Below are 68,060 nucleotides of genomic sequence, written 5' to 3' on the forward strand. Positions count from 1 at the left end.
CACACAGTCGTGCTGGCCTGCAGGAGAGGAAAAACATAAACAGAAAACTGTCACTTTAAGAATCAGTGCACCTGTACTGTCATTGAACTTCCCAGTGATGAGTAAATTCCATCCTTCACATCTTCTGCTTCCCCCCCTTTTCATAACTATTGTCACAATTCAAGATGTCACAAAGGGTTGTTTATGAAGGTCTGACAAAGACAGTTTTAGGAGGAAGCTTCATGGGGACTACAAGGGTTTCTCCACTGGGAACTGGAGCGTGTACTCAAAAATCAGTAGAATATTGAGTATTTAAAGTTTCATTGGAGTTAAAACGGTTTGCAAGTTTGTGTTCTTTCATAATGATAATTATACATCTAAAAAAAGAACAAAGCTTTTCTATTTTGCAGGTTTCTTGAAGATCAGAGTTAACGGCCAGGTGTCCCTGGCTGACAAAGACGACGGGTGATCACTCGTCTTTGTGACCCAAGACTGAAGGACACTTGACCCGTGTTTGTGAATGAGCGTACGCCACATCCAGACGCACCCACAAAGGCTGCCATCTGCGCCGCGGTCCTTCCCACTGAGTTGACCACGTCGGTCTCCGCCCCAGCGTCCAACATCATCCACGTGATGTCAGTTTTACCTGGACAAACACAGAGTCCGGCCTTAAATTAGACCATCTTAAGATGTCACCTACTGAATGATAAGCGCGACCAATAAAAGAGATATTTCTATACCAGAGAGGCCAGCAAACATCAGCGCTGTGTATCCGTGTTCGTGCTGGTTGCAGTTGACATCGGCTCCATGTTGCAGAAGCAGTTTGCACATGTCCGCCTTTCCCTTGTAGGTTGCGTGCATGAGCGGACTCATCCCATACTGACAAGGAACAGCACAAAAAAAAAAAAATAAAAAAAAATTGTGTTTTGTGCAATTGCACTGACGTGATGAGGTTACTTTGGTTACGTGACCGCAGATCCACGTCAAGCAGCTGGCTTTGACAAGCAGACAGACAATAACGACAAGCAGGACATGAAGTGCACTGGCTAACAAAGTCCTCTTGTCCAACACATATGTCACAAAGACAAAGGAGAGGCGAGGAGGGCATCATTTCCCTCTGCAATCCCCAATGGGCTTGCTTGAACTCTCAGGAACACAGCTATTTTAAAAGTGGCGGCGCTAAAGGTTGTGAGGGATTTTGACGCATTTAGCCTGTTCATCATCATTATCAGTGACAAACACACTTTTTGAGCACTAATTGCTGTCCCATTACCTCATCCAAACAGTTGACTCGGACATCCTTGCAGCCCAGTAGCCTTGACGCCTCTTGCACGTTTCCTTAAAGACAAAACAAAAACAAAATGTAACATTACTGCAGTGTGAATACATATACACCCACATGTCGTGGTCTGAAAACAGCAGACACATCAGAAACTGACAAACACACTTTTCCATCAATATATTTGACAAGAAGTTTTCGTGGTTTGTTTTTTAGTTTCTACAATCAGTGGATTAAAAAAAATAAATAACGGACGGATAAACAACGCATAAAGAAGTACTTTGAATTTCTGCAAACTGAATCTCCAGTGGTGGGGATGCTCGACAGTGGCGCTAGCTAACTTCTCCCCAATTGAGTGAAATTAGCTAACACTAACGACGTTCAAAGTCCCCGGATAACAACCAAGATAAAATGGTTTGACAAAGTGGTTGCGTATGAATAGAAAAACAACAACAACAAAAGTCTATCACTTCATGATAGACTTTTGTTGCAGATGAAACAGACCATGAGCACAGACAGCCCAGCTGAGCAAAGAGTGCGAGTCTCCTCCGTGGGATTAGCGTTAGCCGAAGACACTTACCTGCCGTGATAACCTCAAACAATTCCTTCTCGCTCGGGGACAAGTCTCCCTTCTTTGGCGCAGACATGTCAGCGTTGAAGAGCTACGACTTAGACTGAAACACCGGGGGTGAAATAATAACACTGCAGGTTATTCGGTAGAACGGACTTTCTGAAGATGTGACAGTGTCGATGGTCAGGCATGGAGGCTAGCTTAAAGCATGTTATCAACCGGGACTATACCACTGCCTACTGACACGGGGGAGGAGGGGTTGACAAAATTATTAAAAAACAAACAAACAAAAACCCCAACAAATATTCTAGAATTTTGAAATATATTGCAGTAAAGATATTAAAATGTTCCTATATACAAAATGCACAATATAATTGGAGCAACAACGTCGCACTCTTTATCGTGATCTAATACCCCCCTCCCATGTTTTTTTTTTTTTTTTTTTTTTTTATAAATCTGAACTACTCCACTCCCCGGAAGTAAGAGTTGTAGGGGGAGTTGACTAATAGGTCCATGCAGTTGACGTTAGATTCTGATTTCTGAAGGTTTTCACGGACCCCGAACTCATGTCATTTTAAACAATGTACTCTGCACCTGAACAGGAAATGAATGAATGAATTATTGTAAATTAGAGGTGGGAACAAAAAATGGCATATGCAGACAAGATAAAGTAACCACTGCTGCAACTTTAACTTATTTCATAATGAGCAAACGTGAGCATAATAGGTCGCCGAATTTACAAACGGTCAATGTTATTTCAACTATCCTGCGTTTGTACTTTTTTTTTCCCTACCAATAATACCCAACAATAAGCTAATAACCCACTAACTTCACTGGTTTCTGGGATTTTGATCGTGAGTTGCTTGAAACTAAGAACAGAAGGAGAAGAAAAGAGACTACGCAAACAATGAGCTCCTTGATGGTGAAAGATTTCACATTTAGACTTTTTCGTCTTTCGTAACAAATCCGCCATCCCACTCCGGCCCAACAGGTGGCACTACTGTCGTTTTCTGCAACGCTCGTCTGTCGATAACACTTCCGGTGTTCCGGACTCCTTAGACATGAAATTGAAGGTAAATACGAGCCCGACTGCAACACTATTCAGTTGTGCTTATACAAAATCGGGACAGCAGTGTTTTGATGACGAGTTTGTTCATTTATTGAGACTTCTTAGCTTGTCTGAATGTGGATATATTTAAAAGAACAACTTGTGTAATGGCGTTTTGACATATTGCATTGCTAGCACCAGTTCAATCAATGCCAAGAAAAATATTTAAGAAGAGTGAAGTAATAATGTAAAAACCGACATACAAATATAAGTAGGCGAGTAGTTGAATGGCAATATTATGTGCCTACATGTGCCACTCCTGCTCTGTGATGTAAATGATCACTTCAGGCAAAATGTAATACAAACTTACAGTATCAAGAATGAAATGAGTTGATTTTCTTCATTATACTAAACTGCGAAAACGTACCCCCCCCCCCCCCCCCCCCCAGCCCTGAGTGGAAATGAAGCAGGAGTACCAGGATCTCGTACTGCAAGCATGTGGGGCTTCGTCCCTTCAGGTGGGCGCAAAGATCCAAACTCTGTGGAGCGGCTACGGAGAGATCGTCCGGCTGCACCTGGAGGGCTGCGAGCGGCCGTCCGTGGTCGTCAAGCACGTCCAGTTCCCTGAGGACACCCAACACCCGGGCGGCTGGAACACCGACCGGTCCCACACACGCAAGGTGAGGTCCTACCAGGTGGAGACCCACTGGTACCAGAACTATTCCACCAACCAGAAGTGTCGGATCCCCGTCTGCCTGGCTGCCTTTTCCCACGGAGATGAGATGCTGATCGTGCTGGAGGACCTGGATGTGGGCGGCTATGACCAGAGAAGGTACAACCACGTAACCTTTAGGAGTAGACCCTGTACCATAAACATTTTTAGGTCTTTATTTTCATCTCAGACTCCAGTGGAGCATCTTCACACCATTGTGATTGTGTTTTGCAGGACCAGTGTGAAGGATGGGGAAATCAAGGCTTGCCTCAGCTGGCTTGCCCACTTCCACGGCCTCTTTCTGGGTGTGGCACCTGATGGCCTGTGGCCGGTCGGCACCTACTGGCACCTGGAGACTCGGCCGGACGAGTTGGAGGCCATGGACGATGCCAAGCTCAAAGCTGCAGCCGCAGACATCGACAGGATCCTCAGCGACTGTCGCTTCAAGACACTCGTCCACGGAGACGCCAAGCTGGCCAACTTCTGCTTCTCCCGGAGCAGCCGGGATGTCGCTGCAGTGGACTTCCAGTATGTCGGAGGCGGCTGTGGAATGAAAGACATTGTGTACTTTCTAGGAAGCTGCATGGAGGAGAAGGAGTGTGAACAGAGAGTGCCGGGCCTGGTGGACTTCTACTTCACAGAGTTAAAACTGGCTGTAAAGACGGACGTGGACTTTGGCGCCCTGGAGAAGGAGTGGAGGGAGATGTTTGCCTTTGCCTGGACAGATTTCCACCGCTTCCTGCTGGGATGGATGCCTGGACACTGGAAGATCAACCGCTACAGTAAACAGCTGACTAGGGAGGTTCTGGGCAAGCTCAAACTGTAATCAGATTGCTCAGATTTCTCAGGATCCTGAAGGGGTTTTTGAGAAACTTCATGATATTCATGGTTGAAAATTCAATTGGGAGAAAATGAGATTATTGGAATATGGTATGTGATATATTAAATAAATATATTTGCGGATGTGCTGCTGAGCCTAAGAAACATGTTTCTGTTATAACTATGCTGCCATCTCGTGGTTATATAGTGAAAAGATCACCAAATTGCTTTTAAAAACGATTTTGTTTAAAGTCAGAGATAAAACACAAAACCTTTTTACTCTTAATAAACGTATCAATTAAAAATATCTTTAAAAATTAACTCTTCACATGCAGCCTTTACAGTGGTTTACCCTGAAACCAAACAATGGCATGGATATAAAAATCAAATGCACATATACATAAAGTGACAAGCATTGCAAAGACACAGAGATCTCCATTTTGCATGTCTCTAATAATTTAAAGTCTAAAAAAGGTAAAATGCATCCAGAAGTCTCCAGATTTTTTCCTGAGCTGCCTTAACTGGTGTCCTCCAAAACAGTCTTTGTGTTTTCCTCCTTTCTACCCAGGAGCTTTCAGTGCCACCAGGACAAAGTTTCTTGGCGAAATGTTTGGGTCAAAGAGAGGAACCAGTTTGCTGTCCACACCTAAAGAGAGACAAGAGTTTTAGTGCCGAAAAATTGCACGGCAGGCGACTGGCTGGTGTCCCAGATGTGAGGTGGGGGCCGGCCTTACCATTCTCCTGCAGGTAGATCATCCGGTCGAGTAGAACCAGCGTCTCTACAGCAGGGGCGAGCAGTAGGGACAGGCTGAAGTACACCACCACCCGACCTTGCTGCTCCAACAGGGCCTCCACCCGTGCAGGGTCAAGGGGTAGGTCAGGAGGCAGGCCCACCCGAGCCAGACCCAGCCGGGCGTACCTGTGAAGGATTTAAGTTTCTAGAACATTAAAACATCACCAAAAGTGAACATCTGGATGAATTCCAATGGTTGTGGTTGGTCTATCATAATGTTTTAGCTGGAGGCCGTTAATATGCTATTTTCCAAAGATTTGAAGATGTGGAATCTGGCTGCGTCAAAGAACTGACTCACTCTGTGAAAGGCAACAGATGGGATTTCTTGATGGTCTGGATCCCTCTCCTGCACATGTCCGGCCTGGTGTCCTTGATGAAGACCTCCAGCATTGCCCGGTAGCAGTGACTCTTGAGCTGCTCACTGTGGTCCCTGAGCCTCTGCGTGTAGTCCTCGATAGCGTGACAGGCCCTCTCACGCGCCACATAGGACAGCTGATGTTCAGGCAAGCCTTGCACCCAGGAGCTCATGGGGTAACCAAACTGGGACGGTGGCAATTCCTGGTCCGGACTTGGTGTGTTGGGACATCTAACTAATCCTGGAGGGTTGGGGTTTTCTCTGGTGGAGATCTTCATGTAGCAACACGCCACAGAAGTGATGGCGCGAACGTGGGGGCAGTGGACGAAGTGGCGGAGGAGGGTGGCGCTGAGGTCACCGCAGGCGTGGAGACCAGTCAGGACAAAGTCTGGATGCTCATACTGGACGTTCTCTTGCGGACCGACGCAGGAGCAGCACGTGTCAGCAGACCACTCTTCCCCAAAGTCTTGAGGCTGAATTTTCAGGTGCAAAGATTTGTGGACAGCATGAGGACATGTGAGATGTTTGGAGGCTCGGAGTTTCTTACAGCTGGGTCTGCCTGGAGTCAGAGGATCATCCTCGTGGACACCATCCAAAGGCTTCAGCTGTTTGATGAAGGCCTCCCACGATGCCCTGGAGTTCACCCAACCGGCCAAATGGCAGGGAGCAGAGTGTGATTCTGGCAACAGTGATGAGCCGCTCTGAAAAAAAAAAAAAAAGTATAAACAGACAATCAATATTTGTGACATTCCTTTCACAAGTCTGCTCCAAGTTTAAAGGTTTGACGGCAAGCTGTGAAAATTTAGTAAGTGATGTGTTTACTGTTCACTTCCTCTGAATTTCTTTAAAAAATTTATGAAACAACAAATCCAAGACCTTCTTCTGCTCCTTCGCCAGGGTCCACTCCAGCTCCCTGTCGAACTTAGACGCCATTTTAACCAGCGTGACATCAGCCTCGATGGTGGTGACCTTCAGCCCCAGACCATAGGACAAGAAACGAGTCAGATGACCCTGTTTGGGGAAAAAATAAAATAAAAATTATATGACAAACTGTCATCCTTTTCATTAGATAGTCTTCATGCTTTGGGTTTGGCTGGTACCTGTCCAGATCCAACATCCACTACTTGGTCGCAGCCAGTCTGCCCACAAAGCTGCTTCACCAGCTGAAAGTTAAAAAAATGATTACAATTAAAATGAAAAAAACAAACAAAAAAAAACACAGATTAAAAACAAACATTACTTCAAAATAAGGCTCTGTCTCCAATTTTTAGACTGTGTACCATTCCCAGTTTGCGGATCTCGTGCTGCTTCTTGGGTTTAACATGTTTCCTGAAGATGTGGTGCAGCAGCGAGCTCTGGTGCCGGTTTTCTGCAAACTCCTCTGGCATCTCAGAGCGTCGTTTCGGCCTGCAGTCTCTGGGAAACGCCAGGGCATGAGCTGTGCTGCGGAACGCCAGCAGGGACAGAGGCCACACCGAAGGATACCTGGCGTGGCGTGGGGGGAGGAGAAGTACAAATGACATGATAGCAGAGAGACACGGAACTATTTGAATGTCTGGTGTATCTGCTGCAGTGTGTCTGTAATTCTCGTGTACCTCCTGTCCCCATTTGTAGCATCCAGTAAGAGGTCAGCTATCTGCTGATATGACAGCTCCTGCAGCGCAGGCTGCCAGCTGATGGGGAGAGTGTGCCAGAGGTTTTCAGAGAAGAACTCCTATCCAAGACAAAACATGCACACAGAAAGAAGTGAATGACGATGGGATGAGATAAAATGAACTTCGTTTGCAGAGTTAACAAGCCAACAAATGCGGTTCCACGTGGAAGCCATAATGGGCAAACACAACCAAATCGCCCCGTGACAGAACCAAACTTCATACATAATACATACGTACTATGATCTGGGAGTCTGAGATGTGTCTGTAGCTGGACAGGAGGCCGGTGAGTCTTTTGGCCATCTCCCTCTGCTGCTCCGCCGACAGACTCGCCGTAAACATGTCCCTCTGGTTGCTGTGAGCCGCACTCGCGACTCGCGTTCGTCCAACACTGAAACGGGCGTTTAAAACGTTCAAGGGAGAAGGAGGTGTCAACACAATGTGTTTCTAAAACTATTCACTGTGTTCAGCATGTGGTTAGCTTGTTGTGGGGTTTTCGCTCACCACTGGTGCGTTCAATAGCCGCATGTAAATTCTGCAACATTTGTCAAAACAGTTTCATTGTGATGTCACATCGGAAACTCTCTAACAATGTGTGCTTACTTGACTTATGTATTTCTGTGGTTCTCTTTCCCCCTCCCCCATAATGTTTTATGTTTTTGTGAGCCCACGCAGTGGCGTCAACTCAACGATATGTCATCTGTCCAACTTCACAGCGGACTGCGAACGCAGCATTAGCATGACCCGGATGTAGTTTGTAGCTTCTCACAGCGTGTATTTAGAGCGTCTCAGGTCTGACTTTAAAAATTTCTCTCTTAGTGATTTCCATGCCATTAACAAATATAGAAACATTCGCTAATGATGTGTAATTGTCCACAGACGACTGTGGTTTCATGGAGACAGGAGATTATGACATGATTCCACGTTTAATCTTAATCTCCAACATAAACAAGGTAGCATTAGCCTCTTTGCTAACACTCGGTGCCATCACAATGCAAATTGAGTAATAATTATTAGTTACTTGTTTATGTGCTTTTTGACATCTCTCTCTCTCTCTCTCTCTCTCTCTCTCTCTCTCTCTCTCTCTCTCTCTCTCTCTCTCTCTCTCTCACACACACACACACACACACACACACACACACACACACACACACAAAAAATCCACGTTAAGTTAATTTTATGGTCGTAAGTTTCTGTTTCCGAGGAATGCCAATGTTAAGACATGCTGACATGCTGTTTTATCCCATGCTCTTTACACCCAGTCAAAACATGGAGGGCGATGATGCTTTTACAGGCTGTCTTCGCTACGTTTTTAATTTGGATGTCAGTAGTGAAAGTTCATGAATTGAATATTCAACCCAATCAGAAACAATCTGCTACTACAAATTTCTACAAACCACAAATCAACTACGATTTATTTATTTGTTTGTTTGTTTGTTTTTAAGTTGCAAGGGGATTGGAGTCGAATTTTAAATGATATAAAATAAATAAATAAATAAATAAAGGATAAAGTCAAATTTTCACCATGAATGTGTGTTTCTCCTGCAAGTGGTTCCACTTGTGGTTCTGCTAAATACGTTGGTGCACACCAGTGTCAAAGAATGTAAAGCTTTTAAACCATGCAAACTATGACAGGCGCTGATGACACTGTTTCTCATGCAGGATGACACTTCGGGCTGGACCACTTTAAGGAAGTGACACTTTAAGGAAGTAAACAGACAGAATAGAGTGATCACTTGTTGTGCTTGACCAAGTGCAGCAGATAAACATTTGCTCTAACATTGACCAGGAAGAAGGATGTGGGAACCGGACATAATGTTGAACTTGGACTGCACTCCTGCTCCACAGACTTCTGCAGGAAACCAAAAGAAGAAACCACGGTGGTTTAAGAGAAAGGGGCAGTTTTCAGAGCGAAAGGTTGTGAATGGTACACCCAAAACCCAACAGGGACCAAGACAGACCCAGCATGGGGGACCTCCGCCACGGCGGCCGGGATCAACTGAAAAGATGTCTTTAGTCAAAACAACTCCTCCGAGCAGCTCAGAGGTGAACCTCACGCCTTCAGCATCCAACCGCAGCCGGCCTTCCCCCATCACCTCAGGGACCAAGGGCACCACCGTCTGTCCCTCAGCAGGAAGTAGCCATAGACCCGCTGCTGTCGTCATACCATCGGGGAACCCCTCCAAGATCCTCGCCATTGACTGCGAGATGGTCGGCACCGGACCAAAGGGGAGTATCAGTCAGCTGGCCCGCTGCAGCCTGGTGTCCTACAGTGGGGACGTGGTTTACGACAAATACATCAAGCCTGCTGCACCCGTGACTGACTACCGGTCCCGGTGGAGCGGGATTCGACCCAGAGACCTCGCCAACGCCACGCCGTACGCCGAGGCCAGGAAGGAGGTGAGGAAACTGGTGTCAAGGAGATAACAGTCATTTCACTTTCTTATTCTAACCCACCAAACGGAAAACTGTTGTGGGGACACAATTATTGACACCGTTGGACAAAGTAACCACAGTCTCCCTGGCTCTCCTGTTGGCAGATCCTGAACCTCCTTGGGGGGAAGCTGGTGATTGGCCACGCAATTCACAACGACTTCCGGGTCCTCAGCTACAGCCACCCTGCGTCTCTAACACGGGACACGTCACGATTCCCTCCCCTCAACAGGAAGGCCGGCCTGGATGAGAAGCAGGTGGCCTCACTGAAGAGGCTCACCAAGGCCATCTTCAACCGGGAGATCCAGGTAGGCTGAGGTCCACTACAGTAATGTTCCTGCACAGATAGAGCCTACTCAGAAGTTTATAAAGGTTCAGTGTTTGACCCACCAGGTCTTTGGTCTTCATTCTTCACTCTAGTGTCAGTGCTTGAAATGATCATAATCAGCCAAAAAATAATCAGTACCCTTTGTGACATCATTTTTTTTTTTTTTTTTTTTTTTTACACCGAGAAGGTTATGAATGTGTTTACATCTACTCTAACTCGGAGATTTCACTTCCAACAACAAACAAAGTAGAACCATTACCTCTGGCCTTTCTTATCCTCTCAGACTGGGAAGCGGGGCCACTCCTCGGTGGAAGACGCCCGAGCCACGATGGCGCTTTACAAAGTAGTGGAGGAGCAGTGGGAGACGGAAATGGCCTCCAAGTCAAAGCCGGAATCGCCTGGACTCAAAGTAACAGTTTGTAGATAAAAACGAAGGTCCGCTCAACTTCTGCAATGGTGCCTCGTTTACGCCATGGACACAGCAAAAAAAAAAGAGACAATTCAGTGCTCACTGTACTGGCACATTATTATCATCATATTTTTCCCTTTTGTTTTCTCGTGAGAGGAGATTTTTCTTTTGAATCCGCCATTTTAGACACGACGACCCCCCCAGCTACAGTTGGAAGCAGCAGGATTCTTGCTCAGGGTGTCTTCAAAAGGTGCTCCTGCCACTGGAGGGCAGTCATGTGCTCATTCCAGTGACAATACTTTCAGCATGGTCACAACGTCTGTAACGCTGTACACCAAATAGAAAAAAAAAACTTAAAAATTTCTGTAAGTTTCTCACTTTTTTCTAAAATCTTTGGTTTCAGGTGAGAAACATCACCACTGTGTTGTCCTTTGAACAGTTAATTATGGAGAAATGTGTGTTTGTGAAACTGCATCAATTTCATGAAGGAATGAATCATCGAGTGACTGTTAATGTGCCATTAAATGCATGAAAATTGACATGATTAATAGACAGATCTATATATGATATACATATATATATAGAGAGATGTGTGTTTGTTTTTATGTTTTTTAAATTTAGCTGCTGGATTCTCAACCAAAGTCTTTGAACAGTTTTGATGTGTTGGTGCAGAACAAAGAAATGGTCATTAAAACCCAACACTTCACAACCTTATGTTTGCAATACTTTTTGCTATGTTTTTGAATCATCTTTCAATTAATGGCAGTTATTGACGTTTAGCACAGGACTGACCACCAGTCTCTCCATCCAGTCTCTCCTCTGCTGTGTCTGACTTGCTGTTCTCGCTTCTGTGTACTGTCTTGCTTGTCCTTGAAGGCAAGCGATTAGCTCTTTGTCCACCGGCTGTGAACTCAACACCAGCACATTAATTATGCAGGCAGTCGTCCTTCCTGGGGGAAGAAAAAAAGAGCCACACCAGAGTGGCGGCGAGGGGCTCGTTTAGTGGAAAAAAAAACACCTGATAGGCCAAACAACTGTTTTTAAAAAAATCTGAGATTAGAACACCTCAAATGACGCCCGAAACAGATGAAATGTTTCTCCTTACAGTTGGATTTAATCTACATGTCTATTGGAGGTGATAAAAAAGACTCAGAAAGGGAAGGACCAGTTTGATCAGTTTGGAACTATCTGTCTCACACTAAAGCAGTTAGTTGATGGAGAAAAGGCATCTTATTGTGACTTATTTGCTCTTTTTATTGAGGAAATGTCCAGTTCTGATCTCACTGCAGCATCCAAGCCTGCAAGCTAGCATCAGCTCGCAGAGCTCTTGCCAAACCCTTGCTGTAGCTCCGCCCACTTACTCCTAAGAAGGAACGACTCCGATCGGTGCGGTGATATTCTGTACGCCTGCCTGAAGCCCTGATTTGAGCCCTTTTTCTTTTTTATTTATTTAAAAAACTGTCTCTGACAAGAGACTGACGCCTGAGACCTCAGAACATCCAGCTGCCTCTCGGGCTTAACCAGAGTCTGTCGGACTGAACGGGACAGTTTGGTAACCTGTGTCACGCTGGAGCACCTGGGGGTCACGGTCCGTTAGCCGGAAAAATAGGCCATGAAAACCTCCAGCGCTGGAAAACCGTCTGGCTGTGAACTCCACCAAGGAGGACAAGAGCCGGGCGCCCAGCGGAGACCCGGAGGCACAGTTGGAAGAGTGCAAGTTGGCCTTCGATCAGTACAAGCTTCTGTTAGTGCTTCAAAAAAAAAGGGGGTTTGGTAAGCTTTTTTTTTTTTTTTTTTGAAAGGCATTGAATGCACTGAATGTGCAGCTTTTCTCCGGTGAAAGAGAAGCTGTGGTCTGTGGAGTGAATACAGCACTTCAAGCACCAAATGACAACGAAATGGCGTCACTCATGGAGGTTTTTTAATCGCAAGTCTCAAGAACGCCTCCTGGTCAAGGTGTTGGTGTTATGTTTCACCGCAGCACAGATACCTAAGGAGTTGGCACCAGGCTGATGCCCTCAGAGGAGGAAAAGACTCTTAAGCTGTCTCACATCAGAAATAAACTCTTGAAAATAAAAGATTTCAGCTCTTATTAAAGAATGCGATCACCCTCAGACTCTGACTTGCTGCTGGACTCCGGATCTTGTTGAAATGCGCCGTAATTCACTGACTGTATCCTGGATGATCCGGGGCTATTATCCTCTCCAAATCTCCTGCGTTAACAGTTTGATCTCTGCCCTGTTCTGCCCTCCACCACTGAAATCCAGAGCTTTACAAGCCAAAGAGGTTTTAGATTTTCCTCTCTATTTACTTCCCCCCTGCCTCTGCACCTTTTTTTTTTTGTTATGGGCATTTGCCAAATGTTCTGCCAAGTTATTGATTTTTTTTAAGTACTGGTTACTCAACATGTTGAGGGGGATTAAATGCCCTCCTACTGGATTAATAAGTCTCAGCACCACTTGAAAGAGCAGTCAATCGGGCTGTACAATATAGATTTTATGGATTTTATTGCCACCCGGAGTGCAGTTATTGGCTGCCGGACAGATTACCCTCTGCACACGCACGCACACTCATTACACAACAACACAGGTCTTACTCATGGCCCGACGTCGGCCACATGTGTTATAATGCGTTTTTTATTACCTACGGCTGAGGCTGGCAGGAATTTGTACATTTTGCACATTGCTGGTGATCGTTTGATATGGCAGAGTTCAAACAGTTCACGCGTTTCTGTTGGAGACGAAGACCACAAGCTACCATTGTTTTTTTTTTTTTTTTTTTTAATGTTTTCATTAAAGAGACGAAGATACCCTTAAAACTAAGAAACATTGACAGAATAAAATAGAGAAGAATAGATTAAAAAAAGAATAATTAACACACGATGTTATGTAACCGGTTGAATCGTGTCGTTTGCGTTGTGTTGAATTTCTATGACCCACACCGTGTTCAGCTCTGGAGGCGATCTCCGTTTATTCTGGTAACTGACAACAGAAAGTGCAATACAGAATCCTCCGTCAACTGCTGATACATATGTGGAGCCCCCTACACAAATGAATTGACATTAAAGTATACAACCAAATTGTGAAATTAAAAGTAGACCTCACTGTGGCTCACCTCTCCCACAGAGTACACGGAACAAAAGGGAAGAGGTGAGGCGGGAAAAACTCTTATATAGGGGGTGTGTGCCCCCAACAGGTGTCCATAGGGGACTGAAGCTTGGAGACAAATGTTCCACATTAAAACAAAGGAGGCTTAATTGTCAGGTGTTACTACTAAATTTTGTGAAATTATACAAAATAATATCCAGCTTCTTCTACAATTACTATTAAAACATAAATGATCCTGTTACAGTTAATCCTGAATTAATTATTCACGCAAAATTCACTATACAGACATTTTGTAATGACAATTGTCTGCATTATAAACTTTACTAAAGTGCTAAAATACCTGGAAAAAAAAACCCAACCCTCTCTGATGTCACAAAGGGAACTTGACTGCCCCACGCCCCGAGCTCCGTTTGTTAGCTCCGTGAGAAAGGTGCAGGAAAAGCAGCATGGAGCAGGAAGCTAAAAGCCGACTGTAAACAAAGGGCTAAATGAAAATGAAAAAAAAAAATTGTATTCTCTGCGGAGGCTTTAGTTTTGTTCTCATGCAGAGTCATTTGTGTGAAGATCCACCGAATGAACAGATTATTGGAGTAATGTTATATCTTGTATATCCTACATATTTCTTTGGTCAAATGCGACGAAATGCCCATCAGGTTAAATTCGATTGACATCTAAATGACAGGTGCACCACCCACCTTCATTTATACGCAAATATTCAGGAGTTTGACACGCGGAGCTCTAATTGGTCGGCTCAGTGTTGGGGTGTGGGCTAATGGGGGGGGGGGGGGGGGGGGGGGGGGTTAGTAGGTCTCGTCACGAGTCGGGGTTTGGGGTGTGTGTGTGTGTGTGTGTGTGTGTGTGTGTGTGGGGTGAGGGTGGTGGTGGCGGTGGTGGGGTGCTCTTTTAACTCTGCCTCCATCACTCGTCCTCTCCTCTTCATCTCCTCCTCCGCTCTCAGCCTCTTCCTTCACCGCCACAGAGACTCCGTCCGTCCGACCTGCACCTGCGCTGCCGATTCGACCTCGCGCCGACCGAGATGAGGTACGAAAAACATCAGTCCCACCACAGCAGCCGTGCCCCTCCTCGGCTCCTCGCGCATTACTTTCGTAACTCATGAGCCCGTTTCCACCTTCAGCGCAGAACTTTGTCTTGTTGTGCGTCGCCGGACGTGTGTGTGTGTGTGTGTGTGTGTGTGTGTGTGTGTGTGTGTGTGTGTGTGTGTGTGTGATAGGTATAGTTCAGTGCAGAAATTGAAATTTCAGAATAAGTTCAATTGAATATTTTACAGGAAAAAAATCAGGAAGAGTTGAATACAAACTTAACAAAATGAATACCTCTTTAGCCAGCACCTCCCAGGCGTTTGTTTGGTAATATATATGTATATATATATATGTGTGTATATATATATATGTGTGTATATATATATATAGATATATATATCCCATTGTTATATAAATTGTTGAAAAAATGTTTAAAAATTACATTAGTGTTTATTGATATATTTTTGTATATGATTAATATTTGTAATATTTGTAAATAATTGATATTTGCCATCGGTGAACTCAGAGCAAGAGGACTAAACAGCATTAACAAACCAAGAAAAAAGAAAAGTGAAAAACAGAGAAACACAGAAAACTGTGAATCTGCCTCCACAGGGACAAATGTATACATCTTTCCTTTTTTTCTTTCCTTCAAACAATTTATTGAACCACTCTTTCTGTCTTCAGAACAGTTTCTGAGATGCGTTGTGATCTGGATTTCCCATTTCAAATCTCATATCTGCGGCAGGTGCGTTGCTAATTTTTCACAGTTAAAAAGTATAGAATCGGCAGCGTAGGTCTCCGCTGTTCTCCTGCCACCTTCTTCCCCGTAAGCTCTTAATACTCGCAGCAGTTGCAGCTAATCAGCTTGTAGCGAGTGCACTGTGGCACATGTCTAAACACCTGGCATGGTAAGACGTTTGACGCCTCTCATGGTTTTGAACCCCCCCCCCCCCCCAAGACCCCTCTCCACACGCCCCCTGGAGGGCTGAGCGCTCTCTAAAAAACCGCCGCTGTCGACTCCACGTCCCTCTTGCTCGAGTCTTGTTCCCCGCCGCCTTAAAGGGCACCGTCACCTCCAACCTCCTGTCAGACTGTGTATGTCAGGATGGGAGGCTGCTCTGGTCCTCCTGGAGACGGCGTGAGTCATTCGAGGTGGCGTGATGTGGGGCTGGAGGTGGGGGGGATGATTGAGGAGTCTGGCCAGGAGAAGGATGGCAGCAAGTCTTTTTTTTTTTTTCGTGAGAAAGAGGTTGTCGGGGGTTGTAGTTGGGGTGGAGGTTCTGCATGGCCCCTGTGGGGGGGGGTCAACGGCGATGTCGGCCTAATGCAAGGATGGCTTAACAAGAGGTTCCAGCATGGCATTCTGGGATGTGAAAGGTGGCCGAGTGAAGTGGGAGGGGGGATTCTCTTTGGCTTTGTGGTTGCGTGTGTGAATGACGCAGCGGGACGCATCGTTATATGACAGACTTACAATTAGCCTGCCATCTGATGTTTGGGACGGTTTGTCTGCAGTTTAGGAGGTGTTTGGGTGCACGTGTGGAAAACGTCTGATTAAAATCATCAATAAAAAGTGGAAGGTAAATGCAAAATAATCTCTGTTTAATTCTCCAATTTTTCTGCAGTTTGGATTAGTCCCATTCAATTTGTGTATTTTCAAGTAAGGGTTTTCGTATTGTGTTTTTTCTACAAACTTTTTTTTTTACAACTGCCAATATGGCAAAAAAAAAAAGAAATCTGTTTTGTGTATGTTCATTGGAGGTAAGTTAATACAGCACCAAAATAGATCAAACTAGTTAGCCAAAGTTTGCCATTCCAGTGTGCAGTTGAACAATTTTAAAATTGACCAAACTGTTACTAAATGGTAGGTAACAGACGCAAAATTTATTACCAAGTTTGCAATAGTTTTAGCAACAAACGTTAGCGTATGTATGAGTGTCAAAAAACAGCACTTGTTGATGCTAACTCAGGTAGTTACGGTAAGCTAAACACTAAACTGGTTTGTGGTTGCAAAGCGTGCGACCACAAGGCTAGCACATTACTTTTCTGAATCAAAGTAGATTTAGTTTTAATAGCTTCCAACAGAAACAAAAAAAACAGTGAACCCTTATTGACACCAAGTTATGTTTACATCGGAACAATCAGCATTTTTTTTCTTCTTTTAAATCTTAAACAGAATTCCTCATAGGTCTCTCGTTGGAAAGAAACCATCTGTATGTCTGCCCCGCTAGCACCAGCGTCACTCTCTGTGTTCAGGGGACAGACGTGCCAAAAGGCTCACAAAGCCGGTGTGGTCCTTGAAGAATGTGCTTCACCCTCCCCTCCACTCTTTTTCCAGCCTCAAACGACCTTTTCTGGCAACCCAGGCCGGTCAAACATCCTCTCCCTTGGCCCGCGCCGCCTTTTCCCTCAAGGTGAAGTCATTGACTATTCAGCCACTTGTGATGCCTGTCGCTGCGCTTGTGATGTTGCCCGGGATGTGTCCTTTGCCTCGATAAAAACAAAAACCAAGACGAAAAAAGCCCCCCCGAAGCTTTTTCCTTCCTCTTGCACCGGAGAGCGTTTCTGAAAGAGGCAGCCGGGTCGGACGCACTGTTGATCACCATGACATGGCTGTTGGATGCCGACAGCGGAAGAATTGTCTTGTAGATGTGGAAGACTTGCAGCGACCATCCTGGGAAAAAGATAGTTTAAAAAAAAAAAAAAAAAAAAGATGGTTCCCAACGTTTTGAGGGTTTCCTGGTGTGATTTTGGAGTTTTTCAACCTCCATCCGTCCTTACTGTGACACTATAAGAAGTAAAGTAAACAAGTGGAGGCGTCGACGCCTCTTGCTGTTGACTTCAGGCCTCTCTTGTCCTGTTCTCTGTGTCGCTCGCTGTCTTTGGATGAATTTCAAGTGACCCAGTTCCAAAGGCTCCCAACCACAATCGACGAGATCACTCAAGGTGACACCGGAACTTTTCCTAACAAAATAAACAGGAAAAGAAAATCCATGGGAATCTTTTGTTTTGACTTCCTAGTTAAATACAACGTTTTTGTGCCCATCTAAAACTGCCATTTGCGCACGAGGGGCTCATCTGTTTGCATGTCGGGCGCCTTTATGTCATATTCAGATCTCCTGCACTCAGACGGCCTGTCAGACTCGAGACGAATGATTAAAACTGCCAGATTAATCTCCCATGGAGTCTGTCATCAAAGCATCATTTTAAAGTGACACAGACAATTTTAATCATTTGAAACACGCACACACGCACGCACCCACGCACACACGCGTGAGCATACACACGCATGCACCCACGCACACACGCGTGAGCATACACGCGCACACACACACACACACACACACACACACACACACACACTCACACACCGAGTCCGATTATTTATTAATCCTGCTTTGATTAGAAACGTGTCTCCGCTGGGACCGACTGACACGTCAAACTTTCATTTCCGTCTCGGTTTTCCGTTCACTTTCAGTTAATGTTCACGTGAAATAATTGACTTTTCTACCTGGATTCGCACACCGGGGGCTCTTCCTGTCGCCTCTCCGCAGGACGTCTCGTGAAAAAAAAAAGAAAAAAAAGTGCTAAATTGAAACATTAAAATCTCGCGATTAGTCTGCTGCAGGTTTGCTGCCAGTCACTTCCGTTCGTTCAGGTGGCAGCTCTCACCCTGGTTTTGAAGGAGTTGTTGCTGACTGATTGTTTTTATTATTATTATTATTATTGTTATTTTGGTCTTGTCACTTTGTTGCCTGAGCAAACTGTCAAAATTGGTGTTTTGTTGCCGACCTACAAAGAGACTTGACAACAGACAAGACTCCTCTGATGATTTATTCACTTCTCGTTGCCTCCACAGAGATGCTGATTGGCACATAGGATGTGAAACGAAGACTGCAGATAAGATGTAGAGGGACACAGGCTGCACATTGAGGCAGTTTGTAAAAAACAAAAACATTTTTTGTGGGGTGATGATATGATGTGATGTGATGTGATATGATGTAACATCATTCCTGACATCAACTAAACTTTATTTAAAACCCAGCGGGTTCATCTTGGGCTGCTCTAAATCTTTTTTTTTGGCATTCATTTGTAAAAAATGAAAAAAAAAAAAAAAAATTCTTTGCTTGCTTTAAAGCCTCCTGAACCGTAAGAAAGAGTGAAAGAAAACTGAAACAGAAAACACGTTCCGAAGCAGAAAACCCAACGCAGGGAAAACAGATCAGGGGCAGACCAGGATAGAAAGGTGGTCGAACTGGTGATGATGTGATGATGTTGGTGCTGAAGGTTCAGTCTGACCCTCCAGCGAGTTCGCTGGGAATCAGAATTCAGGTCACACTCTGCAGCTCCTGGAGTCTGGCACACAGCGGCTAAAGAGCTGATCACACACATACATACACAAGCTCTCGACGCGCACACAGAAATACACAGACTTCAGGAAATCAAAAGCTATTTTATGGGGTAGGCAGCACTGACAGCTAAACTGCTTAAGATTGATGTGATTTCTCCCTGCGTGAGACCATCCTGATCAAACTGGCTCCAAATGACATCATCGGCCCTGAACAGAAGGGGTTTTGTCTGTGGGTGTGTATGTGTGGGTGTGTGTGTGTGTGTGTGTTTGCATGTATCACTGAAGGCCGCTGAAGGACAAAACCTTTCAAATAGTCGCCTGACCTCCCTGTTTTTTCTGTCTGCGACCCCACAGGCAGGATCTGCGTCTTCTCCCTCTGCTGCTGGGCGCCATCTGTCTGCCTGTCCTGCTGACGTCCTCTGCCGCCTTCCACCAGCCAGGTACATGCACACACCCTAACGCCTTGCCAAGCCGTCGCTCGCTGCGGCACCACCATCATCCTGCTTCAATAACTCCATTAAATCACAAGTGACCTTATTGTTCTTTGGTGCGTTTCCTTTTTACATCACTGGGTGTCAAAAGCTTAAGGTCAACCAAGAGTCGGAGTTGCAGTGACAGAGAAGGATTATAAAATGTGTGAAAACTGCAAACTCAGGAATGATTTTCTCTCACTATTTCAATCTAGTGATCTCCACTGTTGACAATGAAAAACAGCAACAATCATGATTGGACTCATTTTGTCATAAGCTCAGCTATTATTCAAGTAACAACAAACGTTACACCAGGCAGAACATTGCGGCTTCATGGCCTGGACAGCATTTTAAGGCACGTGACATCGCCCCTTGTTTGCATTCTTCTCCTGATTGCATTCATTCATGTTAATTCTCTCTTCGTCCCTGTCTGTAGCCGCCCCTCGTCCTACAGTCACTGTGTTAGTAAAAAACAAATAGCAGCAAACACATGCTGCTCATTGCTAATGATAGCGTGACCTGCTAGACCAGGAAAGCAAAACAGTGTGGCAGAAACACCCGGAGCGCCACCCTCTGGCTCTTATATCCTGCACAGCTACCCTGGAAGATTTGCAGGGAGACGGTTTGTTTCAGTGCACATTGCAGTGCGAAATGGCTCCATCTAGTGATGAAATGTTAACACTTAGTGCTGCTTTTACGTGTTTCTGTGGCTGCAAAGGGCTGCAAATATGATGTTTTCTGGGTTTAAGAACTAATAGAAAAAAAATGCGTATTTCAGTAAACACATGAAATTTTAAAACACAGTCTCTTGGCTCGGAAATGACTGGCAGTTTGTTTCCAGTGTTTCATAAATATTTGTTAAATATTTAATTTATTCCCAATTCACTTTGTTTTTTCCGCATCAGGTCGTTTTGAATTTTAAACCTGCAACTTGTTGCACTTGCCTTCATGTTATTTGTGAGTTTGGTATGCAGAGCGCCACTTCCAACCGCTTCCTCCTGCTCCTGTCATAGCGCTAAGCTAAACAAAGCTAAGCTAAGCTGATTAACTAGCTCCTGGCCTTGGCTGCGTTACAAAACAAACACTTCCGATGTAACGGCAGGAGCCCGTTTCTCAAAAAAAAATGTCAATTGTTACTTTAAAGATTGCCTCTCCTCAGATGACACCAAGCTACTCCATGTCACTGTCGCCCCCCCGCTGGCGGCCGCTGTGCTGGGCGGAGCCCTGACGCTTCCCTGCCTGGTGTCGCTGGCCCACCCGCCACCTTCGCCGTCCACCAACGGCCGCCACGGCGTGCTCTCACTGCCGCGGGTTAAGTGGAGCGTCCTGGACGACGGGCAGGAGATGGAGATCCTCGTAGCCAAGGGGGACAAAGTGCGAGTGAGCGAAGCCTACCGTGAGCGAGCCTCACTGCTCCACTATGCTCACTCCCCCGCTGACCTCACGCTGCACCTGGAGAGCCTGAGGCAGAACGACACCGGCTTCTACCGCTGCGAGGTGCAGCAGGGACTGGAGGATGCCGACGACGTGGTTCACGTCCAGGTCAAAGGTGAGATGATGCTGCTGCCGACTGCCCCAGATCCTATTTTCATTTCTTTATTTGTCTATTCTGGAGTCCAGTAGAGGAGGCTCATATCATTGCTTATCCTAAAAAAATATATATACATAATTTAGCCCTCTGTTTGCAGCCTCCTGTTAAAAATAAATTCCTTGTTGCGCTTTCCACATGTTTGGAAGGAGACAAGACAGTATCACCACTCTATGGATTGGCAGAGCTATCAGAGCCCTCTTTGACATCACAGTGGGCTAATTTTTTTTTCAGAATTGTGTCTTTTAGCAAACAGTTACTGAAACGTGGTGCAAGCAGAAGAAAGGCGGACTTACTTAACGACCGCACCTTCAGGGAATTTTCAACATGGACCTTTTACCCAAACTTGGACCTCACCCACAACTGATGAACTTCTTTCTGCTTTGCGATTCCTCAGGCGTGGTGTTCCACTATCGTGATGCGTCCAGTCGTTATGCCTTCACCTTTGATCAGGCCAGGGAGGCCTGCAGTGAGGTTGGGGCCCAGATTGCCTCTCCGGAGCAGCTCCTGGCTGCGTACCACAGTGGCTATGAGCAGTGCGACGCCGGATGGCTCTCGGACGGCTCGGTGAGGTGAGCAGCATTGTCACTGAACACCAGGTCGAGGCAGTCTCTGACCACCATAGCACTTAAAAAAATTCTCCTTCCAAAGGTATCCCATCCAGATGCCAAGGGAGGGCTGTTTCGGAGACATGGACGGGATGCCTGGTGTCAGGAACTATGGTCTGCTGGAGCCAGATGAGCTGTACGATGTCTACTGTTACAAGGAGAACATATATGGTGAACTAACAGCCAACCTTTTTTCTTTGCAACCTTTATGAAGTATTTACTTTTCATATGTACAATCTCCATTTTTCACCTGCTCCCTTTTTGTGTGAAGGTGAGGTATTCCATGGCTCTGCCCCTGAGCGATTCACCTTTTGGGAGGCCAAGGCCTACTGTCTGAGTCATGGTGCTGAGCTGGCCACCACCGCTCAGCTGTACGTGGCCTGGAGCGATGGGTTGAACCACTGCAGTCCAGGGTGGCTGGCGGACGGGAGTGTGCGCTACCCCATCGTCACCCCGCGGGAACGCTGTGGAGGCGGCGACCCTGGGGTCAGAACAGTGTACCGGTACAGCAACCAGACGGGCTTCCCAGAGATGGACACCAAGCACGATGTCTACTGCTTCAGAAGTAAGACTTCACCTGCGGTCCAGTCGGTGGCCGGACAGCAATACCTTCAGAAAATCTTCATACAAATATGATACAAGCTCCTGTACACAGCATTTGTCAGCAAGTCACAAAGTCTTAAGTCAAAGACTCTGAATCTTCCAGGGGTCATTGTTTATTCCCTAGGAATTATGGGTTTTTATGGGACTGGGACTGAGTTTTTTTTGGTACTGTACCTTTCCTCTCCTTCTAGGAGACAATGGCCCCTACACGGAATCCCCTCTGGACTTCCTAGCCACTGAAGTGGAGGACATTGGTCAGGACATTGTCTTCCTCCCCAGTGCAGTGGAGGAGGAGTTCAGCATAAGTGAAGTTATGGCCAAGGGTGGTGAGGATCTTCTGCATGCCCAGACGGCCACTCCGGTCAAGCAGGGACCTGTGGAGGCTCAGTCGCCAGCACTGGGTCGTGACCAGGTGGTGCCGCTGGTGGAAGACCTCCCACCGTCAGCCACTCCTTCATCTCAGACTTTCAAACACTCGTCCACAGTGGACACAGTTGAGCTCATAGAGCAGGTCAGCTACCCTGAGTCTTATCAGCCGGCGCCTGAGGAAAACCTTCACATTGATCATGAAGAGTCCCACGTGCTTCCAACATCCTCTTTCCAAGAAACTGCTGCTGAAGAGTCTGTGGCATCTTTAACTGTTCCACCGACAACCGATGGAACAACTTTAGCCACTGCAGAGACATCAGGCTATCACCCTTCAGCGTCGGAAAGCCTGTTCATTTGGGGTCCAAATGCAACTGAAGACGACCAACTCTTCAGCTCCTCGGTGGTTCCTCAGGAGGGCGATCTCCCCGTTGTCCAAGAGGACCACACCACCCCGGTCATCCCCTCAGAGCCCACCACTGAGCCCAAGCTTGTACACTCATCCACCTCTCAGCACGTCATGGCACAGGCTGAAGGAGGAGACAGCAGTGGTACTGATGAGGACACGTCGGCGCTGACCGTTTTCACTGACAACGAGGAGCCTGGTATTCACTCCACCGCCCTGGCACAAACTGTTCACCACAGCCTAAACCCGGAAGACTCTGGAGACAAGGGTGAGGATCGTGATGCAGAGAGCTCAACGACTGAGAGTGTGGATGGCGAGGAGCAGTCTCCTTCCATTGAGAAACTTGTCCCCACTGCAGCAGATCCAAGTGCAGTAGGTAAGTGAAAAAAATGATCTTATGATAAAGGATTTTTATTTTCTTATTTATTTTTTCTATCCCACACTCTGACCAAAAACCTTTCAAGATGCCCAAAATACACCATGTTTAGCCCTCTGTTTACAGCCTCCTGATAAACATAATGTTTGTTGGATCTTCCAATGTGTCCTGAAGGGGACAGAAACAAGGAGGTCTCAGAGGGCAGAGCTAACACCTGGCTGGGGGTGTGTGCTCAGTAACTTTGGCAAAGTGCCACAGGGGGTACTTTGTGACATCACAAAAGTCTGATTTCCATATCTGTGTGTTTTCACAGACAGGTGAGGTGAAGGATGGACTTTGGCTCATGTGACCCTCTAGTTGGAATGTTTACATGTGTAAACTGAGTTTTTTGTCTTTGCTCATAGCCAGTCGTTAATTTTGAATCTTATTTTGACAGGCACTGAGGAGCACCTCGGTGCATCCACAGAGACATACACCCTTGTGTCTCACCACGGCGATGATGATGACCAATCCAGTCACTCTCCTGAAGCGCAGGGGGAAGAGTTAGATAAGCCGGATGAGTACAGCGGAAACATTCCTCCTGCAGAGGTCGCTGCTGTGTCTGAGGAGTTGGGCTCCAGCGTGGACACCCCCGTTGTGGACGGCGACGCAGTGACCTTGCTGACCCTAACGTTCGTGTCGGTAACCCCGCCCACTCCCTCCCTGGAGGCGGAGCTCAGCTCCTCTGAGATCATAACCTTGGTGCCCGACGCCGGCGCTTCAACTGCGACTCTGGAGGACCACCGGGAGGTGGAGTCAATTCTCAGCATCACGCACAGCGAGAAGAACCAAAGGGAGCGCGACGCCGGCGAGGGATCGGGTGGATCTTCTGGGGAGAGTGAGGAGGAGGCCACCAGCGTGATTATCTCAGCAGCAGACCATCCTGAGGACCAGGACGTGACAACCACACTGATCCCTCATCAGACCCTCACAGTGGACTGGGAGCCAGAGTCTTCCTCGCCCTCCTCCTCAACCTTCTCCTCTTCTCCCTCCGCTTCTCTCTCATCCTCCCCTTACACCTTCTCCCCCTCTTTGGCATCGCGGGGGTCTCACCCCGATGACGAGTCCAGCGCCGAGCCTCCCGCCACAGAGGAATCTGACCACGTCTCTGAAGAGAAGCATGTGGAGATCACCACCAGGAGCATCCGCAGCTGTGAGTTGGGAAGGAATGTCAGAAAACTTTTTTCTATTTCACTTTAACTCATCTTATGTTTTTTTTTAATCTAAAGAAAATCGTAAAAAGATCATAATGTTCCATTGACAACCTTTGACCTTTTGACTAACGACAGATGAGGAATCGGACGGAGGCGAGGTTGGGCCAAGCGCAGATGAACCGTCGGCTAAAGTTTGCACCTGGAGCCCTGCAGAGGAACGGCAGCAGGAGGAGGTGGAGGAAGTGGAAACATCCAGCTTCACCACTACCGGTGGTCACGTGAACCTCGCTGCTCCGACGGCGCAGCATCCAGGAGGCGGCGAGGAGGAGATGGTCATGGCTGCGGCCGAGGTGTCTGCTGCTGTCCAGGTTGCAGGTCATCATATCAAACTTCGATAGAAATCATGCAAAGGAAAAAAATACAGTGTCTCCTTCTATGTCCTTTTTTAAATATATTGCTTAAACATTCGCAAATGCTCTGTCGTCACCTGATAAATATGTACGTACATAAATGATCTTTATGTAACTGCAGATTTGTGCATGGAGAACCCATGTTTGAATGGAGGAACTTGCCTGGATGGGGGACCAACACGTTGCGCCTGCCTACCTGGTTATGAAGGAGACTTGTGTCAGACAGGTGCAGCTTTTTCTTTGTTTTCCTTGTAAAACACAAGCACGATATTACAGCCTCATCATCATGCTCTCTGCTCTCAGACCAGGAGATGTGCGAACCCGGCTGGGAGAAGTTTCAGAGCTTCTGCTACCGTCACTTCAGCAAGAGGCAGAGCTGGGAGGCAGCGGAGCAGCATTGCCGCATGTGTGGAGGACACCTGCTGTCTGTCATGACCCCTGAGGAGCAGGACCACATCAATGGTAGAGCAGCAACCTGACCAACATCATTGTCAAGACCACCACCACCACCATCAACATTACCACCACCACCACCACCACCATCATCATCATCATCATCATCATCACTACCACCAGAATTGCCTCTGCCATATGAGACCTTACTTAAAAAAAATTTTTGGGGATCTAAAATAGAATCCTGCACCAGGAATGAAAAGTTCACTTTTCTTTCAACAGACTTCAACTTCTTTAACATTCCTGCATTTCAGAACCCTGAACGTGTGTCTCGTCTCCAAGGCGAGGCCTCTCGGGAAGAACCTGATCAGACATGACACCGACCCTTTGTGTCGACCTCTCTTGCATAAAATAGCATAACACAAAATGTCACAGTTTACACATCCACATTGGTATTTTGTCTGGCGATGAAATCCAGATCTGGCATACCTGTTGCAGGGTGTGGGATGTTTCCATGATTTCGGTGGTTACCGACCAAAGACTTCAAGTCGACCTTTTGACTTGCACCCATTTTTCTTACTTCCTTTCATTTTCTTGTTTTTTTTTTCACTCTGAGACAAATACAGGGAATACCAGTGGATCGGACTGAACGACAGAACCATCGAGGGCGACTTCCGCTGGTCCGATGGGAACCCTCTGGTGAGTATAAACCAACTCCTGTAGTGAAGTAGACATTTTAAAGTCTCCCTCGTTGTTGTTTTTAACTCCCTACCATTTTTGTAATTTTTTAACTGTCAGCTGTATGAGAACTGGTATAAAGGACAGCCCGACAGCTACTTCCTTTCTGGCGAGGACTGTGCTGTGATGGTGTGGCACGACAGTGGCCGCTGGAGAGACGTGCCCTGCAACTACCATCTGTCCTACACCTGCAAAAAGGGCATCTGTCAGTTTACGTTATCCCCAAGCAAAAATCAACACTTTCTCGGTTCTCATCTGAAATACTGAAAAAAAAAAAAAATAAATATATATTTTTGGTTTTTCATCACGCAGCGTCGTGCGGCCCAGCTCCTGCTGTCCCCAATGCCAAGTTGTTTGGGAAGAAGCGGCAGCGCTACGAGACCAACACCAAGCTGCGCTATTATTGCCTTGAGGGATTCGCGCAGAAACTGGACCCGGTGATCAGGTGTCTGCCAGGCGGCCAATGGGAGCAGCCCCAGGTCACCTGCAGGCCGGGTAAGCTCTCTAATTAACTGGCAGACTAAACACTCAACAAACAACCTGAACTCAGGTTTTAATCGCAGGTTTTGTTTTACTCCTTCCAGTCCAAAGGACGGACGACGCCTCAGTCACAGCGCTTCCAAAACACCTGCAGGGGGCGAGCGCGGTGGAGACGAGCACGCAGAAAGCTGCTTCGCTTTCAGGGACATTCAGCGGAGCGTCTGACGCACCTCCCATTTAAGCCGTTGTATTTCCACATCTGTTCCGCTTCCCCCCCCTGTGAAATAATTTAAAAGTGTACAAACAAAATTCTTCACGGTAGCTTCACCACTCACAGTCTGAAGAAAATGTGCATTTTAGGAAGTAACGTCTTGGTCATTATTTTTATTTTATTTTTTTGAAGTCCAGTTTTTAAACTCAAAATATCTTTTTGATGGTTTGTGAAATATTATAGACATTGTATGATCTTCTTTTAGAGGGGATACTTTGGACAATTGGACAACCATTTACAGAATGCAGCAAATCATTTTTTGAATATAAAATAGTTTTTTTTTTTTTTACTCTTGCAGTATGACTTCATCTATTTTTTTGCATCCAATTAAACATCAAGTACACACTAGTTTAATAGATTTAACACATTTATTTCCAGACTAATTACAGCAAAGCGTTCACATCTGTTTCCTGATCTCCTTTGGCTGAATAGCTGAACTTTGTTCTTTGGCAGATCAGCACAGGTAAATGAACCCCAGCAGCCATCATTTTATTGATTGTGTTGATTGATTCAGATTGAAGAGGCTCCAGCAGCCCCTGTACACTGTTAAACTTGCACTAATGAATAGTTGATGTTTTAAGCTAAAATTGATTTTATGGGAGGGAAAGATGGGGTAAAATAAAGTGTCCATCTCTAAGCATTCTCATTTTTCTTTTTTATTAGGAGTTTTATTTTCAATTATTATTTCGTTTTTTTTTGTCACCTGACATTTACGCTTTCCTCTCTCTCCGTCCTTTTTGCTCCTCAAGGCCTTGCTTTTTCCTGACAAGCTGTAGTCTTCTGCCTCACCACGAGAGATCGCCAAAGTAAAAACGAGCATCAGCTCCGTTTTCTCTAAATCCAGAGTTTATAGGAAGAAAAATATGACTCTCCAACCTTGATTCAAAATTTGACATTTTATTATTATTTTTCATTTAAAAGCTGTGTTAAAGTCAATTCAATATCAATCAGTGTCACTGTATCATTAGTGAACTCATCTCCATCTAGACTCTAGATTTAGAGAGATTTGATGGGTAATTATTAATTCTGTCAAACTGTTTTGAAGGAGTCCAGGATGTAGGATATTCAGAATATTCACACATCAGAATATACTTGCAAGATCACTGATGTTCGGTTCAGTTTGTATTAAATAACAATAATACATTTTGTGTAAAGGCACCTTTAGACCACATTTCAAAAGATCACAGACAGTGACCTTCTGTTTCCTGTTCATGATTTTACTTCTGTCCATCTTTGTGTATTACTGGCGGTAGCAGTAGGCGCCGTAGAGAGACGCGCTCTTGTCGGGGAAGCCGAAGGAGCGCACGCCGGCCTCCGCGATGCCTCCACAGCGCTCCCTGGGGGCACTGATGGGGAAGCGGACGCTGCCGTCGCTCAGCCAGCCGCCGTCACACTGGTCGTACTTCTGGAAGCGCCAGGCAGCATAGAGCTGGCCGACCAGTGCCAGCCGGGCTCCTTGGCGTTCGCAGGTGTCCGCCGCCTGCCGGAAGCTGAATGACCCAGAGACGTAGAAGACGTAGCCTGCGAGGGAGGAAATCATTTGACTTCATCACCTAAAACATCCATAGACATCTCGCCATCCTCCAATGAAAAGCGTTACAGTGTATACGATGATCTTAGGCAACGATCTTGCCAACTTTCAGAGATTCAAATAAGGGACACCTGTTGGCCGTGCGGCAAACTCCCAATTTCAGGTCTAAATTGAATGTGTCAAAGACCCAAAGTGTGCAGTTATGGTTAGGATATAGATAGAGAAACAGATTATCATTCAATATTTTGTTTTCTCAAAATATGCAAAATAACAGTTGATCAGCTGTTAATTATATTCTGTTTTATTATGAATAAAAATTAGTCAATACATCTACTTGCATCATTATATGATTTAGTTTATCTTATTGTAAAAATATCATGGTGTATCAGTGTTGGGATACTTAATTACATTGAACATTTAGCAGTAAGAAATTGAAAAAAACAAACAAACAAACAAACTAAAACTTTTCTCTATCCCTTCCAACTTATAGTTTATGGCGTGACAGGTTTTACAGCATACAAAATATGCTGTTAAATTTTCAAATCATAAACTTGACCTTATTTCAGACCATTTTACAAAGCATACAGGCTTCTCAGGTCAGTCAGATCACAGTGCCCCCTAGGGGTTGTGGGGGAAAAAAACAGAATCGCTTGGGCCAGTCGTTTAGGCGTCTGCTTTATTTTTTTTGCGCGAGCCGCGAGCGATCCGCGTCAATTGGACAAGGAAGTCGCTTAAAGAAACACGAGAAAAGGGTGTCACAAACAAACAGGGAAAGAGGGAGAAAGAGGCAGAGATGAGTTGTTGTCAAGTCAGGATGGACGATGTGAAATTGATCTTGGAAGTGGAGAAGTAGAGGGAGTAACAGCAGCTGAGTGTGAACCAGGAAGGCTGCGGCTCGTGCGCGATTTTTGTAGGCGCGGTGTTTCCGCGGCCAGTGTCAACTTGGCGTTAAAGAAAAACAAGCGCCTCCGCGGACAAGACAAGACAAACGTTTATAAGAAAGGGCTTGGAGTTAACATGCCTCGTGCAATTTGCAAACTTTGCAATACTAAAGTAAAGTAATTTAGGAATACTTCAAATCCCCGCGCTCACTTGAACAGACACCGCCCAAAGTTGAATCGAAAGTTGAGTCGTTTTTTAAAAATCGATTTTGAATCGAATTGTGACCCCAAGAATCGATTTTGTTATACCTCATACCTACCTATATCTTTTTTGATAAAGACTTTTACTGCCATGCTCAAGCACGTACTACACTGGATTTGCGGTTCCAGTACTTAAACTTGCTTGAACTTGAATCTTTGCACGTTTCACTGGGCTCAATTTATTATTTATTTATCAATTTATTATTATTATTATTATTATTATTATTATTATTATTATTATTATTATTATTATTATATATTTTTTGCAACATTACAATCGGTTGGTAAGTTTTGTCTTTCGGCTTGTCTGGGCTGAGGAGGCTCTTCATCAATCTGTAAGTCGCTGGACCTACCACACTTATCAATATGGCTCTTTGCCTGCCCCCCTCATCAATTCCGTTTGCTACGAAAAACTGCTCCAAGATTTCGCAATACTCTTCCCACGTCTGGAATTTTTCATCAAACGCTGTTAACGTGCCTATGGTGGCCATCCCATCCTCGTCGCCAAAAGATGTTATACCTTGTCTGAAGAATCACGCCGTGTTTTTTTTTTTTTTGATAAAGACTTTTACAGCCAGACTCAAGCACGTACCACACTTGAGTCGCATAACATTTTACAACCCCCAACAACATCCAGGGCAACAAGGGTGCGCTCAACATCAGCCCAAGTTCCTAAGACAGACCGTTTCTGCCCTCTGCTGGCTTAGTTGGGTGCATGCACAGTTGTCAATGTTAAAGTCACTATATCACAGATTTTGAATCGAATCGCCCTAGTGCCCACTACTAGTACCCACTCTTCTGGTTTAAATTCACATTAGGATACCACTACTAGCCTAAGCATCAAAATCAACATGCTTATTTGGCATACCAGGTTAGCCTCTGGAGTTGCTTGACAAACACGGAACTGTGTCAGGTTTTCACGAGCAGCATGCTGCTTAACGTCATTTACTCCTCCGTGATTAATTGAAAATAGTCAGTGGCAGACAGTACAATGTGCTTTTCTTTGGCTGACGAGGAGGAAGGTTGTGGTTTGACCTCTTCTCTCTCACTTTCTCTTTCTGACTCGGAGGATGTAGATTTTTGTTTGTTAGCAGCAGCATCCATTTTTGTTTTTTGTATAGTTGTGCACTGGAGGAGCACAGCGGTGAATGGTTGGTTGCTAAGATACGATACGATCATAGTGATTGGCTCTGCTGCTTGCATGCCTATGAAGAGTAGAGTACTGACCAATGAACTGAACCCAGCGCTTTCCAGATGTGGCAAGGCGCAGAGGGCCCGGGCGGGCTTCGAACCCCAGACTCCCGGGTAATAGCTATGCGCGCTTAACCATTCGGCCAAAGGGACATCCCCTTGGCCAAGTAGCCAGGACGCATGATCAATTGGAGGCATAGTGACAGGACTGCCACTGCCACATCTCTCCCCCTCTTTTTTACAAGCACGTCCTCGTGCTCCGCACAGGCTGCCACACAAATGAGGAATCCATGGACCCACCCGTAGTGCTACATGGATCCTGCTGACAACGGCAGAATGGCAAGGCGCAGAGGGCCCGGGCGGGCTTCGAACCCCAGACTCCCAGGTAATAGCCATGCGCACTTAACCATTCGGCCAAAGGGAAATCCCATAACGAACTGTCAGTCTTCCACGACCCCAAAATACCAAACAAAGTGCGTCCCGTATCAGTTCATCACGGGACAGGTTTTTTAGTTGCCAAATATGGCACAATCGCGTATTTTACGGGAGGGTTGGCAACCCTATCTAGACCACAGACGGAAATCAAATGAGGTTTTGTAATTTCCCCTTAAAAAACGGGACAAATTGTGTCCCGGGAGAGATTTTATTTTTCCCGGAACAGGTGGTGAAAAAAGAGAACAATTCTGGGAAAAACGGGGCGGGTGGCAACCCTACCTGCAACTAGTCACTCGTAGTGACAAAGATGTTCTCACACACCTGATTCAAGAAAAACAATGTTTTCTGTGAGGAAATATCTGTTTTCATCCCAGTGTCTCCAATACCCCGCCTAGAGAAGGTGAACGCGTGTTTTCCCGCTCTGCTGCCACCTACCGGCCGTTTGCGAGGTGAAGCAGAAAGCGTCGAAGCGATCTTGCTTCTTGTCTTTTGCTCCGTAGCTGCGGATGCCGGAGAGCAGCCCCACCCCGCAGGCAGGCCGCGGCTGGATGATGGGATAGTGGACAGTGCCGTCGCGGAGCCACCCGGCGTTGCACCAGTCCAGGCCCTCCGTCCAGGCTGCAGGAGGGCAAAGTTTTATTTATAACAAGAAGAATTCTATAGTGTCGGACATTTTATTTTCTCTTTTGTGAAGGAAAATTTGCATTTGGTATTTGGTAGTCATTTGCATTTAGAAAAAAAAAACCCCAAAAAAACACAGAACATTCTCAAATATCATTTTTATATATTATCCAAATACGAATACGAGGCTCATCGATACGAGCTCAGTGGTTTCTTGTCGTTTGTTTTAAAGTAGAAGTGTACAGCAGCAGCAGCAGCAGCAGCAGCAGCAGCAGCAGTAGCAGCGACAACAGCAGCACGTTGGATATGATTGGCCTGTGGAATGCAGGTACCTCTGTACAGTTGGCTGAAGGATGCTAAGGTGCTGTCCTGCTGGGCACAGGACTCCTTTGCCTCGTGGAAGGTGAAACTGTAGCGTCCGTTTTCACTCTGGTATGGAAACACAACACCTGCACCAAACAGAAACCTGTCTCAATAAAGTTGTTGTCCTTTTTTTTTTTATTGTATTATTGTTATTATCATTATTATTATTATTGTTATTATTATTATTATTATTACTACTACTACTACTACTACTACTACTACTACTACTACTACTACTAATAATACATTGGTAATATAATACATAATAGAGTAATTAATAAAATGAATACCATTAATGATATTATAAAATAATATATTAATTGATATTTTATATCTACTATTGAATGTCAACATTTAAAGATCGTTTTAAACAGATAAAAACAATCAAGCGTCCTATCTTGTGCCCCGCTGACCTTCCACCCACAGCGAGACCACCACGCTCTCGTCCTCAATGCCGTGCACCAGCTGGCAGCGGTACATCCCATCGTCCTGCAGCTGCAGGTGGCTCAGCTGCAGCGAGGCGTCCATCATGTGAGCCCGGCGCAGTGAGGCCCTCCTGCCCAGGGGGCCGTAGGGTTTGCAGCCCTTCTCATTGGACACCAGGATGACGTTCTCCGGGCCGACCCGCTCCGGCTCCAGTTTAGACCACTTGACTCGGTACTGGCTGGGTTTGGCCCTCAGGACGCATGGCAGCGTGATGTTCTGGCCCCGGCGGCCTGTGACTTCGGCGTACACTGGAGGCTCGAGCAGGTACTTGAGATTCAGGGCTGCTGCAGCTGAGACAGAGAATTTTCTTTTTTTTAAATTACCTGTTCACAAAATCTGTCAGGTTTATTTGACTTTATTTCATTTACTCGTCTTGTAGTGAGAAAATGTGGACTGGTGGTCATGAGACATCATCGCTCTCTAACCCTTCCTGCACCTGTCACAGCTCCAACCCAGACTGTAGCTCTGTCTCCTCTTTCTCTGAAGATGCTGAATGTCCCATTCATATTCTGACTAAACATGTTTCGGACTAGAATGTTCCAAGACGGATCTGGGAGTATTTACACTTACATTTTCAGAGTTTTTCAACGTCTTGCAAAAGTTTTAGTTTTTCTCTTTGCAAACAAATGAAATTGTTCTTGAAGAATTTTGTTTTTGCTTTTGAAAAAATGCATCTGAAACCTGAAAAAAAAATGAAGTTTACTCTCTTACAATTGGAATTTTCCCTTAGATCAGCAGTAGAAAACTAAACCGAGGCAGCGGAATGTGACTGAAGCTCTCCGGACAGCTGTACCTGCTCTCTCTGGGATGTAGACGGCTGAAGACCAGGTGATCCAGCCGAACAGAAGAATCAGTGCGAGGTTCTCCATCTTCTCCAGAGTCAACAAAACAAACTCCTCGTCATCAACCTCTCGGACGACTCGCTAGTGACGACGACCACCTCCAGCCAGTTTCTCATAGTTGGACAAACAATCCCAGGACTGAAGTCCGAGCCTCAAGAAAACCAGGAGAAGCTGCGAAGCCGAACAGGCGCAGCAGGTGTTTGCTCATCCTTCAAAGTCTTCAAAGGCTTCAAAGTGCCTTTCTTCCAAGTTAATTTTTGTTTTTGCATGAGTGAAACCCGCTCTTCATCCTTTTCAGGTTGCTTTGTCTGAGTATCTGACTGGCCGCTTGTCGTCCCCCACTTCATCTCGCTGTGTGACTCCCTTCCCTCCTCCCCCGACCCACCGCCACCTCCCCACTGCGGTCATACGGTCCAGTCCTGGTCGTCCTCTCTGCTCCTGATGTCCTTGATGACCATTAACAAGATCCGAATAAAAGCCTTGTCTCCATTCGACTCCATGTTTTTCTTCAATATCAGCAACAAAAACAACCTAAAAATCAAGTTCAGCTGGTCTATCAGGTGTTGTACTGTAAAGTCATCATGGAGGTGTTTCAACTGTAGAAAAAGACAACACTACAGTCTGCAGAAGCACCATTACCAAATTAACTACTTTGTTTTTTCATATTATTTCTTTGTTGGGCAGCTGGAGATTTACAGTAACTTCCAGGAGAATACCTTGACCAGAGGAGCTCTAATAAACACATGATCATCAGTCACCAGTGCAGTCAGAAGTAGAGCAGTGATCACTGCAGACCATCATCAGGTGCAAATGAAGGAAGACACATCACATTTAACCATGGTTATTTAAAGACTTTTCCATTTCTATTTTTCCTTGTTTGGTGGATTCCCAGCAGCATTTCACATCCAAGTATTTGATGCTGATAGTTTCGTTTTTTAATTGATACAGGCCACAGCGTGAAGCTCTGACGACGAGCCGCCCTTTGAACAGCAGCCGTTCCCAGAGAGATGCTGCCAAAGCTTCTCTGCAGCACATTCAGCCGCCTTTGTTGCTGCCAACAGGAAACTCCCCACACACACACACACACACACACACACACACACACACACCACCCCGACTGGGAATACAAGGGCCTCATTGTGACAGCGTTGCTCACAGAGCAGTGACAGCGGGCGGCAGTCACGTCGACACCATGCCATGTGGACGCCGGAGCAGATAATGAGATTCTTCCGTCTGTTGTTTTTTCCCCCTGCATATTGTTGTTGTGTCTCCATTGTGCGTCACCATCAATGGGACTCTTTCTGGCACTGCAATTAGTATTCAGCTGAACACCTCGAGGTGGAAACATCTATCTATCTATCTATCTATCTATCTATCTATCTGACTTGAATCACATGACTGTGGTAGAAGACTAATGAGTCTGGATTGAGAGCAACTTGCTGCCGTCCCCGCCTTGACCAATCAGGTTGCGGCGATGCCCTGATTGAACAGAGGCGGGGCCAGCTAGCCGTAGCTCTTGCTCTCCTCTAAATTGGGAACTGAGTTTGTCTTCCAAAAACAATAAAACCCTCTCTTTATCCTTCTTGTTTCACTTCTGGCTCAGTCCTTAAAGATTCTGAAAACAGTTCCAGGGGATTTCTTCACTTCTGACATCAGAATTCACAGAAGAGGTTTTCAGTGCGATCAAAATGTTGTGCCAGGTGTTTCTTGCAAATCCTTCCAATCTTTTCCTTGTGTTCGCCGTTTTATTTCCTCTAAACTAACTTTTCCTTTGATCACTTTGTTGTCCTCTGCTGTTTGGAGACTGTGAACTTTGAAACTTGCACCTTTCTTTAAAGGGTTTTAATGGGAAACACAAAAATAATCTGCTTATCTTTGTGCAGGACACAACAACTCTGCTGTCTGTCACCATCGCCGTTCGTGCCCCGACTTGAGTGACTGCGCGGCTCTGAGCAACTCCGACTGATGATGTTTTTGTTCCTGACCGAAGCGACTTCCTGTCACTCATCGTGGCTCCACCCCCCTGCAGCTGTCAGGAAGTGAGTGCAGCTTGCAGGTGAACCCTGTCCCAAGCCCTGCGGCGGCGCCTCAACTTTCACCAACCCTTGAGACGACTCCTGTGGGGGAAAAACATTGAATGAGCTGCAGTCGCTGTTGTTTCAGGTGAGAGAACCTGAACCAGGAGTGATTCTTCAGCTTCTGCGCTGAAGATGTCGGGAAGCTGATAGCGGCGCCGCTCGGCTTGGCCCTGTATCAGTTTGCAGCAGCGCAGCAGTGCGTGACTCTGACGAAAGGTGTGACAAGCAGCAGTGGTCAAACACTTGACATTTTAGATTTTCTGAATTCCTGCAGACGCAGAGTGACGTGCCTTGAGGGTCCTGACAGACCTTCTGCAGGACCGTGCAGGTGCTCTCTGAATGCCTCCATCACCGGGCCGCAGGTTCATAGGTGATCCTTGACCCATGTCGAAGGAAGAACGGCTTCAGTTGAGCGGCGATGGTGCTGCAGCTCACCGTAGTGCCTCTTTATCTTTCACTTTGTGAAGGGTTGATTTTGATGAGGGGTTTAAATGAGCGGCTGCAAATATTTTTTAGTCACGTGGCCATTGTGCAGGGGAGAGACAGCAGCCAAACTGGTTCACGTCACCTTATCAGCGTTCCATCAGTATCACCTGACAGGGGAGTTTGTTGCATCAGCGCTCGTAAAAGTCTTTTTTCAACTACACGCACTGTTGGCCTGTGTGACTGATTTTCTTGTTAGAAATCCTGCAAGTTGGAGGACCAATACTTGGATGTTGTGGTCTGACTGATCTGACCTGAAACCCTCGTAGAAAAAAAAAAAAAATCCTCTCCTGATGTACAAAAAGCAGCAGGTTTAACCCTCTGTTTACAGCCCCCAACTAAAAGCAATGCTTTACTGGACCTTCCACATGTTTGGATGGAGACAGGACGGAGACCCTGATGATTGTTAGAAAACACTGCTGAAGTGCATTTTTCTGGATATGGGACCTTTATAAACACAAAAAATAACAATAAACATACCTGTATGCTATTAAGTAATGAAGGAATCGTCCATTTCAATGACATGCCTCCATCGCCGCCAAAGTCTCCTCAAACATTTCATCAATGGTCGATGGCAGAAGACCCAAGTGCCCTGAAGTTCCTTGCGAAGGCACAAACGAAGGAGTGCAGATAAATGGAAACACTCGCAATGAGTCGTTGACCTGTTGACCCTGGACTCGGTGCAACCCGGTGACCGGCATGAGGTTGCTCAGCCTCGACCGGTTCGGCCACTTCGGCCGTCCCACGTGACGCCTCCGTGCAGGTGTGATATCCATCTGAGAATGGTAACACAACATTCCCAACCTCCTCTCAGTGACACAGTGGCCCTGAGCTGCCGCGCAAACCGACACAAAAAAACAACAACCCGACAACCGACACTGTGCTGCACCCCCACAAGTCTGGAAAAGTACGTTGGTTCACCCCACGGACGAGCCGACTTGCTCGGACAGATGCAAACATTCCCCCTTCTGAAGTGAATGTACGGGGGCCCCTGAGAAATTCCTCTGTGCACCCCCTTCCTCCAACTTCAATGCACATTATCTTGATCTTGTCTAACAGGCAGGTTGGGTCTCGCCTCTATCACCGCTCATCTTCGAGCCTTCATGCTGCTACTACTGGCGCCCTGCGATGGAGGAGATTGTGTTATCGGCGGGGCCCCAGGAGCCAGTCAGCTGCACTGATGGAGCGACAAGGAAGAGGTTTGGCCACCAGGCCTGGTGACAAAGTTGTGCAAGATTCTGTGACTGTTGATTCAGTTGGGGTGGTGTTGGGGATTTTAAGTCAGCTTCTTCTTGTTAGGAAAAGTTCTTCATTAGTTTCTCTGGAAAATATGTCTTACATGACTTAGAGTGGACATGGACAGCTTTTATACCTCCCAGTCAGCAGGTGGTGCACTACCTTGTTATTTGCTGCACCGTGTCAAAACAGGAATATTTCCGGGTGATAATAGTGATCATTTGTACTGTGAATTTAAGAAAAACAACAAGCTTTCTGACCTGCATCACTGCAGAAAGATATTTAGCTCGTTATAAAATGTGTCTGCTGAAAAAATGTAATCCTGGGCTGAATGCTGAAATTCTGAAAACCTTGAAATCCCCTCTGCGTCTTTCGAGGAATTTTGTGGGTATGAAACCATCAGAAACATTTGCTGTCTTTGCATTGCTGGCTGTGCTCCCCTGAAGTAAAATCCACTGTCTTCAATGACCAACAGTGTTAAAGGCTTCCAGATCATCAAAGCCACACAAAGCAAAGCTCTAAAAAAAAAATTGTGTAAAAATGTAACTGACTGGATCTTAACCTGTCAACCATCTGGTAAGAAACCTCGTGACTCCAGCATATTGGCTGTTTCAATGTTAAAGTTCAATCCAGCTGATTCCTATCCTTCTCATCTTTTCTTGGGATTTAGTGTTGACTGCCCAAATCACTGCTGGGTATCACAACAGTTTAGAGAGTCTAAGTGAATATTTTGTGAGTATTTCATGGTGAAAAGATTTTTTTCTGGCTAATTAACCTTCCAGGACAACAAACAAAAACATGCTAACAGAGCACGGCTGCTAAGAGTTATGTAACTGCTGGGTGTGTTATTCCCTGGAAAGATGGGTCCCAAGCCTGCCAAAGTCAGTGCAAGTCGGCACAAATGATGCAACATTTGCAACAACAAATAGATTTTGATAAATGTTTTTTCTGCACGTTGGGGTGCCAGAAGCGACACCTGCAACCTTGAACACTGCAGGATCCTGTGTCAGATAGCGGCCTAATCCAGCCCCACGTTAACAGTGAAAGTACTTTAACTGTGAATAATCCATTCTGAGTAAGCAGCTTAAGTGCAAGAGTTTCTGATTTTTAGCAGAGATATCTGGATTTGTTGCAGCGGCAGATCAACTTTAAAAGCTTCGAAGAGGGAAGTCACATTTCATTCAGAGCGGCGTGAAGCTTCGGGCTACAAGTTTGGATCCAGTCCTTTACATAAGTTCAATCTGATGCCAGAAAAACTGTGAATTTTGAGTACTGAGAAGAAACAGCCAACACATAATTCTTTCCGTCCCGGTTGGACTGGAAAAAAGTGAAGAAATTCTCAGGCTTTATCTTGAATCTGAGCCGAGTGTCAGTGTGACAGTGGCACAAACGCAGGGAACTCTCGACATTTCTCAGTAATCAGCTGCAATCACAACCTGTATACTCACTGATTTAATAACATTTATTTTATGAGTTTGACAAAAGTGCAGCAAAAAGGTGCAAATCAAACAGCCCTCCCCACAGTTTACATGCACACAAGCTTGAATAGGAGGTGTTTATTGTTAATTAACTATTAAAATAATTGTCTTATAAGAATTACAAGATATCATAATAATTCCTATTATAATATAATCGGAATAATAATTCAAACGCCGATGTACAGTGTCACAAATGGTACACGTGTGCTTGCAGATCTGCATTTTCAAACGATACCGTCGTTATGACGACGTTATCACATGTTCATACGCGCTAACTTTTCTCTAAGGGGCCGTTTACACGGAGACGGATTATTTTGTTCAGTCTTCAGTTTTAAGCTTTTGTCTTTTGTTGTTGTTTTTTTTTAGTATTTTGCTTTATTCTTGAGATGGATTTTTTTTTCAAAAACGCTCTCAAACAAAAAAGAAACGCTTTACACAAAGCTGTCTTCAAAAAGATTTGAGTCTAAATGAAAACTGAAGACGATGTAGTACCTATGCTCGGCCTGGTGTGAAGTTTACTTCTTGAAGGCGGAAGAAGAAGAAGAACACCTGAAGCACTCCGTGTTTAAAGAGGCACACATCCACATCCAGGATGGAGGAAGATGCCGGCGGGTATGCACGCAGCGACTTTGTGCTCTCTGTTTAGGTGCTCTTGTGTGTTTGTTGTTCTTGTGTGTTTGTCGTTTGTTAGTCACCATAATCCCTAACCCCAAGGGCACCATCAGCTCCAGCTCCAGTGACTATAGACCCATTGTTCTAATCTCAATAGTTGCTAAATGTTTTGAGAGACTAATGCTACATCACATTAAAGATTGTCTCCCCCCAGCTTTGACCCTCATCAGTTTGCCTTCAAGGAAAACGGGTCCACTGCAGATGCCATCTCCACCGCTCTCCACACCGCCCTGTGCCATCTGGAATGCCCTGGGCCATCAGTAAGGATGTTATTTATCAATTACAGCTCAGCTTTTAACACTATCATGCCTGACATCCTTGTAGAGAAACTGGCTGCCCTGGACTTCCCCTCTGCCACCTGTGCCTGGATCCAAAACTTCCGCACAGACCGCCCACAGTCGGTGTGCCAGTGCTCATCCATCCTGAGGCTCAGCACCGGTTCCCCTCTGGGCTGCGTTGTTGAGCCCTCTCCTGTACAACATCTACACCCACGACTGCACTCCTCCTTCATACTAGCAACACCATAATTAAATTTGCTGATGAAATTAAAGAGATGGTCTTGGACTTCAGAAGGCACTAAACGGACTTCCCCCCCTCCACATTAAAGGGGACTGTGTGACGAGGGTCTGCACTTCTAAGTTTCTGGGGACCCACATCTCCCATGACCTTACTTACATGGTCAACCAACACCTCTGCACTGGTCAAGAAGGCCCAGCAACGCCTCCACTTCCTTAGAGTCCTGAAATGGAACAAGCTAGAAAGGAACCTGCTTGTGACCTTCTACCGATCCACAGTTGAGAGCGGTGTGCTGGTGTACGCCATCGCAGTGTGGTACGCCGGTTGCACTGTGGCCGACAGGAAGCAGCTGCAGAGGGTGGTAAAAACTGCAGAGGGTATAACTGGCTGCCCACTATCATCCCTAAACGAGACTGCCAGCTCCCGGTGCCTCTCCAGAGCAAAATCCATCATGACAGACCACTTCCACCCGAACCAGTGCATATCCAGTGACTTCAGGCAGACGCTTCAGATGCATCAAAACCAGAACGGAAAGACACAGGAACAGCTTCTTTCCATGGGCTGTCAGGACACTTTTACATACTCCCAACCTTCTTCTCAGTCACTTTGAAAATTTGTGTATGAAAATGTTTATGTGGTATGTATTTCTTTATGACATGTGTTCTCCTATAATGTGTAGCACTTTATTTTATTTTAAGCACCTACAGCTGTAGCTTTTAAATTTCGTTGTCCAGGCAACTGTACAATGACAATAAATGTCTATCTTATCTTATCTTATCTTATCTTAAGCAGCAGCTCACTAACAGCATGAGCACCACTAAGAACAGAGAGCCAGACCGCTCGTGAAAAGACGGTGTGGACACACGACAGGTGAACTTCTGCTTCGAGTTACTTTAGAACACAAAGCCTTAAAAGGTCCACGTAAGGCTGACTGGGAGTCGTGCCAGGAAAAGTTTGCAAATTATTTTGTCATTTCGGTTTTCTGCCTCAATATCCCAGTCCACTGACCCAAAAGAAAATCAATAAAAAGTCAAACAGGAGGTTTGCAAATCGTTTATGTTGTGTTTATTTTCACTTTGCACACAATCAATGATCAATCCACAAGCACCATGTGTCACTGTCCACTATTGTTAGCGGTTTGTTGTAGTGGAGGTGAAATGGGAAGGCTGCGGGCTGATCAGTAGTAGCAGTAACAGGTCGGTTTTCTAAAGTACGTCCGGGCCACCGGGCCAGTTATATTGTCAACCCCAGCTTCGGTCTTACGTTAATAGTGTCCGAGTGTTAAGAGTGTCCGATCTACGTCACATGACGAGGGGAAAAAATTCTGGAGGAAAATAAAAATAAAGATGTTTTTTTTTTGTTGGTCAGATCCAAAACCCTCATTAATTAATTTGCAGCTTTGCCGTCGACACACTTCATCTGAGAAAAACATCCCCCGCTGGTTACCCAGTAGTTTTTTCTCTGCAGACACTCTTGGACTCCTCCCCCTTCTACCCTCCCCCCCGCCATACCCAACCTCTTTCTCCCCCTTAAATTTTTTGCCAAAACTACTGGACAGAATTTTATCTCTTGTTGATTTATTGACTTCAAAGCTCGTCGGTTACTGCAGTGAACAGAAAAAGGTCAGAGGTCGCAGCGCTGAGCCGCCGAGGCCCCTCTGAACAGACAGGTACAGCCGAGCTGTGATGAGCAGCCGTTGGTGGACTTCAGCCCGAGGGGTGCAGGCAGGGGGCGGGGATTGTTGGTTTTAGGTGGGAGTCTGTAAGTGTAACCGCCGAGACGAAGTGATGAATATCGATGGAGTTTCACTTGACGAGACGAGACGAAACTTGCTGGCACGTATGGAGACCTCCTGTCCCCCCCAGAAAAAAGTCTTCATTCCTCTTGTGTGACATGAACAAATGAGTTTGTTTGGAAAACCAGAGAAGCTCAAGTTTGAGTCAGTTTATGTGACCAGTCATATGACCTCCTGAAGCCAACATCCAGAGTCGTGATGTTGTGACGAATGATACATTTTCCAACTTGGCTCCAAAATTCAGATGTGCTTTTTCTGTTGTTGATCTGGTTTAAACGTGACCTTCACCTGCTCCAAGTGAGGATTCCTGTCTATTCAGAAGCCTGAGGCCTCCAACGACTGCAGACACTGTCAACGCTGTCAACTAAGTTCAAGTCACTCACACACAACGGTGGAATTTTCCTTTAGCAAGACAACTGGCGAACCAAAGGAACATAAGAAAACAAACAAATTGAGAAACAGATGCACACACAGCAAAAATGAATGCAAATTAAAAAAAAAAAAAAAATCTATCAAAGAAATCATCCAGAAACTACAGAGAAGATCCACCAACATCAAATGTCTGGAAACGCTGAAAAACGTTTCCCCAGCAAACTTTCTGATGCATAATTTACAACTCAAAGAAAAACAAACAACAAAACTACAGGATTTATGGAGATGATCTTTTTGTAAGATTTTACTTTGTTACGCTCAACACACCAAAGTCAGACAGACCTGCTGACTGGGGGGTGGTATGACATGGCGCCACCCACCCACACACACACACATACACACACACACACTTGTGATCTAGAGTGACAATAGTTCAAATTCTCAAAAGTCACAACAACATTCTTCTGCTCTCTGCAGATGGAGGCTGCAGATACAGGTGTGAGCGACTCTTATCAGGAGGAAGCGCGCGCACACACACACGCACGCACGCACGCACGTACGCACGCACACACGCACGCACGCACGCACGCACGCACGCAGCCGCCCTCCAGGTGTAAATCCTCCCACCCCATTCCCTCCCCATAGACAAACCAATCAGCCTGCTAATATCTAATCAGTGTGCTTTTGCTGCTACCGCTTTTTCACTGTGTAGTTCTGCCTGATAAACATGTGAAATAAATCCCATGGCTTCCCATGGATTCCTCCTTCCCTCCCTATTTTCCCACTCTTTCCTACCTCCTATTTTTTAGGCCAAGAGGAAAGAGAAAATGAGTCCCTGACTTACAGCGGCTGCACACGATGATGGAGTCCATGGAGTTGAGGCCGACCAACAGTTGGTTAAATGTCAGAATCAGAATCCTTTATTTGTTTCCCAGTGGAAAATTACTTAACACTGGCAATAAGTCATTAACAATACACGCAGTAATGCTTGATCAAGCGCATCAGACCACCTTAAATAAAAGGTACAGTGTCCAGAGGGCGGGGCTAAAGTGCTTCTACATTATTAATGAGGGCGGGCCCAGAAGGTACAAAAACCACACATGAAGTCGTGGCCGCTCAGTGTGCGTCTGCCTGAGCTTCTTCCTCCTGCTGCTTGTTTGTGTGTCTGTCTCTGTGTGTGTCCAAAGCTCTTTCATTTGTTTTCCCTCTCTGTATGTGAGTACGCGGCCGTGTGAGTGTAGTTTTTCTGTGTGCTGGATCTATAATTCCTTTTCCTGAGCACGTCTGCAGACATGACGGACGCGGCCACCAACATGCGGCTGAAGCTGCCGGTCACCTGCATCATCCTGGAGGTCATCCTCATCATCCTCTTCGGCACGCTGGTCCAGTACGACCACGAGACGGACGCTCGCGAGTGGCACAACAGCTCCCACCAAGACTATGAGAACGACTTCTACTTCCGATACCCAAGTGAGTGGGTCGAGGGTCCAAGGTCAGAGGTCAGGCTGCTGTCTGTGAGGGGGGCTTTTGAAACTTTTTCATCCTCATCTACTGTCAGGGAGACATAAGAAATGTTTAAAAAAAAAAAAAAAAAAAAAAAGCAAATCGAACTTGCTTTTTGCGGTGAGCTTCAATCAGATACTTTGCATTCAGAATAATTCAAAAAACACATTACAGCAGCAGTGAAGAGTTTTTTTTTGACACTTTTCAAAAGTCTTCCACCAGCTGCAGCAGCAAAGTAATGAACTGTTCTGCGCTGCACTGAAATGTCTTCGCACATGCTGTCTTGATTCTATTGTGGGCATCAATCTTAATTTTTTTTTTTTTTTTTTTTTTTTACTTGACGCTTGTTGCAAGTAATCCAGAAATCTCAGCGGCATGCTGTCAGCAGGTTACGCAAGTTCCACAGCTGTAAACAGTTTCAAACTGTCTTCCTTAGAATTTCTGCAATCCTGCAAACTAATCGTTGCGGGTGTCCCAATTCCATCGCAAGCCGATCGGAGCCGATTTCAACCCGGGTCCCTTGCTGGGCTGTTTGACGCGTTTTTAGGATTAATAGCGGGACTACATGACGGTTTTTGGCCAGTGGAGAAGGGGCGAGAGTTCCCCCCGCAGGCTTCATTTTATTGTTTTCTCTCGTTCATGAGATGAAAGACTTTACCGACAAAATAAATATCAACTGATGAAAAAACCCGCTGTCCCTAATTGTACGGGATGTTTTTCAGTTTGCTGTGGCGCCACGGAAGTCCTGATTAAACTGGGCCAATGGTGGAGAATAAAAGGGCTTTTCATTCGTCCCCATTTGAACTCGTCCAATTACTGCAAAACTGCTAAACTCTCAGGGCTGCTCTTGTGAGATGCATCATTGATTCTGCGAGTTGCCTTAATTATGCAGTTTTATACTTTTCCAAATGGTTCTTTTCAATTGGGCAGGGTTTCAAATATAGAGCACAAATACTTTATTGTGCAGGACGTCGTCTCTTCATTTCAACGTTAAATAAAAAAACAAAACTAAAAACACCTGAAGCAACATGACTGACAGCAGGTGTGCGAGTCTCAACAAGCCAGATGTTAGTTCCGGATTCACCTGGACACCACCCTTTCACAGGTGTGTGTGTGTGCGTGCGTGTGTGTGTGTGTGCGTGCGTGTGTGTGTGTGTGTGTGTGTGTGTGTGTGTGTGTGTGTGTGTGTGTGTGTGTGTGTGGAGGGGGTCTCGTGTCCTGCAGCAGAGCAAGAAGTGAATGTCAATTAATTGTTCCCATTAATAAAAATCTGGCTGGCTCCTCCCACGTCCGTCCCACCTCCCTCTCTTCATCCCTCCCACGATCACAGTTCACAATCCTTGGCGTTCTCTCACCTGAGCACCTGAGAGCGAGCAACCGGGCAGGATTCTGCAGGTAGACTCAAACAAAGCTGCAACAGTCGAATGAGATTTTTGGTCATTTTCTACAATGACACAATGTAAAAACGGGAGAGAGGAGAATAAAAACTGAGTGCAGAATTCTTCAGATAATCTTCAACCCGACACCTTCGAGACTCACCTTCACGTCTGACTGTCATGTTTACACAACGTACAGCCTCCATCCTCCTAAAAGAGAAACGGCGCAATAAACGGGTCAGGATTGTGCTATCGCAGGTCGACAATCGTTGGCCATCTGTGAATCAGTGATAAACCGAGTGTAGGCAGCTTCTGGTCAGATTATTGACTTTTAATGAATAATAATGGTTGGATTTTCATTCCAATGCAAAAATACTCCACAAAATACATTGGTATTTTAACCTTCAACATATTTATTGTGTTATCCCGTCATGGTATGGTAACTCTACCCAGTCTAGTCTTACCGCTAGTTAAGAGGACTTAGATTTATCTTAACACATTGACTTGAGATCTCTTGTTAGCTAATGAGGAGCAAAGCAATGTCTGTATGTGGTAAAAATGATCGTTTGTCCCTTTTAAAATGCTACTTGCAAACCATAAATCCCTTTGTTATAATAAGAAAGGTGATGGTCACAGGACACAACATTGTGGAGCTTCACTTTTGATATTAAATATCCTTTTTTTTTATCAAGTTCAACTCTTTATTTTCTCATTCTGAGTAATTCTATCTATGTGGGTCTCGTTTTTTCCCTGATCTTGAATTTTGGGGTGCTTGGCTCACGGCTTCTTGCTTTTTTTCTTTGTCCAGGTTTCCAGGACGTGCATGTGATGATCTTCATTGGCTTCGGCTTCCTCATGACCTTCTTGCAGCGCTACGGCTTCAGCAGCGTGGGCTTCAACTTCCTGATCGCCGCCTTCGCGCTGCAGTGGGCCACACTCATGCAGGGCTTCTTCCATGGAATGCATGGCGGGAAAATCCACATCGGCGTGGAGAGGTACGTGTTGAGTGACTGAGACGGCACCTTTCAGAGGCCAGGACACCAGAACGCTTACCGCCTGTTTGTAAAATCCTCGTCTTTCAGTATGATCAATGCCGACTTTTGCACCGGTTCTGTGCTCATCTCCTTTGGAGCCGTCCTGGGTAAAACCAGTCCTGTCCAGCTGCTGATCATGGCCATGTTCGAAGTCACACTCTTCGCCGTCAATGAGTATATCTTGCTGTCAATTCTTGGCGTGAGTCATAACGAGGCCGAACAAAATCTAATGAATTAATTGTGTGTAAACGACTGACCACTGGAACGCTGCTGCTGCTGCTTGGTTTCAGACCAGAGATGCTGGAGGTTCCATGACCATCCACACGTTTGGAGCCTACTTTGGCCTCATGGTGACCCGAGTCCTGTACCGGCCCAACCTGGATAGGAGCAAACACAGGAACAGCTCGGTGTACCACTCGGACCTTTTCGCTATGATCGGTGAGCTTCTCGCGACGGGGGACGGGAGTTGTTTATTATGACTCCCATCACGAGGGAGTTTTACCGGGAGTTCTACAGGGAGTTTCACTTGGAGTGTTATGATGAGCATTTCTTTGGTTATTGAAGCCACAAAAATGCACTCCTCCTGATTCACCCAATTTCTCCCAGCTTCTCAGAAATTAAGGGTGTTGTCATATTTCTGCTCATACACTCACTGACAGCAGGGCTCAGCTGGGTGTAACGACCCTCCAAGCAAATAAATTCAAGACTGACAAGAAAACGGCACTTTGATGTGCATAAGCACTTGCAGCAACCCATGCAACGTCCCATCAAAATATACCTCAATTCACATTTAACCCTTCCCCAGTCACGGTCTCGGTGTCAAATCCGAAAATGCCACCATCGCCTGCCGCACTGTAACCATCCGTCCCACCTCCTCCCCCTTCTTTCACAGGTACCCTCTACTTGTGGATGTTCTGGCCGAGCTTCAACTCGGCCGTCACGGCCCACGGAGACGACCAGCACCGCACGGCCTTGAACACCTACTACTCGCTGGCAGCCTGCACTCTGTCCACCTATGCCATGTCAGCCCTCACATCTCACGATGGCAAGCTGGACATGGTGAGGACGATATTTTAAAAAAGAAAAGAGAAAACAACCCAGGTTTTTTCTCGCTCGAGGGCGTGACGCAGAGTTCATAGAGCAGCTTCTCCGATAGACACTGATGGATGTTTCACCGAGACATCTGCTCACCAAGAAAAAGCAATTCCCATGTGACAGCTGGCATCAGTAAATCTTCCTCAGATAGAGACTAACACATTCCTGTGCAGATAGTAATCAGATAGTCATGTCTCAAGTGTTGGGGACGGACCCAACCAGTGGTGCAATCACTGAACTGATCCGGGACTCTGGGGTTTGTCACTTCAGACCAGAGAAGAAAATGAAATCAAACTGTCTTCGAAAACCACCAGCACAAAATAGGATGATGTGGCTGTAACAATATCAAATCACATTTTCATCAACATAGCAAGGGTAGGCTGTTGGCTAACATCAGACACGCTAAGCAAAGTAGCCGATTGTAAGTCATACGGAAATATTTTTGTTGGCAAAACATTACTTAAGGTCAAACCTTCAGTTATTTAGTGAAAAGCCCTCAGACCGGTTTTTATTTTTAAACGCCTGTACCCATTTATTTCTTGCAGGTCCACATCCAAAACGCTGCCCTGGCCGGTGGAGTGGCGGTGGGAACGGCCGGTGAAATGATGCTCACACCTGTTGGCTCCATGATTGTCGGCTTCCTGGCCGGCATCATTTCTGTCCTGGGCTTCAAATTCCTCTCGGTGGGGATGTGTTTATGTTTGAAGACATTGACTTCCTTTTTAAGAAAAAAATAAAATAAAAAAGTAATAATAATATATATATATGTATATATATATATATATATATATATATATATATATATATATATATATATATATATATATCCACATGTACATATATATATATATTTATACATATATTTATATACAGTATATAATTTATAAAATATATGCACATATCAGCAGTTTGGATGAATGAATTGAATTCTTTTTTTTTTCTCCACCTGTCAGCCTTTCATGGAGGAAAAGCTGAAAATCCAGGATACGTGTGGAGTGCACAACCTGCATGGCATGCCTGGCATCCTGGGTGCGATAGTCGGTGCCGTGACTGCTGCCTTGGCAACGAAAGATATTTATGGAGATGGGTAAACAATCTCTCTCTTTTTTTGCTATTATGGCTACAAACAAAAACCCACATTCTGCTGTTTGGCAGGAAGGAACTGGCAACAAAAAAAAAAGGACACCTTTTAGCTTAATAATGACAACTTAGTCTTTCAGCTCACTCAGTGTGAAACAAAGCTGATAACCTCGGAGGAATTGAGGGAGGAAAACAGGCTTACAGTCTCTCGGCAATTCGTTAAAAAATTTTTTAGACCAATAAAATAAAGCCCCTGTGACCCTGAGCTCGGCAAGAAGCGTGTATGGAAAATGAATGAATGAATAAAATAAAGTTGGATAGTTTTTCACAGCACACCTTATCTCACAGTACACTAGTGTGACACGGCACAGTGGTGGAAAAACACCCACATGTCCAAATTTGGAATATTCTGATTTCAAAACTGGACTGATAGAAACCAACTTCTAGGCCTCAGAACTGCTACTTGCAAACCATTGGGTAATGTCAAAATGATTGCCCACCTATAAATAAAGTCAATCCTCGTATTGTTGCATGCAACAGGACACTAACCTGCAAAACCACTCACACCACTTTGAAACCTACCTGTAAAGGTGGAAGAGTTCAAACGGCAGCCTGCTGTTCGTCGGTTCGTCTTGAATTTCCACATTTTTCAGTTCTGTAAGAGAAACTCTGCAGCTTGAAGACATTGACTTCCTTTTTAAGAAAAAAAATAAAATAAAAAAGTAATAATATACACCGACACCGACATTTCCCCACAAACATGCTTGTGGGGAAATGTCGGTGTCGGATCCAAACACTAATGTTACACATTCAAGTCCAGATTCAGACTGCTGGATCTCGGCTGACCTGTGTTTTTTTTTTTTTTTTCTCTTGCTAGCTTGGCGGATGTGTTCCCCGCTGTGGCGAGCGGCGACAGCAGCGCCTCCAAACAGGGCGGCATTCAGGCCATCTCATTGGCTGTCACCCTCGGCATTGCCCTGCTGGGAGGAGCCATCGTCGGTGGGTCTTCTGTCCTCCTCACATGAGGCATTTACAACCATGAGCAGAGGAATGATAGGCCTGAAAACCGCTGTTTCTGATTGATTGACAAGGCCTTTTTTTTTTTTTTTTTTTTTTAAACTTCCGGTTCAGGTTTTATTTTGAAGCTGCCAATCTATGGTGCCCCTCCTGACACCATCTGTTTTGAGGACAACATCTACTGGGAGGTGAGTCGGAAACTTCAAGTTAATTTTAAAGAGAAATTGCGGGAAAATTATTTTCCCATCTGCAGAAAGTTGTTTTCAGCGTCCATTCAAGCAGGACACTGCTCTCCTGTCCTTTTGTCCTTTTGTCCTGTCCTAATGTGAAAGAAACGGCATCATATAAAATTCATATACATATACATATTCATATAAAAGACAAACCCAGACCCATGACACTGAAAACAAGTAGCTGTAGCTTTTCTACATGCAAAATAAAATGACAGCTTTGAGGTCTTTGTCTCAGGTTCCAGGTGAGGAGGAAGGCCACGAGGCTCAGCTGACGGCGGTGAGGACGGAGGAGTCCGAGAAGCTCAACAGTTAGACACAAGCACACTCACACGGACACAAGCACTCACGCATGCAAACTGAGATTTTAACATCCCAGCTCATGAGTATTAACTTTTTGAATGTGCCTTTAACAAACTCATAAGAACAATCTACCGTCTGTGCACGGGAGGACGCCTCACGAAAAAAAAAATAAATAAAATAAAAAAAATAGAAAGACAGAAAAGAAAAAGACAGCCACCAGAGGGCGACCTAGAGCTCTGTGTTCTCGTGGCGACTGGTTCAATGTTGGATGAAAGATGCAGATTAATTCCCCCCAAAATGGCTCAGACGTGGCCGCAGGCTGAATTTTAATCTCTTTTAAACCAAAGACACAGAGAAGAACGAGGCTACAGTTTAAAGTCGAATTTTCAAAGCAACAGACTTCCTTTTTGTATATTTTTCAATGAAGAAATTTCGATGCAAGACACCACAGGGGGCGTCATAACATTTATTTTTATGTATGTAGTTTTTCCTCATGCTCTAGGATCGGGAGTTTTCTGAGAATTTATTTTTATGACCATCATATATGTGATTGATTAAAAACTCGAGTCAGTCAAGTCATTTAGCTGTGTTGCTTGGTGACAGAGCTGAGTGTTGGAGAGAAAACAGTGTGATAGCAATTGAAAGCATTTCGAAGCACAATATGTTTGAATATTTTTTTCTTTTCATGAATAAATTGTTCAAGCAAGTATTTGTGTTCCTCAGTTTGTGCGTCTTGTCCAATAAAGTGTTTATTGAGTAACAGTTGAGTGGAATCACATGATATGACAGTAGCGATATCAATTAATGAACGCATTCGTTGTTGGGGAAAAAGAAGAAAATTTTTTGAACAATTTCATTTGGGAGAAAAGTGACACCACTGCTAATATTTGAAACGTGTTGTATTGAGCGTTTAAAACCACTAGAGGGCGACAGAGAGCAGTAGGGCTGCTTGCTTGAGGGCAGGGAGAGACCCGTTGGCCTCCGTGAGCACGTGTGTGCGTGTGTGAAGTTTAAGGGAAAGTGTTCATCATCATCATCATCATCATCATCATCATCATCATCATCATCATCATCATATTCATCATCATCATCATCCATCTTTTGGCATCTTTTCCTGTATCTTGGCTCCAATGACAAAACAAATATTTGTGCGTGCGTGCGCGCGAGCGTGTGTGCGTACGTGTGTGCTGCACATGCACTCTGCCTTGATATCCAGTGGATTAAAACAACAGTGGCAGATGGGGCAGAGGAGTGGGAGGAGGGGGAGGAGGAAACTGGGTCATCACACTCTTTCATATGTTTATCTCTGAGCTTTCTTGAAACGCTGCTCGCTCTCTCTTTCACTTCCAACTGCTCACACACACCTGAATTAAAGACCCTCTTGAGCCACAGTTGTGGTCAATAAGGCTTAAATGTGTCCATTGCCTGAAGCACTTGACCGATACACACGTCACAAGATCAATTTTCAAACCCTACACACGAACGCACACACACACACACACACACACACACACACACACACACACACACACACACACACACATCCAACTGCTGACACAACTTGATGCTCATCCATGCCTGTGACTGTGTCTTTGTGTGTGTGTGTGTTCACACTTGGCCGTGGGCCCACTCACTTAAACACGCTCCCTCCTCTTTAATTTCCTGTTTTGAGTCCCCCTCCCATCCACTCCCCATCTCCCTCTCATACTCATTTTATTTCCAGAATGTATAAAAGCCCATTTTTTCCAGTTAAAGGTGGACGAGACGCTCCGGGCGCCTGGCGTCGCATCGTCATTGCAAAACCCACTTTCTCTGTCAGTGACTTCTGCTTCTGATTGTGAGGTGAGCGTGCGAGCTGAGCAGCGACCCTGAGAAACACCTGACTCAGTCTCTCTGCCTGCAGCCAGATGCTAATATTTCCGCCTTTCATTCTGTCCTGCTCTTCTGCTTTCAATCCCTCTCATTTCCACCTAATCCCCAGCGCCCTGCAGATTATGACACGATAGGGCACAATTTTCCATGTTTATTTTATTTTTTTCATACATGTCTCCTGATAGCAGTGAGCTCGTTAGTGGCAAATCAGATGTTGCAAGTACAGGTTTGTACAAGCTGGTTGTGAAACTGTTAAAATGTGCTAAATTAAGTTGAAACTTACCTGTGAAAGTGTTTTTTTCCCCCACTTGTCCTTACCTCCACCCACCCACGCTAGTTGCTGCCCCCTGGTCTTTCCTGGGAGAAAAAAAGACCCAGTGGCTGATTATAACGGCTATCTGCTGTCCAATCAGATGGTCAGGAAATGGCTTCCTGTGCTGCGTCCATTAACCCGAGTCAGTCACCCCCAGGAGAACCATCAGTGCTTCTTTCCAGCTGTTAAACTACAACCTATTGATTGGTTTCAGGCGTTTGTGGTTTGTAAATGGGAGCAAGAATGAAAAAAACAACAACCTTGCAGTGTAAAGTGTGACATTTTATTTATCTTATTCTATTTTAGCTGTGTTCAAATCTGCTGCAGTTGAGGGAACATGGAGGCACTTTAAATAGCATGAATTACACCTTTTCCCAGAGAGGAGCTGCTGTTCACGTAGAAAACCCAGCCTCCACAGGGCACAATGTGTGTGTGTGTGTGTGTGTGTGTGTGTGCGTGCGTGTGCGCGCTTGTGCGTGTGCTGGATAGTCCCTTGGAGAATGCAGTCAGAGTGTAAAACTGTGTTGTTTTTTTTTTTCTTTCATGGCGTGGGCATCAGCAAGGCAGCCCCACTTTCACAGCTGCAAGTGGTGCATGAAAAGGATGTCTGGCAAGGGCTGGAGGAAAAGGAGAGCAAGAGTGAGAAACAGATGAAGAAAAGGGAGGAGAAAGAGAAGAAGAGGAACTCCAACATCCAGATTGTCCCTGCTCTTTGACTCCTGCAGAGCCTGAAACCTCCTGATGCTTCATTTTTGCAGACGTCAGTCAACACAGGGAGGCATCTCACCTTTTTTCCACATTTTTATCAGTTTGCACAATAACAACAATCAAGCAATACATGCAGGTGAGATTGAAAAAATAAATACAATCCAGTATCAAAAAGCAAAAAAAAAAAAATGTGAAGGGGAAGAGAAAACACTTTCACTGCTTACTCTATTGTATCCTCATTTTTCTTTTGGTGGCGCTGACAGGACCTTCTTTCCTGAAGTCAAACACTAGGGGTTGATTCTTTGATTTTTATTTATTTATTTATTATTTTTTAAAACAAGTAGCGGCTTTCACGTTGTGCAAACCCCACAGAACTCTGATTCTGAACAATGAGGTTCTTTGCTGTTTTTCTGCAGCCAACGCCGGATTTTCTGCTGCCTAGGATTAGAGACGTGCACATGATGAGTTCGCAGCGTGTGAAGTCCACACTGCGCTGACATCACAGGCTTATATCAGCCTCTCGCCTGCATCTGTCGACCCCTGCTGGACCTCCCAGTGACCTTCAGTGTCCTTCAGAGATGGTGAGACCGTGAAATTATGGTCATACGAGCCACAGATTTAGGAAAATTCAGGAGGGAACATAAATCAGGCCTGTCGGCCTCCATTTATGATTAATTGCTTGAATTAGTTTTTTTTTTTTTTTTTTTTTTACCCTTTGGCATCATAATATTATTGCGGTTTTAAAAAACCCTGTAATGACATCATAAATTGTGTATCTCGGTTCATCACATTTGGGATGAACGTTGAATTATTGCTAAATATCATTTAACAAGGGAAGCATCATTCATGTGTGCACGTTAGTGTGTGTGTGTGTGTGTGCAGCACACAAGTCAAGCCCTAATCCCAGTTGACCGAGGTTTTAATCTGGCAGGACTGAGGTTTCCTCCGTCCTGCAGACCATGATGATGTTACCGAGAGCCGAGCCAAGACAGAGCCGCGACGGTTCTTCCTTTATTATCAGGAATAAAAAGGAAAAGGAGGAGCGTCGTGTGTCACAGTGACGGGTTTGGGGATTAACAGTAAAAATGAGCAAATGAAACAATGAGTGATGTGGATGCCGCCTGGCTCTGAGGAGGCAGGAAGGAGAAGACAGAGCGGAGAGATTCTGCAGGCCCGTGTGGTGCTTTTGAACCTCTGGCCTACTTTAGCCTTCTCTATTTTTCATGACACACACACTCGTGCACGCGCACACGCGCGCGCACACACACACACACACACACACACACACACACCCACGCACACACACACACGCACGCACACACACACACACACACACACACACACACACACTCACGGTTAAGTAACGTCGCCTCATGAGCTTGCGGAGCAGCTAAATGTCAGCTGTGCATAAACACATGTATTGAGGTTAAGAAATAAAATATGTGCTCGTCACCAAGAAAACTAAACAAAAAAATAAATAAACGGTGCTTATTTAGGCGATGTTGCCTTCAGGTTCCCGGTTATGAGGAGCAACAGCTGTCCAAACTGCAAATTCATACTGGTTCCTTCATCAAACACGGCCATGATATGAATAACTTGTGTGTCGCATCAATAAAATAAACTTTGATGAAATATTAACGCTGACCCAGCAAAGTCAGCTGATTCACACTTCCACTTAAACAGCTAACAAGCCTCCAAAGCAGAAACATTATTTTATTTTTAATTTTAATCCAATGTGTCATAACGTGACACGTCAGACGGGTAAATTCCCAAATCTACCAGTTTTGTGTCATGCATCCATCTAGACAGGAGCTCTTTTAAGGTGTTTGAGAAAGGGAAGTGCACTAAATGAGAGCCTCTGTCAGTCACATACTGCCAGTTTAGCCAGAAAATAACATCTTATGTCTATAGCTCAAGAAATATAACCCTTAGTGGGCAGAAGTACACAGAAACAAATGCTTTTGGTGCTGCAGCATCCACACCTAACGCTGAATTCACATTGAAGGCGGCAAGCGCAGGGTGGCGGCAGCGCACCCATTCATTGTGTACATGCTACCATGGTGCAAGAGCCAACCGCCGCGCAACGACCTGAGCAAGGTGGGCGCCAACTGCCGCCACGCCTTGCGCCCGATTTTATCTTTTTTAAATTTGTGCGCAGCGCGCCGTGACGACACTTGGCGCGTCCAATAGGAGAGCAGCCGGTTCTGAAAAAAGTGGCCGGAAGCAGAGCAGAGGGCCAGTTAGCGATAGCGCGGGAGAGGGAAAAATGGAGGAAAAACTTGTGTCTCGCAGTGTAACATTTCATATGACACCGAGCTCCGGGACTCAAGACCAGCTTAATAAATATGCATCTGGTTGGCGACCGCTTGGTTTCGGCGCGCTGACGTTCTCTTTAGCTCCAGTGCTCGTACTAGCTGCTACGTGTTTTGCATTCAGGTGGTACCGGAGGCTTGAATAACTGCAGTGGAACGAACACTCCACCGTTTGCACACAACATCCTCCCGCTTGCTACGCAGTGCGTTGCTATCCATTTTACCGGAAACTCGTGTAAAGTACGTTCCCTGTTGTTTAGAGTATAAAATAAAATGCGAATCAACGCGATCATGTCCCAACCCTAATATATATGAAAAAACATCAACAACTTTATGTTCATATACTGTCAGGCACAGTTCGATGTAGAGAGGTTTTTACACACGTATTTAAAACACTTGTGCCGTGCTATGCATTTGGGCACCTTTCCCCCCGCCCCCAGAACCGGCTGCTCTCCTATTGGACGCGCCAAGATGTCGCCACAGCGCTCTGTGCCCGTCTGCGCCTTACCGCGCGGCAGACAGCGGCAAAAACACGTTCAATGTGAATACAGCATAAGTCTGGAGCAGCAGCTGCACTAGCGGACTGTTCTTCACGGTCTTCCTCTGTGATTGCAGTTCTTGCGGTTGCTACGAACCTGCCAAAAGTGAAAGGGCACCTGATTGGTTATCTGGTGCTAGGACTGTCTGAAGACACTTTGGATCAGAGCTTTTCAAAACGGATCCATGAGACTTTGGGCTAGAAAATCTCGGGAAAGTTTGGTTGCAAGTAACGTCATAAAAACCCCACAAGTTCTGAGTTGTATAATATATGGCATCTCAGTCCAAAAGAGCATTTAGACAAAATTGTCCCCACGTAGACAAAATTGTCTACGTGGGGAGGTTACCATATGTCAATTTCCTGTTTCCTTTTTCTTTGTCATTGCACTGCACTTTTAAGAGATAACCCTCCTCCTCTCGCCGCCCCCAAAGTAAATACTAAAGACCCTTCTTTTAATATGGTGTAACGTGAAGCTCAGCATCTGCCTGTCAATCTGCAACAGATGCTCAATAAACCTTCATTGCGTGTGCATTCGTCCCAATATTTCAGTTTGATCTTTTGAATCATATATCAGTGGAGGCCTTGCAACGAGCTCTTCTTGTCCCTCAACTGGTTTTCGTTCTATAACTCACTGCGTTTATATGCAGAGCTTAATCGGAGTAAGCAATAATTCGGTTTTCTCGTCCAATTGGAGTTCTCACCTTGTCCCCGTATACATGGAGCGGAGAAATTCGAATTATTGATGGGAACGTGCCCTCCTCCCAACACTTCTCCATGATGGAGATGCATCAGTCATGTCTCTGGTGTCAGTACCGCTGCTATTTAGTCACATCTTGAGGATGAAAAAAGAAGAAATCTAGAGTAATCTAGAGTGCTCTGTGCAACTTGCCAGTTCATACAGAACAATGTCGCTTCTCACCTGGAGTGGAATTGGAGCTCGTAGTTACTTCCTGGAGGCTCGAAACATCTTCACAAGTCCACACAAAGTTTCTCAAACGCAAGTTCCCTGACTCCAAATGAACCCATAGCTGATGCTAGCTGCTGCACAGCCAACTGCTTGCTATGCTACGTAAATCAGAGCTCCAACATTAAAGCATTTTATGTCTCTTTTATGTTGGCCCCGCCCACTCAAACCTAATTAATGCGCTTTCGGAGAGGGGGCGGGGGTGGCGGTGTATCCGTCCACTTCCCCTGGTATAGCAATGTGGTCTGCAGGTGGCGGTAATATAACACTCCACTGCCACCTGCTGCTCAACCCCACAGAAGAGGAATAACATCCTTGACTGGTTGTCACCCAAGGTTGTGTTGAACTAGATGGAGTGCAACTGGTGGACACAAATATTGCTCTATGGTAACTATTCAGAGGCGGGGAGAAAAAAAAAAAGTTTGGCCGCATTGCAGCAAACATTCAATGTTTATGATAAAGGAAAATGAATAACCCAATTATTGGACAGTAGAAAACTGGGGAGAAGTTTTAGATCAAATCTAGTTATCAGCAAATTCTAACATGTATTTGCGGTGTTGATTACACCTTTTGTCTCCTTGTCCGTCTTTCCGTCTTCCGTTCAACAAGAATTACCGTGAAAACAATGGGGGACAGAGCTCTTCGACTTACACCTGGTCATGGGAAGAGGATTCGCAGGACTCCCTGGGAGTTCTGTCCTCCCCGTCCTCAAACTACTACGTCCAGGCCTTTCTTGGCGAGGGTTGTTTTGGACAAGTTGTCAAGTGCCTGAAGGTATCAACAGGGGAAATGGTAGCCGTGAAGATGATTAAGGAGAACAGCATGACGCCTGAAGCCCGCAACGAGGTAAAATTCACAAGAGCCCTCTGCACATTCACCAAAGGCACCAGATGGTGAACTGTTTTGTTACCACCAGATGGCCATGCTGGAGTACCTGAGAAAGTTTGATGCGGACAGGTTTAACTTTGTGAAGTCCAACGACGGATTTATTGACCATGACATTGTTTGCTTTGATCTGGAGATGCTGGAACTGAGTCTGGTAGAATTCATTGAGCTTAAACCCACCAAGTGTCTGTCTGTGAAGGAGATACGACCCATTCTGCAACAGGTTTGCCAACATGTTAAGAGTTGGAAATTGCATCGCATAAAATGTTTACCATCCTCAGAATCTTGTCACACAAAGCACACTTAAACTGAGCCCAATGCGTGACTTATGTATGCATAAATAACTTGTATAATGTCTTTAGATGGCCACAACTTTAGAGTTCTTAAGCAACCATGGAATAGTCCACACAGACATCAAGCCTGACAACATCATGCTTGTGGACCTGGTGAACCAGCCACTGAGGGTCAAAATGATTGACTTTGGTTTAGCCCGTCATGTGTCCCAAGCCCAGTGGGGCTCCTTCCTCCAGCCCCTTTGTTACAGGTTAGTGGCTCAAGTTTTTTGTATATATTTGAGAAAATGTGATACTCACATTTAATTTCTCTTCCACAAAAGGGCTCCCGAGGTCATCCTGGGAATTCCCTACACCACAGCCATCGACATGTGGTCCTTGGGCTGCGTTGTTGCCGAGTTGTTTTTGGGCCGCGTGCTATACCGCGGTAGCTGTGAATACCATATGGTAAGTCTTGTACTTGTCAACTACAGTGTGCCCGAATATAGTGTTAAACTTCATACATTTCTCTAATATTGACTCTCTGCCTGGGAGCAGCTACGAAACATGGTGAATACTCAGGGTCAGCTTCCACAGAAGCTTCTCAACCACGGGCTCAAGACAAAGTGGTTTTTCCGCAAGGAGAGGCGACACCGATCTCTCTGGAGATTAATGGTGCAAAGGTTTTACAAGTCTTTTCATTCTCTAACTATCATGTCAGTGCCAATATAGTGTTATTTCTCTTCAGACACCTTTTGAATATGGACGCATTGCTGGGCAAAAAAATTCTTTCCACTCCTTTGCCGATATGATGACGGTATGCAGGCCTTTTTGTCATTTCAGATTTGTTGATTTGTCGCTGCTATTGCTTTGGTGAGCTCTCACTTATCTTGACATAGTCTGATTCAGATGAGGCCAGTTTGTCACCTGTCAGAAGAGGACAACCGGGCGGAAATCAAAGACCGAATGAGCTTTGCTGATCTATTGAGTAAATTACTAGCGCTGGATGTGGACCAAAGGATAAAACCCAGCGAGGTTCTCAGGGATCCCTTCATCACCATGAATGACCTTGCAAGAAGCTTCCCTGAAAGCTTCTAGTATGTCTCCATTCTACAATATATCTGCATAATAAGAATAGACTAACGTGAGATTAACAATTATTTTTCTTTTAGTCTAAAATCCTCATTTGAAATGATGGGGGTATGTTGGCGTCAAAGGTCAAAATCTGGCAGGAGTGGACAGGCGAGGGATTCCGCCAGAAGCACAGGCTTGGAGCGTGTTTCCAACCTCGACCCTCCAGCTTGGTTAGATTGCAGAGAGCATCCCCTCATTCAGGGCATTGCTTCGGACATTTGCAGTCGCTTATCAATTTACGGACACTGTAGTCTACCAAAGGGCAAGCCGGCTAGCCTCTCATTTTACCCAGAGAGGAGGCAATCAAAACGACGGTCTTATCCGTCTGTCAGCTCTAATCGATTTTACTCCTTGAGGGAAAATGGTGAATATTTGGAATCTAACGCAAGGTAAATGCTGCATGAGTTTGCTGACCCAATTTTGCCGATTCTTCATTAATGAACATAGAATCATTCAAACGGAATTTTGGTTCATGCAGAAACAACGAAAGCACTGTTCCAGAGATTATGATGGGAATGGACCGGGAGTTCCGCAAAAAGCTGAGAGGCAGGCTCAACCACAGCGGCACAGGACAGTCACCCCAGTACTTCAAAAGGGGTTTCATCAGCTCAGGGGTGCGTTTCTTCCAGATAACAAAGAACAAAAGGCCCCGGCATACTTTCAAGATATGGGCTTCATCTGAAGGTCCATCCAATGCAATTTGTTCCAAAGCACCTCTGACTCAGACATGGGATGACTGTGTAGCAGCTACTAGTTGGGCACAGTAGGTGTTTTACTTTGTAATTTTTTTGGGGGAAAAATGTTTATGTGAATGTTTCGGTAAAAATATTATTGGTATTTTTTTATGTAATTATTATTATTATTATTATTGTTATTTTTATTTATTTTTTTTACAGCGGTTCAGGCCAAACATTGATGAATACCACCAGGAAAATAGGCATGGACACTGTCCAGACAGCTAGAGGTAAGCTTACACTAAAGACAAGCTAACCCATTCAAACATTCTAGTTTTTTTTTTTGCATAAACATGAGAGTCCGAGTTTATCTGATTTTATCTACTATCCTCACGCAGTGCTTTGTGGATTTTCTTTGGTATGCCCTTATGTTTAACCATTCTTTCCTTCCAGAGTTGCCAGAACACTTTAAAAAGACACTTTCTGGCACAACTCTCATGCAGACTGCACCTGGTCTTTGTACACCCACAACAACACAAGACACCTCAACGGCACCCCACTCTGGTTTAAAAAAGCAACTGGGCTACACATTTCCAAGAGGAAGGGAAAGGATGGTGACCCTTCCCTTTTTCACCAAGCGGACCATTATCAAAGCAAATAGGCTAAAAACAGGACCAAATAAAGCGGGCACACAGGACGTATGTAATGTGACACATCGCCAATCAAGACGAAATCCAGGATGGTCATCATCAGAGAGGATGACATGGAGGGACCCTTTGCTAATCTCAGAAGAGGCTGTGTTTGGAACAAGTGAACCCCAGATATTACTTAGTAGGGAAAGGACACAGGGCCGATTTGGGTGTCCACAATATTTTTCCAGTAGTAGTGTGGAAAATCTTCTGTCACTCAGGGATAATCTAAGACTGAGCCCACCTGAACGCAATGAAACAACAGCAAGTCAGTCCCACAATAGGCCACTTAGGAAGAGGACTTTCGAGGCTTTTAGCTTGTCACACTGTGTTCCAGGACAGCTTCCAGACTCTTCACCAGCAAGGAAGCGGAGGAAGATGAACTTTCTTTACTACACTAAAGTAGCTACCAGTCAAACAAGTCAGGTCCGAACAAGACCCCGTCGAAAAAGGACATGGGACACTTTTGTCTTGTCGCGCTACGTTCTAAGAAGGGTTCGCGATCGCTCATCACCAGCAAGAAAGAAAATGAAGATGAGCGTTGTTTATTCAACTCAGAACGCTCAAGCTCGACAGTGTGATTCCAAAAGGAACACTTTAAGGAAAAGAAAATGGCACACCTTTTTGGAATTGCACAATAAATCAAATGAGTGTCTCCGCTGCACATCTCCTAAAAGAAAGAAAATCAGGATGGGTTTTTTTCCATAATGGAGCATCATATTGTGGTTTAGAGACCTTCTTATTAGAAAAGATTATGACTTGGGAAACAAAGAATGGGACTGCTGCACCGACAGGTAGGCCCACACCTAACTCCTTCTAAACATATTGCAAACTATTGAGTATAAACTGGCTTATTTCATATTAATGCTTGCTGTCTTTAAATTTTGACACATTCGCACATGATTTCCATTTTTCTTTCTTTTAAGTGCAACCTCTATTGCACACTGCTGGCCAGTGGGACCAAAAGCTCTCTGACCATAATTACAGGTAGGTTTACTGTCTTGTCATTTAATCTAACTGCACGATTACGGTTCAGAGGGCTACAATGCAATTAATCGCGAGTCATCACAATTTATATATATATATCCAAAGCATGCAACATACCGTGGAACGACAAAGTCCCAATAGACTTTGTAACTGGACTTGCCCTTTGTGACTGTATTGGCAGCTTTGTTCTGGTGTTGGGGATGGTTGTCTGGTTTGGAGCAACTGGAAGATTTACTGTCTTTTCCTCCAACTCCCGCTGTCAGCAGGTGATATGGTTCCTCATGTTCGTCGTGTTCCCACAACATTTGTTTGTAGCTTGACACAACTTAGAGTGTGACTTTTGTTGAGTTTCTTTTTCCCCTCAACCTCGTAAAACCCGAAATGTTGCCAAAGTTGGTTTTAAATCCCGAAGGAACCGGTCAAATAAGTTTTTCAGTTATCTTTAAGGCCATGTGTGTCGGTGTCTCGTCTCATGAATTGGTTTGGATCTGCATGCTCATGCGTTTAGTGTGCGTCACCTTTAATGGTCCGGTAGAACGCTGCAGTGCAGTCGCAAATGAGTTCCGGCCTCATTATTTGTGTGATAATGAGGCCGGAATAATCGCGATTAATCTAAGAATTGATCTTTTTTCACACTGCTAGTGGGATTGCTGTAAGGGTTCGTCCTTGTCAACCATCAAAGAATTTGATCTTTTTCTTCTTCTTCTGCCACAATATCCGAGTCGGGTCGCGGGGTACCCAGACCTCCATGAACCCAGCCGCCTCCTCCAGCTCATCCGGCAGGACCCCAAGGCGTTCCCAGGCAAGCTGAGAGATGTAGTCCCTCCAGCGTGTCCTAGTTCTTCCTCTTGGCCTTCTCTGGGTCGGACATGCCCGGAACACCTCTCTGGGGAGGCGTCTAGAAGGCATCCGAAACAGATGCGCAAGACACCTCAAGGGGCCCCTCTCGGTGTAGAGGAGCAATGGCTCTACTCTAAGCTCCTCCCGGGTGACTGAGCTCCTTACACTGTCCCTAAGGGTGCACCCAGCCACCCTTCAGAGAAAACTCCATTTGGCCGCCTGTATCCGCGATCTCGTTCTTTTGGTCATTAACCAAAGACCATAGGTGAGGGTGGGAACATAGATCGACCAGTAAATAGGGTGCTTTGCCTTTCGGCTTAGCTCTTTCTTCCCCATGACAGATCGGTACAATCACTGCAGACGCCGCACCAATCTGCCTGTTCAGTGCCTCGTGTTCCATCTTTCCCTCACATGAAGAAGACCGATATACTTGAACTCCTCCACTGGAGGCAGGGTCTCTCCACCGACCTGGAGAGGGCAAGCCAACATGACCACATCATCTACAAAAAGCAGGGACGCAATCATGTTGTTCCCAAACCAGACCCCCTCCGACCCGTGGCTGCACATAGAAATTCTGTCCATGAAAGTAATGAACGGAACAAAGGACAGCCCTGCCGGAGTCCAACAGGCACTGGAAACAAGTTTGACTTACTGCTGGGAATGCGAACCAGACTCCTACTTCAATCATACAGGGACGAAACGGAGGGCCCTGGACCCCATACTCATGGAACACCCCCTGTCAATATGCATCGAGGACACAGTCGAATGCCCTCTCCAAATCCTCAAAGCACATGTTGACTGGTTGGGAGACCTCCCATGAACCCTTGAGTGCCCGACGAAGAGTGTGCACCTGGTCCTGTGTTCCATGACCCGGACGGAAACCGCACTGTTCCTCTTGAATCCGAGGTTCAACTATCAGCCGTATTCTCGTCTCCAGCACCCTGGAGTAGACTTTACCAGGGAGACTGAGGAGTGTGATCCCTCTATAATGTCCCCGACCGCCAAGTGATGTTACAGAGACGTGTCAGTCACGACAGTTGCTGACAGTCTCTGCACATCCAGAGGCTTGAGGTACTCGGGGCGGATCTCGTCCACCCCCTGCGCTTTACCACCGAGGAACTTTCTGACCACCTGAGTGACTTCAACTTGGGTAATGGATGAGTCCTCCCCCAAGTCCACTGCCTCTGCTCCCTCAGCAGAAGATCTGACGGTGGAATTTAAGGAGATCCTCAAAGTATTCCTTCCACCGATGAACAACATTCCCAGTCGAAGTGTTGGTGGCAAACTGCTTCCCCCATGGTCCATTTGGACTCAATGCCTCCAACTTCCCAACGGATCTGGGAGAATCTCACACGGAGGTGGGAGTTGAAGACCGCACTGACAGAGGGCTCAACCAGACATTCCCAAAAGACCGTCACAATACGCTAGGGCCTGTCGAATCTCTCCGGTCTCCTCCCCCACAGAGCTCGGATGACACAACAACAAAGTCAATCATCGACCTCCTGGTATCTCTCAACCTCCTGCAAAAACTCAAGCTCCTCCCACCCCAGCGAGGTGACATTCCATTTCCTTACAGCTAGAGGCTGTTTCCGAGATTCACTCAGGCCAGAAGATGTGGCAGATTTTTTCCTCAGGCATCGATTGTAAAAGGCAGTCAGTACCTTTACATGTCACTCGAGAAAACCAAATTATTGCCTTAGTCCAACTTTGATCGGACTTGGTGCTCTGTACAACTCGTCAGTTCATACAGAACAATGGCGCTTCTCACCTAAAGTGGAATTGCGGCTCGTAGTTACTTCCTGGAGGCACAAAACACCTTCAGAAGTCCACAAAGTTTCTCAAATGGTCCGCGCGTTATTCAGAAATGTGTTCAAATATCGTTTTCTACTTTTATTTATCAACACAATAAAAAGAGTCAGTAGATATGTTTCATTGCCTTTACTGAAGCTCCATACACTACAATTACAAACCCTCTCCCACCAGTCTGTTTTTCAAACCTGTATGCACCAAGAACAAAGGGTCCGGATCACTCGACACGGAGACGGCACAAAGTGTAGAATCGAAGACATGGTTTTGTTGCAGCCCTCCAACAGCACATGGCGTTGTTGTCAGCATCTCCAAATCCAAATCGGTTTCCTTATTAAACAACTGCTGTACCGCCATCCACAGATTGTCAAAAATTTGCACACACATACACATGTTACTAGCGATTTTAATGAAAGTAAAGAAAACATGATAGCCGAGGAAAACCAATTGTCTCAGGCAGCCCAAATCAAAATGTTACCTGGATGCTGACTTTATTTACTTATACTCAAAGGGCGTGTTTTCATTGCCTCGCCTCGCCACGGTACACCACGCCGCGGTAGGATTGTGTTTTCATTGGCTATGTGATCTCGAGACCGTGGGCAGAGTCAACGCAGTAAAGCGGGACAATGTTTTCGTCAGCATCATTTCTGTACGACACACAACAGCGCAGCAATGGACAGGAAGTAGAGGTTGTTTCATACCTGCTGCAACCTTTATATTTTCACCAAAAGTAAACACGAGACAGATATAATGGGAAAATAGCATTCATTAAAGAACAATAGAAAAACACTGTAAACACGCCCAAAATGGAGCCTCCTACTTAGGGCAGCTCATACAGGCTATTTCAAGCCTGTATGAGCTGCCCTAGCAAGCCAAGGAAGGCATTGTTAAATGCCCGGCAAAGAGCCACGTCCTCTCGACGAATCTGTATTTCCTCTCGCCTCAAGGCCTCCTTGGATTCCGTAGCTTGCTGCGCCTCATGCAGGAGCAACTCAATTTGTTCCGAGTGCTGCGCCTTTTGCCGCTCGTCGTTTTCGCAAATATGGTTGAACACACCCACGACGTCGAGGGCGCCCCTCCCCAAAAGACAAAAAAACATGTATTGAAAAAGCTGCGTTCAAAAAAATGTATATGCATATAAATGTATTCATACAACATCAATAGTAGCTATTTGTATTCACGGTCAAATGTACCCGACACGGAGCGCTGTGAAGGAGTTGGCGTCGATGTCCTCTGGAGTGGACATCGACGAGAACACTGAGCCAATCAGTGCCCTGCTCGTCGCTACGTCACCACTAAATTTGCTTCGGCTCGCCTGGCCCCTCAACGATAGAGGTACCAAACAGCACCCCCTACAACCATGTAGCGGCCAGTGCAAACACCCTATCACTGTACCGTGGCGAGGCAATGAAAACAAGCCCAAAGTAAGCGGTGCTAGCTGTGAGTCTCATGTAGCTCACAGATGTAGACAGCTGATAGATAGCGCTCACTACAAGAGTATATTCGCTGTGGTAGATGTAGGCTTCGACAGTAAAATTGCCAGAAATATTTTGTGTACGTTGGTGAATTTCTGACCAATGGCGGGGAGCACAGCACATCTGTATCTGTTTGGTGAGGAAACTTGTTAAATTGAAGAGCAGTACAGACATTGCACCGGTGTTGTATTGCGCTCCAGTTGTTTGTCCAGTTGCATCCCCGTCAATAATTTGATTTTCTCAGCTGCATGTATACGGGGAGAAGGAGAGAAGTCCGGTTAGATGAGAAAACCAAATTATGAGCTTAGTCCGATTAAGCCTGTAAGTGTAGTCAGTGATCTTCATGTCACTTGTTGTGACATGCCAGCATTCTGATCCAAATAACAGCACTGATTTCACATTGCCGTTGTAAAGTTGAATTTTAGTTCTTAGCAAGTATTGCTTGGACTTCCAGATGGATTGGAGCCTAACATAAATACTGTGAGCCTAAGTATGTGAACTCTTCAACATAGTCTAGTCTAGTGTGCCTGTTCACAGTGACTGGTGCACCTGGGGTCGCACAAAAGCACATCACTTGTGTTTTAGCTGTGTTGATGTTCAAGCCTGTTTGTTTGGTGAACTTGTTAAGTATGTCCGTTTTCTCCTGCAGGTGAGTATGATTTAAGGACAGCACCGCAAGATAATCGGCAAAGTCCAGGGCCCTCATGTACAAAAACGAACGTGAAGTTCATCCTAAAACCTGATGTATATTCAAATTCAGAAAACTACGTTAGACCAAAAAAATCTGGATGTTGAAAACGTCAATGCACGAATCCATGCACGTTTCCTTTGTACATCCCAATAATCGCGGAATTGATCGCACATGTGCATGCGCCCCACGACTCCGTCGGAACACCTCATGTGCATATCTATCGAAATTAACTTTACAGCTTGGAATTTCTTTCATTCTACAATTGAACTCAGCATGAAAAAGAAAAACTTCACTATAAGCTGGAAACTCAGAAAAATATGTAAATATCTCCGCAACAGACCGAGTTAATTAATGGGCTTCATCATATATCCATTCCGTCAGTCTGCAGTGTTATTGACAATGTCTTTCAAGGAAGGCTACGGTCAAATCAGGGCGATTAAACAAAAGCATATTAGAATCGACATTAAGTGCATTATGTGAGTCATTTTACACGTCATCAACATGGATCATAAATGCCACAGAGCGCTGACAAAAATCAAGTCACTATACATTATGCACATTTTTTATTGACGTACTTAGGGCTACTAAATACACAAAGACACTTGGCTTACATAAATAAATAAATAATTGAATTAAAACCGCAGGCAATGAATGACAGTCCGAAGAGATGAGACACATGATGTCAGTTATTTTTAAAGGAAGAATAACATTGTAAATATTTTTCAAATAAAGCTAACAGCCACCCAAGATTAATTATTTGCAGCTTTTGTTATCATAAAATGCAACGGGAAACAACAAGCTCCTCTTTGTTCATAGACAAAATGTTGGCAGAAAAAGATGGGAAATGTCTTTACAAAATTTCAGGCAATAATATAAAATCAAATGCAAATAAAATATAACCAAAAAACTGAAAAGTCAAAAAAATTGAAAAAAGTTTGGCCAGTACTGAACTCTTTACGTAGCCTTCTTGTTTTGTCAGGGGATTCATTGAGATAGTTAATTCACTTTTTAGTCACCAAAGACTCAACCATCGAGCACCATGCAGCTTGAGACTGGCTTCACTCAATTGTGTGCTGAACCAGCCCTCACCGCAATAACAGCTACATGCATGCACCACTGATGATCTATATTGATGGAATTAAATAATTGCGGTTGAGTTTTTTTTTTTTTCATGTGATGATGCCTTTACGGCAATGTGTGTGCAGCCGATAGCTCCGATTACTTTTGGAAATCATCCTCTTGCTGCAAATGGACCTTGTTGACACGTGGATGATTCCGTACCACACAGGCGTGGTTGGACTGAGGGTTGACTGGCACAGCTCCGATCGGTCTGCCAGCTCTCTTTGGAAGGTCCCTGTTGCAGGAATCCAAGCATGGTCAGCAGTTGTTGGCACCACGGCTCCTTGTTGCATGGTGCTCTGAAGGTCTGCGGCTCGGAGCAGAGATCCAAAATAACCGCCAGTTTAGGAGGTCCGGATGGTCTTGTATAATTCTGTGGTGGCGAACTGCTCTATTTACAGTGGCTTGCAAAAGTATTCATACCCCTTGGACTTTTCCACATTTTGTCACGTTAAGACCACAAACATAAATATATTTTATTGGAATTTTATGTGAAAGACCAACACAAAGTGGCATACAATTGTGAAGTAGAAAGAAAATTATACATGATTTTTTTTTTTTTTTTTTTTTTTAATAAATGAAAAACGGAAAAGTGCGATGTGCAAAAGTATTCAACCCCCTTTTCTCTGACCCTCACCACAGGACAACTATTAGTCGTGTACTGCACAAATCTGGCCTTTATGGAAGAGTGGCAAGAAGAAAACCATTGTTAAAAGAAAACCACAAGAAGTCCTGTTTGCAGTTTTCCATAAGCCATGTGATGGACACAGCAAACATGTGGAAGAAGGTGCTCTGGTCAGATGAGACCAAAATTTAACTTTTGGGCCATCACTCTGAACACACCATCAGGGACAGGGAAGATGGTCAGAGTTGATGGGAAGATAGATGGAGCCAAATACAGGGCAATCTTGGAAGAAAACCTGTCAGAGTCTGCAAAAGACTTGAGACTGGGGCAGAGATTCACCTTCCAACAGGACAACGACTCTGAGCATAAAGCCAGGGCTTTAAATCATATATAATTTTCTTTCTACTTGACAATTGTATGCCACTTTGTGTTGATCTTTCACATAAAATTCCAATAAAAGGAAAAGTTCAAGGGGTATGAATACTTTTGCAAGCCACTG

At 45.3% G+C, this 68,060-nt stretch overlaps 8 protein-coding genes across 11 annotated transcripts in view; 5 read left to right on the forward strand and 3 right to left on the reverse strand.

Moving 5' to 3' along the window:
* ankmy2a (ankyrin repeat and MYND domain containing 2a) overlaps window positions 1-2,104 on the reverse strand; it is a 4,610-nt gene extending 2,506 nt beyond the window's left edge. The window contains exons 1-5 of the mRNA XM_076029032.1: window positions 1,839-2,104; window positions 1,253-1,317; window positions 720-858; window positions 527-625; window positions 1-17 (exon numbers count right to left, since the gene is read on the reverse strand). The exon at window positions 1-17 is cut by the window's left edge and continues 144 nt beyond it. Of these exons, the coding sequence (XP_075885147.1) occupies window positions 1-17; window positions 527-625; window positions 720-858; window positions 1,253-1,317; window positions 1,839-1,905 (387 nt within the window). The 5' untranslated portion in view covers window positions 1,906-2,104. The remainder of the gene's footprint in view (window positions 18-526; window positions 626-719; window positions 859-1,252; window positions 1,318-1,838) is intronic.
* Window positions 2,105-2,447: 343 nt separating this feature from the next.
* On the forward strand, window positions 2,448-4,558 carry pkdc (protein kinase-like domain containing). The gene is made up of 3 exons (XM_076029044.1): window positions 2,448-2,902; window positions 3,327-3,709; window positions 3,824-4,558. Exons 2-3 carry the CDS (start codon window positions 3,339-3,341, stop codon window positions 4,413-4,415), a joined length of 963 nt encoding a protein of 320 aa, XP_075885159.1. The 5' UTR covers window positions 2,448-2,902; window positions 3,327-3,338; the 3' UTR covers window positions 4,416-4,558.
* On the reverse strand, window positions 4,518-7,703 carry mettl25b (methyltransferase like 25B). Its single transcript, XM_076029019.1, has 8 exons — window positions 7,449-7,703; window positions 7,152-7,270; window positions 6,837-7,041; window positions 6,657-6,719; window positions 6,433-6,567; window positions 5,500-6,257; window positions 5,143-5,327; window positions 4,518-5,054 (listed from the first exon to the last, which is right to left on the reverse strand). Exons 1-8 carry the CDS (start codon window positions 7,548-7,550, stop codon window positions 4,969-4,971), a joined length of 1,653 nt encoding a protein of 550 aa, XP_075885134.1. The 5' UTR covers window positions 7,551-7,703; the 3' UTR covers window positions 4,518-4,968.
* A 186-nt stretch (window positions 7,704-7,889) lies between these two features.
* On the forward strand, window positions 7,890-11,092 carry isg20l2 (interferon stimulated exonuclease gene 20-like 2). The gene is made up of 5 exons (XM_076029057.1): window positions 7,890-8,000; window positions 8,088-8,161; window positions 8,871-9,608; window positions 9,749-9,949; window positions 10,253-11,092. Exons 3-5 carry the CDS (start codon window positions 9,006-9,008, stop codon window positions 10,394-10,396), a joined length of 948 nt encoding a protein of 315 aa, XP_075885172.1. The 5' UTR covers window positions 7,890-8,000; window positions 8,088-8,161; window positions 8,871-9,005; the 3' UTR covers window positions 10,397-11,092.
* A 3,326-nt stretch (window positions 11,093-14,418) lies between these two features.
* Window positions 14,419-27,419, forward strand: bcan (brevican). Of its 2 annotated transcripts, none has more exons than XM_076029070.1 (15): window positions 14,419-14,526; window positions 19,231-19,316; window positions 20,491-20,895; window positions 21,332-21,506; window positions 21,586-21,713; window positions 21,814-22,107; window positions 22,337-23,293; window positions 23,730-24,485; window positions 24,622-24,861; window positions 25,018-25,122; window positions 25,200-25,358; window positions 25,906-25,988; window positions 26,088-26,232; window positions 26,340-26,522; window positions 26,612-27,419. In XM_076029070.1, the coding sequence occupies exons 1-15, from the start codon at window positions 14,522-14,524 to the stop codon at window positions 26,746-26,748; spliced, it is 3,858 nt and encodes a 1,285-aa protein (XP_075885185.1). In that variant the 5' UTR covers window positions 14,419-14,521; the 3' UTR covers window positions 26,749-27,419. The 2 variants fall into 2 exon arrangements, with proteins under 2 accessions (XP_075885185.1, XP_075885193.1); XM_076029078.1 differs by having other exon boundaries at window positions 20,506-20,895.
* On the reverse strand, window positions 26,942-43,012 carry hapln2 (hyaluronan and proteoglycan link protein 2). 2 transcript variants are annotated; one of them, XM_076029113.1, is made up of 5 exons: window positions 42,864-43,012; window positions 32,475-32,837; window positions 32,031-32,147; window positions 31,513-31,695; window positions 26,942-28,299 (listed from the first exon to the last, which is right to left on the reverse strand). In XM_076029113.1, exons 1-5 carry the CDS (start codon window positions 42,889-42,891, stop codon window positions 28,019-28,021), a joined length of 972 nt encoding a protein of 323 aa, XP_075885228.1. In that variant the 5' UTR covers window positions 42,892-43,012; the 3' UTR covers window positions 26,942-28,018. The 2 variants fall into 2 exon arrangements, with proteins under 2 accessions (XP_075885228.1, XP_075885219.1); XM_076029104.1 differs by lacking the exon at window positions 42,864-43,012 and adding an exon at window positions 33,341-33,771.
* Window positions 43,013-43,124: 112 nt separating this feature from the next.
* On the forward strand, window positions 43,125-50,208 carry rhbg (Rh family B glycoprotein). The gene is made up of 10 exons (XM_076029091.1): window positions 43,125-43,489; window positions 45,707-45,893; window positions 45,981-46,131; window positions 46,223-46,370; window positions 46,825-46,991; window positions 47,573-47,710; window positions 47,981-48,114; window positions 48,985-49,106; window positions 49,239-49,312; window positions 49,593-50,208. The coding sequence occupies exons 1-10, from the start codon at window positions 43,312-43,314 to the stop codon at window positions 49,668-49,670; spliced, it is 1,377 nt and encodes a 458-aa protein (XP_075885206.1). The 5' UTR covers window positions 43,125-43,311; the 3' UTR covers window positions 49,671-50,208.
* Window positions 50,209-56,579: 6,371 nt separating this feature from the next.
* On the forward strand, window positions 56,580-67,757 carry LOC142890229 (homeodomain-interacting protein kinase 1-like). Of its 2 annotated transcripts, XR_012927054.1 has the most exons (14): window positions 56,580-56,751; window positions 56,974-57,210; window positions 57,281-57,472; window positions 57,612-57,793; window positions 57,866-57,989; window positions 58,080-58,196; window positions 58,270-58,338; window positions 58,431-58,618; window positions 58,694-59,044; window positions 59,134-59,418; window positions 59,552-59,619; window positions 59,783-60,812; window positions 60,945-61,005; window positions 67,579-67,757. XR_012927054.1 is itself a non-coding variant. In XM_076029129.1 (8 exons), the coding sequence occupies exons 1-8, from the start codon at window positions 56,749-56,751 to the stop codon at window positions 58,499-58,501; spliced, it is 1,005 nt and encodes a 334-aa protein (XP_075885244.1). In that variant the 5' UTR covers window positions 56,580-56,748; the 3' UTR covers window positions 58,502-58,573. The 2 variants fall into 2 exon arrangements, 1 of the variants encoding a protein (XP_075885244.1); XM_076029129.1 differs by lacking the exons at window positions 58,694-59,044; window positions 59,134-59,418; window positions 59,552-59,619; ... (1 more) ...; window positions 60,945-61,005; window positions 67,579-67,757 and having other exon boundaries at window positions 58,421-58,573.
* Window positions 67,758-68,060: the final 303 nt, after the last annotated feature.

Source organism: Nelusetta ayraudi, unplaced genomic scaffold (assembly GCF_046127955.1).
Source record: "Nelusetta ayraudi isolate G7.1 ecotype Tasmania unplaced genomic scaffold, CSIRO-AGI_Nayr_v1 ptg000003l, whole genome shotgun sequence".
Lineage (NCBI taxonomy): Eukaryota > Metazoa > Chordata > Actinopteri > Tetraodontiformes > Monacanthidae > Nelusetta > Nelusetta ayraudi.

Coding starts and splice junctions, on each gene's coding strand:
- pkdc (XM_076029044.1), top strand. CDS start 3,339: ATGAAGCAGGAGTACCAGGATCTCGTACTGCAAGCATGTGGGGCTTCG. Junction 3,710..3,823: donor GGCGGCTATGACCAGAGAAG/GTACAACCACGT, acceptor TGTGTTTTGCAG/GACCAGTGTGAAGGATGGGG.
- mettl25b (XM_076029019.1), bottom strand. CDS start 7,550: ATGTTTACGGCGAGTCTGTCGGCGGAGCAGCAGAGGGAGATGGCCAAA. Junction 7,042..7,151: donor GCTACAAATGGGGACAGGAG/GTACACGAGAAT, acceptor ACGCCACGCCAG/GTATCCTTCGGTGTGGCCTC. Junction 6,720..6,836: donor AGATCCGCAAACTGGGAATG/GTACACAGTCTA, acceptor TTTAACTTTCAG/CTGGTGAAGCAGCTTTGTGG.
- isg20l2 (XM_076029057.1), top strand. CDS start 9,006: ATGTGGGAACCGGACATAATGTTGAACTTGGACTGCACTCCTGCTCCA. Junction 9,609..9,748: donor ACGCCGAGGCCAGGAAGGAG/GTGAGGAAACTG, acceptor TCCTGTTGGCAG/ATCCTGAACCTCCTTGGGGG. Junction 9,950..10,252: donor TCTTCAACCGGGAGATCCAG/GTAGGCTGAGGT, acceptor TTATCCTCTCAG/ACTGGGAAGCGGGGCCACTC.
- bcan (XM_076029070.1), top strand. Junction 19,317..20,490: donor TGCCGCCTTCCACCAGCCAG/GTACATGCACAC, acceptor GTTACTTTAAAG/ATTGCCTCTCCTCAGATGAC. Junction 26,523..26,611: donor CCAGGTCACCTGCAGGCCGG/GTAAGCTCTCTA, acceptor TACTCCTTCCAG/TCCAAAGGACGGACGACGCC.
- hapln2 (XM_076029104.1), bottom strand. CDS start 33,416: ATGGAGAACCTCGCACTGATTCTTCTGTTCGGCTGGATCACCTGGTCT. Junction 32,838..33,340: donor CTACATCCCAGAGAGAGCAG/GTACAGCTGTCC, acceptor TCTCTGTCTCAG/CTGCAGCAGCCCTGAATCTC. Junction 32,148..32,474: donor GGTCTCGCTGTGGGTGGAAG/GTCAGCGGGGCA, acceptor TGTTTGGTGCAG/GTGTTGTGTTTCCATACCAG.
- rhbg (XM_076029091.1), top strand. CDS start 43,312: ATGACGGACGCGGCCACCAACATGCGGCTGAAGCTGCCGGTCACCTGC. Junction 47,711..47,980: donor TGGGCTTCAAATTCCTCTCG/GTGGGGATGTGT, acceptor TCCACCTGTCAG/CCTTTCATGGAGGAAAAGCT. Junction 48,115..48,984: donor AAAGATATTTATGGAGATGG/GTAAACAATCTC, acceptor TTCTCTTGCTAG/CTTGGCGGATGTGTTCCCCG.
- LOC142890229 (XM_076029129.1), top strand. Junction 57,990..58,079: donor GTAGCTGTGAATACCATATG/GTAAGTCTTGTA, acceptor GCCTGGGAGCAG/CTACGAAACATGGTGAATAC. Junction 58,339..58,420: donor CCTTTGCCGATATGATGACG/GTATGCAGGCCT, acceptor ATCTTGACATAG/TCTGATTCAGATGAGGCCAG.